General features: G+C 50.2%; 2 protein-coding genes across 8 annotated transcripts; both read left to right on the top strand.

Moving 5' to 3' along the window:
- Positions 1 to 1,560: 1,560 nt before the first annotated feature.
- On the top strand, positions 1,561 to 25,088 carry MYO1C (myosin IC). Of its 6 annotated transcripts, none has more exons than XM_036836552.1 (32): positions 1,561 to 1,832; positions 8,821 to 8,976; positions 9,092 to 9,207; positions 9,732 to 9,930; positions 10,012 to 10,092; positions 11,362 to 11,541; positions 11,622 to 11,720; positions 12,435 to 12,548; positions 12,634 to 12,705; positions 13,133 to 13,252; positions 13,365 to 13,447; positions 13,660 to 13,765; positions 13,883 to 13,963; positions 14,243 to 14,334; positions 15,810 to 15,904; positions 15,985 to 16,031; positions 16,146 to 16,226; positions 18,795 to 18,900; positions 19,006 to 19,123; positions 19,741 to 19,854; positions 19,930 to 20,006; positions 20,348 to 20,416; positions 20,504 to 20,588; positions 20,673 to 20,832; positions 21,493 to 21,576; positions 22,421 to 22,514; positions 22,609 to 22,664; positions 22,785 to 22,920; positions 22,999 to 23,069; positions 23,154 to 23,251; positions 23,330 to 23,429; positions 23,824 to 25,088. In XM_036836552.1, the coding sequence occupies exons 1-32, from the start codon at positions 1,758 to 1,760 to the stop codon at positions 23,848 to 23,850; spliced, it is 3,192 nt and encodes a 1,063-aa protein (XP_036692447.1). In that variant the 5' UTR covers positions 1,561 to 1,757; the 3' UTR covers positions 23,851 to 25,088. The 6 variants fall into 6 exon arrangements, with proteins under 6 accessions (XP_036692447.1, XP_036692449.1, XP_036692452.1 ...); XM_036836554.1 differs by lacking the exon at positions 1,561 to 1,832 and adding an exon at positions 2,643 to 2,757; XM_036836557.1 differs by lacking the exon at positions 1,561 to 1,832 and adding an exon at positions 2,679 to 2,761.
- A 6,900-nt stretch (positions 25,089 to 31,988) lies between these two features.
- CRK (CRK proto-oncogene, adaptor protein) lies at positions 31,989 to 58,425 on the top strand. Of its 2 annotated transcripts, none has more exons than XM_036836918.1 (3): positions 31,989 to 32,377; positions 43,241 to 43,606; positions 55,777 to 58,425. In XM_036836918.1, the coding sequence occupies exons 1-3, from the start codon at positions 32,137 to 32,139 to the stop codon at positions 55,782 to 55,784; spliced, it is 615 nt and encodes a 204-aa protein (XP_036692813.1). In that variant the 5' UTR covers positions 31,989 to 32,136; the 3' UTR covers positions 55,785 to 58,425. The 2 variants fall into 2 exon arrangements, with proteins under 2 accessions (XP_036692813.1, XP_036692812.1); XM_036836917.1 differs by having other exon boundaries at positions 43,241 to 43,776.
- Positions 58,426 to 61,321: the final 2,896 nt, after the last annotated feature.

The raw sequence follows: 61,321 nt of genomic DNA, 5'->3' as shown, positions 1-61,321 counted from the left end.
GAACTCACCACCTGTTTCCTTCTCACGCACAACCATCGTGGGTGCTGCTACAGAGCACCCTGCATCTGTAGACGGGGAAACCAAAGCCCAGAGGAGTGGCGTGATCCCTCCGAACTTAGCCAGGGAGCTGTGGTGTCATGCAGGACCAGAAACACAGGACTGGGGTCAAGACCTGGGTTCGAATGACAGTTCCACCTCTGCCCTACTCTAGGAGTCTCAGTCTCTGTAAAATACAAACAATGTTCCGGTTCACAAGATTATCGTGAGAGAACAATTACAAAACAAAAACAAAACACTATCCAGCTCTTCATTCTGATTGATGTAGCCCTGGGGCTGGACCTCAGGGCTCCTGACTCCAGGGGTCCCCCTGTTCCTCCTGTTTCTGGATCATGCTTGTCCTCTAGGTGCCCACCTCTCCCCTTTGCCCTTAAGTCTTCACACACCCCTACCTCTGCCTCCCGTTAGCAGGGAGGGGTGAGTCCAGCAGTGACTGAAAGGCGGGAAGGGGAAGGGGGGGTGCTCTCCCTCCTCTTGGCCCCAGTCAGGATATGGCCGCTCTGGGCCCAGCCCTGACCCGCTGGGTGGAAACAGGAAATATGTGAGACTTGGTGTGTGCTGGGTCTCTGTGCCTGGCTCCACGGCTGATAAGGGCCATTGTGTGGCCGCCGGGGATGAGCCTGCCCTGGATAGATGTGCTTCCCGGAGGAAGGAAGGAAGGAAGCTTTGCTGGCCTTTCCTGGGCGGGGGAAGCTGAAGGGAGGGAAGGAAGGGTGCCTGGGGAAAGGTGCCTGCCCAAGGGGGCCAGGGGCCAGCGGCGCAGGCCCGCTGGACTCCACCCCTCCCCTGCCAGCATCTTCCTCTGGAAAGATCGCTTTCCCCATCCACTTCCCCCTTCACACTTCCTATAAGGAATGGCCGGAGACCTGAGGGCTCAGTCCCAGGCCAGGAAAGTGTCAGCTGTGATTTAGCAACAATAAAGATAGAAAAACAGGAACATTTGGGGGTGGGGAACACCTGAAGGTGCTGCAGAAAAGTAAGGGGCAAACAAGATTAAGGCTCCCCAACACCAAGCCACCCAGGAACCAACCTCAAGCATTTGAGGCTCCAGAGGAGGGTGGGACAGGGGCCTCCTCACAGTGCCCTCCTGCCTCTCCAGCTAACCCCTCTGCCCAACATGGCCAGTCCCCAGCAGCCTGGCGCCTCAAACTCCAGGGGCTCACCTGCCGCTGTGGGAGGCGGACAAGCTGGGGGGGGGGACTGCTGCAGGAGGGGCAGTGCCTATCGACGGATCCTCTTGGCTTAGGGCAGGATGTATATTCTGACTTGGGGAGTGGTCACTGTGCTCTCCAGCTGATACCAGCGAGAGGGCAGCGGGAGAGGCCTGGCCATGGAGCTGCTGGGGGGAAAGGCCTCCTACCCTTTGACCTGGAGCCCAGGGTCCCCCATGGGTGGCTTCATCAGCTCCTCTGGTTACCTGGGACAACAAGCATTTCCTCCATCCCTCAGCCCCTCCTCTTCCTGCCCCAACCCTGCTGGGCCAAGAGGCCTCCCAATCAGACCTGGGCTGTTCCAGCTGTGTCCTGAGGCACTGGACCAGACACATCCCCCGGGGCTGGAGTTGAAGCTGAACCAAGCGGCCATCCCAGCGTGAGACTAGATTCCTGGTTCCGGGAGCAGCCAGAACCAGCGGGCGGGCAGGCAGACGGGCTTTTGCTCAGAGGCCCCAGTGCTCAGCACGCTGGCTATCCACAGACGGAATGGCCCTGCAAGTGGAGCTGATACCCACCGGGGAGATCATCCGTGTGGTTCATCCCCACAGGCCCTGCAAGCTTGTAAGCTGGGATGCTCTGGGCTGGGAGGAAGGGTGGCAGTGTCTCGCCAGGGCCCGGCAGCTTGCTCTCAAGCAAACCCCTTGGGAAAGAGGTGAGCAGTGGGGAAGCATTCTGATCCTTGGTGGGACAGGAACAGACCAGACAAGAAGGGGTAAATGGAAGGAAGAGGGTAGGGTTTAAGCCCACCAGGAGCAGAGTGTTTCCAAGCGGGGTCTGGGTTTGAATCCCTTCTCCTCCAGCTCCCTGATCCTCAGTGGGCTGGCCTATGAACTGGGCTAACAACACCGAGGTGACGGGGCCGCTCTGAGATCTAAGGACCAGCGCATGCAAAGCTCCAGGTGCATATAGTACAGGCTCAGTTAATGCCGCTGCTTTCCCGTCTGGCCTGAAGAACAGACACTGGCCGGCTCAGAGCAGTAGCGTGGGTGGAGAAGGAGGGTGAATGGAGCGAGGCAGTCAGAAAAGGGGAAGAATTGACTTGGCCTGGCACGCAGGGCAGGGTCGGGTTTGCTCTAGTGATGCAAAGGCGCCCTAGGATGAGAAGGGAGAACCCCACAAGACACCCGCCGCCCAGCACTACAGAGAGTGGGCCCGGTCGTCAGCCGGAGGAGGGTGCCTGTGTGCGTGTGTGTGAATGACTGTGATGCGCCTCGTCCCCGGGAGCTGGCTGCGGAGTGTGCTGCACCAAGCCGCCGCGGACACGGACGCGGGCCGGGGCCGGGGCCGGGGCCGGCACCGGGGCGGCCGGGGCGGGGCCGGAGGGTGCGCGCGCGCGCCGGGGCCTGGGCCCTGCCCGGGATGACGACAGGGAGCGGCCCGGCCCCGGGCGGGCCCTGGGCGGGGAGAGCGTGCCTGGGCCGCCGACTCCGGAGCCGGCCACGCCGCCTAACCTGGCCCCCGCCCGCGCACCCGAGAAGCCAAGCCGGTGGGTACGCGGAACTCCGGGAGGGCCGCAGCCGCGTGGCCCCGGGGGTGGGGGGGGCTCCGCTGGCGGGCGGGATGGAGGAGAGGGTAAGCGGCCGGGCGGCGAGCCAGGCCCGGAGCTACGGTTGGGGAGGCGGGGGTCGCCGGTCCAGGGATCGCTGGGGCCGAGGGTGGGCTCTGCCCGGCCCGTGCGGGGTCCCAGGACCCGGTGGCGCCGGGACTCGGCCTGTTGGAGACTTAGATTTCTTGCGCGTAACGTGAGGGCGGCGAGTAGCGGCTGGGGTCGCGTGACCCAGGCGCCCCGCGCGCCCTCTGGGGCCCTCCGACTGCCGGCTCTGCCTCCGGGTTCCGGAGCAGCCGCCCGGGCCCCGCCCCTTCCCGTTCCCCGCCCCCCGGCCCAGCCGCGCCAGTGGCCTCTGCGTGTGAGTGCGGCGGCTGGGGGGCTCCGAGATGAATGAGAGAATGAATGGCTGGCCCACAGCCTATTCAACGCCCGGCACGCTCCGGCCTTCTGCTCACACTCCCGGGCTCTGTGATTCATTCATTCACACAGGCGTCCACGAGGGGTTATTGAGCTCCCACTGTGTGCCGGCCTGGAGCGGGAGCAGTCTCCTGGGAGAGACTGACAAGGAAACCTTCGATCAGAGAGGAATGCGATAAGGAGGGGACTGTGTGTTGCGGAGAGTCTGGAAGGGGTTCTGGAGGAAGTGATACCTGAGCCGAATCTTCAAGGATGACTAAGAGTCAGTCAGGTGGGGAGGGGTTTGGGTGCGAGGGCCAAGGAAGCTGCAGGTGCAAAGGCTTGAAGCTTAGAGCCACGCGGCTGGTGGCAAAGGCGGAAGCAGCTCCTCCTGGCTGTGTGTGGTGGTGAGGAAGACATGGGGAGAGAAGGGACTGGAGACGGCTGCCCCTGTACCCACACAGGAGCGCAGGAGCAGTGGAGTAAACTGAGGACACAGGGGGCTACTGGAGTCCACATACAGGGGCCTGGCAAGAAGCAGTGGGTGTGCTTGGCATATGGACAGGTGCCCTATAAACCTTCACTCTATTAACATGAGATGTTAACTGATCGGATTTGCATTTGTAAATACCACAGGCGGCTGTGGGAAAATGGATTGGAGGGAGGAAGGCAGGGAGGCCAGTTTGGAGGCTGCTTGCTTGGTCCAGGGGCAGAGCAGTGATGGAGGAACCAAGGGGAGGTTTTAGCAGGCAGTGACCCCTTGGTGTGAGGAGTGGAGCGAGGAGGGCCGGCCTTTTGATGCCAGGCAGTGATGACTAGCTGGAGGTGCCTGCCTCCTCTCATCTTACAGGGTACTGAACAAGGAGGATAGGTTAGGGGGCAAGGCGCTTTGTTTACTTCTGCTGGACCCCCAGGCAGAGGTGTCTGGCAGGCAAAAGGCCCATGGTTCTGGAGCCAGAGTGTACAGCCCTTGACTGGGGCCCAGTGAGATATCAGGTAGAACCCCTAAGTCCCCACCTTTTCTTTCCATTCCCCCTCGCAACAGTTCCCTTGAGTCTGGAACAGTCCTTGGTGGGGCAGCCTGGGCCCAGACTTAAGATATGTTTGATAAAAAAAAGCTGAACACCTGTTCTGTGCCCAGCATGCGTTGTGGGTGAGATAGGCTATGGTTCTTTCCGCTGCCCTAACAGACCACGAGGCTGCCTCAGTGGAAATCAGTTTCTAGCAGCAGTCTGGGGGTCCTCAGAACACCCTCTCCAGACCCGCATAGCCCTGAGCTGGGGGAACACCTGAGGCTGCCCACTGCCCTCCCCACTCCAGAGGGCAGGCTTGGGGGCACCTGGCCCATACTAGGTAACGGGCACTGGATGACCCAGGTCTGCTGGGCCTGCGCCAACTTTATGGGAAATACCTCCCCAGGTGGGAGGAGACTCAGGCATCCTTGGGAAATAAGTCCTGGGTCACTCAGGGGTCACAGCTGCACCCCAGCCTGCAGCCAGCCCCTAGGTCCAGGGCCATGCAGGGGGCACAGGTCATGGGCCACTCCCTAGCTGCTATTCCTAAGGCCTACATGTCAATAGTCACACAACACCGCCAAGGGTGGGTACTGGGCACTGCGGTCACGGGTTCGCTAAGGAAGGTCACGGCCTGGCAGGTAGCATGTTAACCCTGACAGAGAAGATGGGAAATCCTCCAGCCGCTAGGCAGGCGTCTTTCCCTCAGGGCAGCCCTGCAGGAGTAGACTGTGGTAGACTTCCCGGTTCCAATCTCACCTCTCCTTTTACTAATCCTGGGATCTTGAACACGTCATTCGCCTGCCCAGCCTCAGTTTCCCCGTCTGTAGAATGGGGGTAATAATACAGACCTCATGGCTCGGCTGAGGGCATTGAAAGGAGTACAGTACCAGGAGACAGCGCTCCGAACGCAGGAAGCGCCCGGCGCTGCAGCCTTGGCCGCGGTGTCTCTCACACCCTCTGTCCCCCGCCTCCCTACCCCCTCTCCCGGGCGGGCGCTTCCGTCCAGTGAGGCGAGGCGGCCTGGGGCGGTGGCCAGGGACTGTGGTCGGGGAGCAGGCCCTCTGGCCCGCCTGGCAGCGGAGACGCCCCCTCCTTCCGCCACCGGGCGGCGGCTGTAAGGAAGTCAGCGGGCATCCGGGGAATGCGGCGGCGGGGCTCGGGCGGGGGTGGCCGGCCGGACCCCTCCGCACGCGGATTCCCCTCATTCCTGCCGCTTGACGCGGCGGCGGCCGGAGCGGGCACTGCGGCCGCGAGGCCCCGCCCCTCTGCCAGCTCCTCGCCTCGGGCCCGCGGGCGGCCGCCAGCCGAGCCAGCCTAGTCCTTGTACCGCCCCAGAGCCGTGCTCCTGGTGGGGACCGGCTGGACCCCCTTCCTCCAGTCTTCCAAGGCCCTCCCCTCCGGGTGAGCGGGAGGCTGAGTCCCCTCGCGGAGGGGGCCTCCTCCCGCCCTCAGCCCGAAGCTGGTGGCATTTAAGACCCCAGCCCCCTCCGCTCCCACCCATCTCCCAGCTGCGCGCGGTGGCACCCAGTCCCCTCGCTCCCTCCAGAGGGCCCCATCTCCCAGCTGGCGCCCCCGCCGCGGGGTCCCCAGGGCCGCGGCTCCGGCCGGGCTGTTGTTCTCGAGGTAATGAGCCTTCCCCACGACGCTACAGCCCGCACCTGCCGCAACCTCACTCCCTCCCCGGGGAGCCCAGGTCCGAGAGAGGGGCACGCTGAGGCTTTGGGTCCCACCCCTACCCTTTGGCCCCCTAGGTCAAGTCAGCATCCGGCGATTGCGCCTCGGGTTCCTTATCTGTCAGGTGGGGCACAGGTAAAGTTCGAGAGCTCTTTGTTAACTGGCAGGCAGACACGCCTGAGGGGCTTTCCCCGCTATATAAGAAGTGTGACCTGTCTGGCCCAGGACCTGGCTCTTAGTAGGTCTGCTCCAAGCGTGTGTGCAGAGTGTCTGGCCGAGAGAGGGAAGTGGTGTTTACTGAAGGCCTGGGAGGTGCCTTGGCGCCCTATCTTAGCCTTCTCAACCGCCCTTTGAGACAGGTATTAGCCTCGTTTTAAGGCTGAAGGAGAGGCTCCCAGAAATTAACTGACCTGCTGGCAGTCATACAGCTTGTGAGAAGCAGCCCAGCCTTTTGGAAGAAGCACTAGCCATCACACCCCCACCAGCGCTGGGATCTGAGCTAGAGTTTGCCCCCCAGGCTGCTGCCCACCGAGAGCCCAGCGAGGGCGGGGCTGCTGGGGGCTGGTTTGGGTAGAGGGAGGATGTCCTGGGCAGAAAGTATGGAGAGATCCAGAGGGAAAAGAGAGGGAGACCCTCTCCAGAGGAAGGAGAGAGGTGAAGAGCCCCTGGGCACAGGGGCCCTAGTCGGGATGTCCTCGATAGGGGAGAAAGGTATTGCCCCAAATGCTGGAAGTCGGACGTGGATTCCCCAGATGGAAAGCTGAGCCCTCCATGGAGGCCGGGCACGCACCGCGCTCGGCAAAGGTGCTCTGGCTGTCTTCGTCCCTGGGGTACGCGCTCTGTGCTGACGCGGGAAACTAAAGAGATTTTCTAGAGACTTAAAAGACACGGGATCCACCCTCCAGAGAGTGTACGGGGGTGGACAGTGTCCCGCACGGAGGCTCCGCCCGCCTGGGCGCGCCGGCCGTATTTGGACATTTCGTTCTATTTTTAACTTTCCCGGGACTCGAGGTTGGAGTGAGGGGGGGGAGGGAAATCCTGCTTCCTCCGGGACCCACGGGCCTCTGCCTAGTGAGTCCCGCGCCTGGCCTAGTGCGTAGTGTAGACACAAGCCCGGAAGTGAGTTCCGGGTCAGTGTAGACGCGGCGGCCGCGCGGGTTCCGGGCCCCACCCTGGAACCAACGAAGTCCCTCCTGGAAAACCTGACTCAGGCGGAGCCCCTGCCCGGCGGGGAGCTCCGCCCCCGCCCCCACCCCCACCCTTGTACCCACCCACGCCGCGAGATCCCCCTTAGTTCCTGCCCCACCCCTACCAGCTGGGGAGGGGCCCCCGAGTCCAAGCACCGAAGGAGGCGGGGGTGCCCGGGGAGTCCCGCGCCTCCGAGGCTCACGGAGGGGGCGGAACGGGGGGCGGGTCGGCCCCTCCCTCGTGACGCCGCCGCCGCCGCCGCCGCCGCCGCCGCCGCCGAGCCCCGAGGCGAGAGCACGGGCAGCGGAGCAGGGCGCCAGGCCGACCGGGCAGGATGCGCTACCGAGCGTCGGTGAGCGGGGCTGGTGAGCAGGGCGGGGGTCCCGGGCGTCCCTCCCGGCCTCGCGGCGCCGCCTCGGCCCCGCCAGGAAGCGGGCGCGGCCCAGGAATTTCGGGTGGAAAAACGTCCCGGAAAGTTGTAGGGAGAGGAGGCCGAGGCAGGGAGGGCCGTGAGGCTCTCGGACCCGGGCCGGGCGAATAGCTCCCGGGGAGGGCTGAGAGCGCCGAGACCCGTCACCCAGAGGGCAAGGGGGCTGGAGCTCGGGCCAGATTTGGCAGCAGCTTCGGGACAGTATTGGAGGGGGGAGGGGGCAGTGAGGGACAGGCCTAAGAGAGGCAGGCCCCTGGCCAGACCCTGAGGGGTTCCCGGGCCAGAGGTCTGGGTGGTCTGCGGTTGGAGGAGGCCTAGTGGCCTCTTGGGGATCTACACCCCCCTCCCACCACGGCAGCCACCTTGCTCTTCTCTGACCCTTGACACTCTTGGTGTCAGTTTCCTAGAGCCCTCAGACCCTTTTGAAGAGTGTGCTGTGGGGTGAGGGCCTTGTTGAGCCTGTACTTCTCCCCACCCTCTGACGGGGTCCGGAGGGAGCTGGGTTTTCCGCGGTAAAATCCCCACTCCCTTGAGGCTTTCCGGGGCTCTCAGGGGAGGAGTGTGTCTGGGGAACCTGGCAGCTGGTGGGGAGGGCGTGGTTCAGCTGTGGGAGGGAGGGCCCCCCTTCTGGGGTGGGTGATGAGCCCAGCTGGGATGGGAGGTCCCCTGGGGGAATCTCTCTCCTGTGGCCTGGGGTGGCCTCTTGCTAGGTCCCTAGACACTCTCCCCCTGGAGACTTTGGGAGTGGGCATGGGAGAGATGGCCCCACCCTGCCTGTAGAACTCACTTTGAGCTATTTGTCCTACAAAGCACCTGTCACACGTGGCCCAGAGCTAAGGGACTTGAGGTCACTTGGTCTATCTCGACTCCTCCTTCTTGAGAAGGACACAGCCCAGAGAGAGGAGGGGTTTTGTCCAAGGTCAACAGAGCATTCTTTCTCTTATTCTCATGACCCCCCCTTTCTCTGCACAAAACCAGCGTCTCCCTGGATTCAGTGGCCTTGCCCCCGTGTCCTCTGGGTGCTCTGTGCTCCAGTGTCCTGTGTTCAGGTCCCATGTGGTCTTTGTTCCGGGACCCGCGTCCTCAGTGTTCCGTGTGCCAGCTTCCTGCCATCCAAGCCCACTGTACCCAGCCTGGTACACCCGTCTCCTGGGTGTTCCCTGCGTCGTGTGTCCAGGCTCCCTGTGTCCCTGTGCCCCTGGTTGTCCTCTCAGTCCCGCAGTCTATGCTAGAGGGGAGAAGTGGCCTTCCTTTACCCTGCTGCCGCTGACCCTCTCCCGTGGCCCCTCCTTGCAGGCCCTGGGCAGTGACGGGGTGCGGGTGACCATGGAGAGTGCACTGACCGCCCGTGACCGGGTCGGGGTACAGGATTTCGTGCTGCTGGAGAACTTCACCAGCGAGGCAGCCTTCATCGAGAACCTGCGGCGACGCTTCCGGGAGAACCTCATCTACGTGAGGCCCGAGTGGGAAGATGCAGGGGGTGCTGGGGGCACAGATGCGGGCTGTGAGGGAAAGAGGCTCAGGGGCCTCTGGGAGAAACTTCTGACCCTCCTCCCCTGACCCCCAGACCTACATTGGCCCTGTGCTGGTCTCTGTCAACCCCTACCGGGACCTGCAGATCTACAGCCGGCAACACATGGAGCGTTACCGGGGCGTCAGCTTCTATGAGGTGCCACCCCACCTGTGAGTGACCCCCCCTCCTATGAGTGACCCCCTCATCTCCACCTGAGATGACTCCACCCGACCTCCCACATGGAATGAATCACAATTCACATCTGTGAGGAATGCCCAGTGCCCACCCAAGGTGAATCTCTCTACTCCATCTGGGCAGGACCCCCCCCCCCAGCCTCCACCCCAACTCACACCCATGACTTATTCCCCTAGCTCTACCTGAACATGGCCCTCCAACCTCAGTGACCCTCTGACCCCCACCTCTGAGGGACCTCAACCTTCACCTGAATGACCTCCAATCTCCCCACCCATGAGTGATCCCCTCAATCCTCCATCTGAATATGACTCCCATCCTCAGCTGGGAAGGATCTCCCTTGACCCACACCTTGGAGGGTTCCCCCATCCTCAAGGGTACAGCCCCTTGTGAACCCCACTAGACATGGGAGTGCCCACCCCCGGTCCTACCTGTGGGACTCCCACTCCCTGCAGCCACTTGACCCCTGGCCCCCTAAGCTCCTGACGGGCCTCTGCCCTAGGTTCGCGGTGGCTGACACTGCGTACCGGGCACTGCGCACGGAGCGCCGGGACCAGGCAGTGATGATCTCTGGGGAAAGCGGGGCAGGCAAGACAGAGGCCACCAAGCGGCTGCTGCAGTTCTATGCTGAGACCTGCCCAGCCCCCGAGCGGGGCGGTGCCGTGCGTGACCGGCTGCTGCAGAGCAACCCCGTGCTGGAGGTGAGGGGACAGCATGATCTGGGGGGCGGGAGGGGCAGAGAGAGACTGCCAGGCACCCCTCACACCCCCGTTCACTCCTAGGCCTTTGGAAATGCCAAGACCCTCCGGAACGATAACTCCAGCAGGTTCGGGAAGTACATGGATGTGCAGTTTGACTTCAAGGTACCTGTGGGTGGGGCAGGGCAGGGGGAGTGGGATTCCCACTCAGCAGGCGCCCACTGGCCAGGTCTTTGGCACCAGCAAATATTTATTGCGCACCTACTGTGTGCCAGGCGCTGTTCCAGGTGCTGGTGGTGCAGCAGTGAAACAAAACAGACAGAAATCCTGCCTCCAGGGATATAGACAGTAAACAGAAAAATGTAATTTAGCTGACAAGTGTCACGGCAAAAAATAAAATGAGGCAAGGGGCGGGAGCAGTTGCTGTTTTAAATGAGGCAGATACAGTAGGCACTGAGAAGGTGGCATTTGGTAAAAGCTTGACGGAGACAGAGGAATGAGCTGTGCAGATACCTAGGAGAGTCCGGGCAGAGGGCACCACCAATGCAGAGGCTCTGATGGGGAAAGTGCTTGATGTGTTCATGAACAGCAAAGAGGTCAGAGTGGCTGGAGAAGAGAGCAAGGGGCCAAGGAATAGAAGAGGAGGCTAGATGCTGTGGGTCCTTTTGGGTCTTTGTAAGAACTTTTTTTAAGCTCTGAGTGGAAGGGAGGCTAGAGAGTTGGGGTTTTTTTTTTGGGTTTTTTTTTTTTTTTGGCCGTGCCCATGTGGCTTGTGGAATCTTAGTTCCCCGACCAGGGATCGAACCTGTGTCTCCTGCAGTGGGAGCACGGAGTCCTAACCACTGGACCATCAGGGAAGTCCCGAAAGTTTGAAACAGAAGTGTGTTATGACCTCACTTTCCTCTTAAAATGATCACTCTGGCGCTTTGTTGAGAATAGATGGTAGAGAACCAGGCCGAGCAAGGAAACCAGTTAGGAAGCTGATGATTATTAAATCTAGATGACAGATGGTGGTGGCTGGGCCCAGTGTGGTGGCAGTGGTTGGATGCTGGAGGTTCTGAAGGTTAAGGCAGCAGGATTGGCTGTCCGATTGGATGTGAGGTGTGGGAGACAAAGAGGTTTCCAGGACTGCAGACTGCTTGGCCTGAACACCTAGAACGTTGACCGAGATGGGAAGAGGGAGCTAGTTTGAGGTGGGGAGATGAACTCAGTTTCAGGCCTGTTGAGACTGAGAAGCCTGTCAGACATCCAAGTGGAGCCGCCAGGTAGATAGGGCTGAGCGTCCTCATTTCTCAGAGAAGGAAACTGAGGCCAGAGGGGGCGACTTGCCTGAGCCATTGGCAGAGCTCGAATTCGGAGGGCAGGAGAGGAAGGGGAAGATGGGCTCTGTCCCCAGTCCCCCTGAGCAGTCGCTACATCCTGCCCTGCCCACAGGGCGCCCCTGTGGGTGGCCACATCCTCAGTTACCTCCTGGAGAAGTCCCGGGTGGTGCACCAGAATCACGGGGAGAGGAACTTCCACGTCTTCTACCAGCTGCTGGAGGGGGGCGAGGAGGAGACACTGCGCAGGCTGGGCCTGGAACGGAACCCCCAGAGCTACCTGTACCTGGTGAAGGTGAGTAGGGGCCAGGCAGTGCGGGTGCCACCCAGGGAGCCCAGTGCCACGGCTAGAACCCAGCTCTGCCCTTCCTCCAGGGCCAGTGCGCCAAAGTCTCCTCCATCAACGACAAGAATGATTGGAAGGTTGTCAGGAAGGCTCTGACGGTCATCGACTTCACCGAGGATGAGGTGGAGGTGAGGCCTCTGCTGGGACCCTCCCTTTCCTCCTGTCATACCCTGAAAATCTCCGTCTACCTTTACACCCCGTTTCTACTCTAGCCACCTTTTCCTCTCAAATTTCCTTTACCACCTCTCCCGCCTCCTTTTTAAAATTTATTTTATCTTTGGCTGCGTTGGGTCTTCGTTGCTGCATGCAGGTACCATAGTCTCTGTTTATGTGAAAATAAGAAGAGGCAGAAGGAGTTCCATTTCTGCCAGAGACAGTCTGTCTTTTGCTAATTTTTTGAAAGCAATGGGTTCTTTTTTTTTAATTATTTTTTTTATTTTTGGCTTCATTGGGTGTTCGTTGCTGCCCACGGGCTTTCTCTAGTTGCGGTGAACGGGGGCCACTCTTCATTGCAGTGCACAGGCTTCTCATTGCAGTGGCTTCTCTTGTTGTGGAGCACGGGCTTTAGGCGCGCGGGCTTCAGTAGTTGTGGCATGTGGGCTCAGTAGTTGTGGCTCGTGGGCTCTAGAGCGCATGCTCAGTAGTTGTGGTGCACAGGCTTAGTTGCTCCGTGGCATGTGGGATCTTCCTGAACCCGTGTCCCCTGCATTGGCAGGCGGATTCTTAACCACTGCACCACCAGGGAAACCCCTCTCCCGGGTCCTTCTGACCATCCACTCTGTGCTCCTGTGGGGCTCTCAGCCCCTCCTGTAACCCCCACCTGCCCCGCTCCGTCCCCCCAGGACCTGCTGAGCATCGTGGCCAGTGTCCTGCATCTGGGCAACATCCACTTTGCTGCCGATGAGGAGAGCAACGCCCAGGTCACCACCGAGAACCAGCTCAAGTATCTGACCAGGGTGAGTGGAGCAAGCAGAGGGCGAGGGCAGGGCAGCTGGGGCGGGGGGAGTGCACCCTCACCAGGCCGACCCCTTCCCTTGGCAGCTCCTTGGTGTGGAAGGCTCAACGTTGCGGGAAGCCCTGACACACAGGAAGATCATCGCCAAGGGCGAAGAGGTGAGGCCCAGCGTTTGCTTCAGGAGCTAGTGGGGGCGGGAGCAGGTATTGTACGGCAGCCCCCCTCCCATCATCCCCTTCCTCTGGTCTGCTCAGCTGGTCTTAGCAATGCTGGAAGGACGTAAGGCGGGTGGCTCTGGGAGGCTCAGGGAGCTGGCCAAGGTCGCACAGCAAGAGGGTGAGGCTGGAAGGAAGACTCACCTCCAGGAATGAGGCCTCTTTTTTGTTTTTTGTTTTTTTTTCAGGAATGAGGTCTCTTGTCTTACACCACCTTCCCTCTGGTGGGGCCACTGTGTCCTCCCCTGGTGGCCCCCAACCCCAGACTCATTGGGGGCGGGGAGGGCAGAGTGGTCAGTTTCCTGAGTGCGAAGGGGCCAGGGGTGGGAAGGGGCTGCATTCATCTCCCCATCTCACTCTCCACCCCCAGCTCCTGAGCCCACTAAACCTAGAACAGGCTGCATACGCGCGAGACGCACTCGCCAAGGCTGTGTACAGTCGCACCTTTACCTGGCTGGTCACGAAGATCAACAGGTCGCTGGCCTCCAAGGTGAGGGCTTGGCCCCTGCTGCTCCCAAGGTGGCAGGGAGGGCAGACCAGGGAGGCCCGGGGCTGGGAGCTGGCGAACGTTGGGACCCATGCTCTCGGTCAACTGGCCCTAGGATGCTGAGAGCCCCAGCTGGCGGAGCACCACGGTCCTCGGGCTCCTGGACATTTATGGCTTCGAAGTGTTTCAGAACAACAGGTCAGCGCCCTGCTGTCCCCTTCCTGTCTCTCCTCCCGTCTCCCCGCCTCTCCTCTTCCCCGGCCTCTCACATCCCTGCCAGTGTCTTCCCAGCCACCTGGGTCCTGCTCTGTGTTTCTTCCCTTACAGCTGTGGGGCCTCATCCCACCCCTCCCCTGCTCCTGGTCCCATGTCCCCTGAAATTACTGAGGGCTCCTCCGCTTCCCTCACAGCTTTGAGCAGTTCTGCATCAATTACTGCAATGAGAAGCTGCAGCAGCTCTTCATTGAGCTCACCCTCAAGTCGGAACAGGAGGAGTATGAGGCAGAGGGCATCGCGGTGAGTGCAAGCCTGCGGGCATCCCCACGTGCCATGGAATTGACGCCCAGACGTCGGTCTCCCCAGGAGAGGTGCCAGGGCCCCATGATGATGCCTTCCTCCCCTCTTGCCCCTCAGTGGGAGCCTGTCCAGTATTTCAACAACAAGATCATCTGTGACCTGGTGGAGGAGAAGTTCAAGGGCATCATCTCCATTTTGGTGAGCCGTCTGCTCCTCCAAGGCCCCGTGTTGGGGGCTGGGTGGGATGACATCACGCCTTTCCCCTTGGTCTCCGGGCCTGTCCGCAGAGAGCCAGAGTTTGAGCAGAGACAGGACAGGGCTGTCTGTGGAGGGTGAGGTGAGGTGCTGGCCAGGTCTGGGAGGCTCCCTGTGACCTGCCCCTTTCCTCTGTGTCTGCGCCTCCCATGGGGACCCCTGAGTCCCTGTGCTCTGCAGTCCCTCCCCGACACACCCTTAACCCTCTGCCACACCCCCCAGGATGAGGAGTGTCTGCGCCCCGGGGAGGCCACGGACCTGACCTTCCTGGAGAAGCTGGAGGACACAGTCAAGCACCACCCACACTTCCTGACGTGAGTGGGCTTGTGGGGCTGTCCTGGGGCAGAGCCTGTGGAAGCCTGCAGTGCCCCCTCATCACTGAACACCAGTCACAAGGGGATGACCAGAGGAGGCACTAAGTGAAGGACAGGCGCACAGAGCCGCGGCTCCTGCTGCGTCCGCAGAGTCACAAGCGAGGAGCACGGCTTCCTCCTTATCCTTTTGAGAATGAAACTTCCTAAGATTTTCCTAGCTTCCTTATTTGGAAATTCCTTTATATTTAAGGAATCCCCTAAAGCGGGGTGAGGGGAGAAAAGAAACAAGCCTCTCTGTTCCAGCTCTGCCCTGTGTATTTTGAGTACATCACCTCCTCTAATCTGAAGCAACCCCTAGAGGAGGTTTTACTGAGGTTCAAAGAGATGAAGCCACTTGCCCGAGGTTATCTCACATCTAGTTAAGTCCAGAGCTGGGACTCAGGCCCAGGGCTGCAGATTAGTTCCCCGACTAGGGATCAAACCCGGGCCCTGGCAGTGAAAGTGCCAAGTCCTAACCACTGGACTGCCAGGGAATTCCTGAGCAATTTTTGCTTAAGAGAATATTAAAAACCTTTCTCTGGAGCGAGCAAGCAAGGGAACCTGTTGTTTGTTCTCACTCCCCCCACCTGCTGTAGCAGGGGCCCCAATAAAGCCTTGCCTGAAAAAGAAAGAAAAAAAGAAAAAAAAACACTTTTTCTGGCTGTAAAAATAATGTCCCTCATCAGAGAAAAGTTGGAACGTGTGCAAAAGCCACTTGTAATCCTGTCACCTAGAGGTCACCACTGTTAATAATTCGAGACATTTTCTTCCTGCCTTTTTCTATACATTTTTTTTTTCGTAGTTGAGAACTTATTGTGTGTAAGGCTCAGGATGATGTTATATCCTGAGTATCTTCCTGTATCATCAAACAGAAAAATTTCCTCAAAACAATTCCTCCAGCGGCTCTAAAGCAGATACTCCACTGCTCTCACCCAGCCTCTGGGGGCCCCGTCCAGCCTCCAGGTTTCTGCTGGGAAAACAGGGCTGCCACGAATATCTATCTCTGTGCCTTAAATCTCTGCCTGGTCTCTCTGGTTAGTTGCTTGGAATTGTTCTTAAAAGTAGAAAACGGGCTAAAGGGTATAAACATGCTTAAGACATAAGTAGTCTCTTGGGGCAGATTCCAGTCTTAAAATGTAGTGGGCAGCAACTCAGCCCTCTGAGCAGAGCCATGTAACAGCCAAAAGCAACGCCAAGTAGCCCTCCACCCAGCATGCCCTGGCGGTGCGGAGACCAAGGTCCCCGTCCTGGTGCTGTGTGACCCAGGACAAAGCCATCTACCTCTCTCAGCCTCTGTGGCGGCCTCTGTGCAGGGAGGTGGCCCCGCCTTGCCAGCTTTTTACGGGATGCCTGGTTCCTCTCTTGAAGTCTCTTCAGCAGGCAGGGTGCATGGCTCAGGCCTGCAATCTGCAGCTTCTTCTCCCTGTCACCCCCAGACACAAGCTGGCTGACCAGCGGACCAGGAAATCTCTGGGCCGCGGGGAGTTCCGCCTGCTGCACTATGCTGGGGAGGTGACCTACAACGTGACCGGTGAGGATCCTGGGGCTGGGTCCCCACGGTGGGCAGGGAGAGGGGCTCTCCCTCCCCTCACCTCTGCTCTCTCCTTCCAGGGTTTCTGGATAAAAACAATGACCTTCTGTTCCGGAACCTGAAGGAGGTGAGGAGGACCAGGGGGAGGGCTCGCGGACTGGGCTCTGAATAACCTCTGCCCCAGGAATCTGACAGGCCTTACCCTTTGCTCCCACAATGACGCCCTGCTCTGCCCTCACAGACCATGTGCAGCTCGGAAAATCCCATCATGAGCCAGTGCTTCGACCGGAGCGAGCTCAGTGACAAGAAGCGGCCAGAGACGGTGTGCAGGCTGTGGGACCCGAGGGGGGTGTGCACGGGAGCGGGACCAGTGCCTGCATGAGCTGCGAGTTAGCAGTGTGTGTGTGAGTTCGTGTGTTCACTGGTGCCTGGCTGTGCATCGGTGTGTGTCTGGGAGGCTGCCCGTGGGTGCATCTGTGCTTACTTCCATGTGTACCTGTGTGTGCACTGTCTCTAAGTGTGGACACCTGTGTCTGTGCGGGCACTTGCGTGCATTCACCCCCACAGCAGACATTTGTAGTGGACATTGCTGGGCACTTTGGATACAAAAATGAATAGGTGCTCTCCTAGAAATGTGCACAGGGTGCTATGAAAACTTAGGGAGCAGCAAATTGCCTGAGGGAGTAGAAGAGGGGAGGTGGTCATGGAGGGCTTCCTGGAGGAGGAAGCATCTGAGATAACTTGGGAATGAGTAGGTGCTTATCAGATAGACGGAGGGCCCCACACAGGTACACAGTCCAAAAAAAACCAGGAGGTGGACAGGAAAGTGACATTTTCAAGGAGAGAGACGGGGAAAAGCAGATATGGCCAGTGGTGCCAGATGCAGGGAGAGCTCCAGTGAGCTGTGGTCAGAGGTGTGGCTGCTGGGCTTGGCAGGAGGAGTGCCAGGGCAGTCCCAGGAAGAACAAGGTCATGGAGAGGTAGAAGCCACAGTGCTACAGGCCGAGACATGCAGGCAGGGAGGCCATGGAGGCAGCATGTTGTCCAGAGTCTGACTCCCTGGGACCCTGCCCTCTGCTCCCCACCCCCGCCCCTTCCCTGAGCATTCTCATCCTTGGCCTCATATCCCGCTCCTTGACCCTCGTGAGGACACACCCACTCGATCCAGGCCTCTCCAGCAAGCCATAGATTCCACTGATCTCCAAGTGGCCTGCAGGCACTCCAGACCCCAGTAGTCTATAAAGGGCCCTTGACTATCCAGTGTCCCAGGCCTGCTCCTTCTGTTTCCCTAACTCAGGGCAGGGACCACCCTCCACCCAGTCCTGAAGGATAGAAACCTGGGCATCATCCCTGATTCTTCAGCCTCCCCCATTGCCCTCATCCTAACAACCGTTGGATCTTGCCGGTTTCTGCTGCCTGAATACCCTTGCCTCTCGGCCTCTCTGTAACCCTTACTTCAGTTCGGTCCTCTGAGCCAGCCACAGCCTCCTCTGTGGTCTCCTGGCTTCCCATCTGTCCTTACCAACCATCCTCCACCTGTCTGCTGTAGAGCTATTCCAAAAGGCAGATCTTTTCCTGTCATTCCCTCCCTCCAAATTCCTCTTTGGCTCCCTATTTCCCTCAGAATAGAATTTAATCTCCCTAATGTGGCTCTCGAGTCCTACCATGATGCTGCCTCTCTAACACTATCTTTTTTTCTCCCTCTCTGGGTCCTTGCACTGCTTGTGGTTCCCTGTGTACACCAAGCCTTTGCTCACTCGGTTGCTCTGCCTGAATGCCATCCCCTCCTGCCTTCCTTCTGGCTGTCTCCTACTTATCCTTTAATTCTCAGCTGAAGGGTTATTTTCAGAAGACCCTTCCTGATGCCCCCTACCCCACAGACTGAAATAGTTGCCCCTTCCTGATGCTTCCAGAACCCCCAGGCATACGCCCCTGGCATTAATGGGACCACAATGGATTGCAAATCTTTGCTGAGGCATCCGCTTCTCCCACAGGCCTGAAGTCCTTGAAGCTCCTGCTGTGCAGTGTACAGGGATAACGGTTGAACGCATAGGAGTAGGACACATTGTTTAGGAATGCAGCCCTGAAATTCTAAAAAGAGAAAGAGTGGCTGCCAAAGGAAGACATAGGATTGAGGTTGCCAGGAGACCTGAGCAGGATTTTTAAGACGGGAATGAGGTTCTTAAACTGAGGTCTCTAGCTCGGCCAGAGGGATGCAGGTGATGTAGTCTGGCCCCTTCCTCTATTGTGAGGGAGGGGTGGTGGGAGAAGGGGATCTGGAGATTTTGTTGACCTTCATGGGTTTATAGCCTCTGTCTCTAAACAAAGTATGGAAATAGTAGAGCTTTCATTTTGCTTTCGTTTTTGTTTTGTTTTGTTTTCTCCCCACTAAATAGAAATGAGGGTTCTTAGCCTGTTTCTGGCAATCTGTTAATTTATTAGGATAGTTGTCTTTCATTTGGTTTCCAATAGGCACAGTAAATTTAGTTGAAGAGCACATCTATACCCTACAACTTGATTACATCTTTTTTTCTGGCTTTTTTGCATTTTTTTCTTTTACCAACTTTCAGTTCCTGCATGTAGAATTAAATAAGAAACAAAACTTGTAAAGTTGTAACATTTCACGTGGAAATGCTGCCCAGTCTTCAGGAGCTTCAGAATTCTGACCTTTGCCGAAGCTGGAATAAAGTGTTGTAATTAAAAAAAAAAAAAAAAAAAAAAAAAAGTAAGGGCCCACGCAGGGCAGGGGTAGTTGTGGGAACTGGTTCTGTTTTGCCCCAGGGAGGGGTCTCTGGGGGGGTTCGGAGCTCTGCCACAGGGAGTGGCATCTGCAGGGGTTAGCAGCCTCAGCCCAGCTCCAACCAACCTTCCGTTCATCTTGGCTGAGCAGGTGGCCACCCAGTTCAAGATGAGCCTCCTGCAGCTGGTGGAGATCCTGAAGTCTAAGGAGCCTGCCTACGTCCGCTGCATCAAGCCCAATGACGCCAAGCAGCCCGGTAAGCCCTCTGTCCCCTGGACCGGTGCAGGCTGTGCCTCCCCTGCAGAGGCAACGGCCGTATGGCGGCAAAAGCCCTCTGACCACCCGGTTATCCCTCCCCCAGGCCGCTTTGATGAGGTGCTGATCCGGCACCAGGTGAAGTACCTGGGGCTGATGGAGAACCTGCGCGTGCGCAGAGCCGGCTTTGCCTATCGCCGCAAATACGAGGCTTTCCTGCAGAGGTGGGGGCGGGGCCTGGCTCAGCGCCAGGGGAAAGGGGTGGGAGGGTCGTCGGAGGCTCCTAGATCCCGGGAGGGAGGACAGTGATTCTCAGCCCCATTCAGGGACGGGGCTCTGAGCTGCTGTGGGATCCACACCAGGGGCCCCTCCATGCTGCAGGCCTAATGTCAAGCTTGGTAGAGCAAAGACCAGCCCTCCCCACCCCCCCCCAGGCCCTGCCCTCACAGAGCAGCTGCTCAGGGGTCCATGAAGCGTGCATATCCACATGCCTATCTATCACCAGCGGAGATAGTAAAAGCCTATGAAAAGGACAGAGTTTCCAATCAGCTCAGAAAGGATAGAGCAGCTTTGGGGTTATCCTGAGTTTGGGGTCTGGGGAGTCAATCAGGTGTGAATTCTATCTCTACCACTTTCTAGCCCCATGACCTTCGGCAGATGAGAAACCTCAGTTTCCTCATCTTTAAAGTGGGGATAGTAACAGAGCGACCTCTCAGGCTTTCTGTGAGCTGTGAGTCAGTGGGAGCACCCAGCAGATGCCCGGGAAAGCTGGTTTGGGACCCCAGAGAAGGATGCTGGCAGGGGTGGGGGCTGAGTGCATTTCTGCCCCTCCTGTCCCCAGGTACAAGTCACTGTGCCCAGAGACATGGCCCATATGGGCAGGACGGCCCCAGGATGGGGTGGCTGTGCTGGTCAGGTACCTCGGCTACAAGCCGGAAGAGTACAAGATGGGCAGGTGAGTGGCTCCCACGCCTGGTGTTTGGGGGGCACGGGGGTGGCAACCAGAGGCTGATCAGTGCTGCCTTCACAGGACCAAGATCTTCATCCGCTTCCCCAAGACCCTGTTTGCCACAGAGGACGCCTTGGAGGTCCGGCGGCAGAGCCTGGGTGAGAGAGGGGCCCCACCCTTCCTATCCCAGTGGAGTCCATTCTGGGGAGCAGGAAAGAAATCACTGCATTTGGGCTCCTTCTCCAGGAAGTCCGCCACGCCCACATTCAGCTGCCCTCCTCGTCACCAGCCCCAGCACCCCCTCTCCTGCCCTTGGATACACACTCAGCATGTTCTCATGTTGCTTTGCTCGCTTCCTTGCTCTTTCATTTACTCTCCCTTCACTTAATGCTCATTCAGCCACTCCCCTCACTCATGCCACTCAGTGAGGTCTGACAGTGCCCGGCCCCCAGCCGGGTCCCTTGCGCTCTGGCCAAGTGACTTTCTTTCCCAACTACAGCCACGAAGATCCAGGCCACCTGGAGGGGCTTTCACTGGCGGCAGAAATTCCTCCGAGTGAAGCGATCAGGTTTGGGGGCCCAGGGGTCTTCAGGAGGGCAGGGGCTAGGGTAAGGGTGGGGAGGAGATAGAGGTCAGCCGTCTGTGGTCTCGGCAGCCATCTGCATCCAGTCGTGGTGGCGAGGAACGCTGGGCCGGAGGAAGGCAGCCAAGAGGAAGCGGGCAGCACAGACCATCCGGCGGTGAGCACTGGACGCCATGGGGCGCGGGGTGCAGAGTGTGTGTGTGCGGGGGTCCGTTACCAGGCTTCTCACCCCCACCCACAGGCTCATCCGCGGCTTCATTCTGCGCCACGCACCCCGTTGCCCCGAGAATGCCTTCTTCCTGGATCACGTGCGCACCTCTTTTTTGCTCAACCTGCGGCGGCAGCTGCCCCGGAATATCCTGGACACTTCCTGGCCCACACCGCCACCTGCCCTGCGTGAGGTCCGTGGGCCCTCCCTGCTGACGTGGGAACCACCAGCATGCTCAGCGGAGGGACCTAATAACCACGTGACCAAAGGAGCCATCAGGGAAGGGAAGGGAACTGGAGCTGGGCTGCAGAGAACGAGTTCTTTTTTTTTTTTTTTTTTATAAATTTATTCATTTTATTTATTTATTTTTTGCTGCGTTGGGTCTTTGTTGCTGCGCGCGGGCTTTCTCTGGTTGCAGCGAGTGGGGGCTACTCTTCGTTGCGGTGCGCGGGCGTCTCATTGCGGTGGTTTCTCTTGCTGCAGAGCATGGGCTCTAGGCACTAGGGCTTCAGTAGTTGTGGCACGCGGGCTCAGTAGTTGTGGCTCGCGGGCTCTAGAGCGCAGGCTCAGTAGTTGTGGCGCGCGGGCTTAGTTGCTCCACGGCATGTGGGATCTTCCCGGACCAGGGCTCGAACCTGTGTCCCCTGCATTGGCAGGCATATTCTTAACCACTGCGCCTCCTGGGAAGTCCCAAGAATGAGTTCTTTGCAAAGAAACAACTCAGGAATGGAAGAGTGATCCAGGTTGAGGGGGTGTCACTTAGGCCAAGGCCTGATGGTAGGCACATGCCTGTTGTCTTCAGAGGGAAGGGAGCCAGGCTGCCTGGGTGCCCTGACCTCGCTCACGCCCACAGGCCTCGGAGCTGCTGCGGGAGCTGTGCAGGAAGAACATGGTGTGGAAGTACTGCCGGAGCATCAGCCCTGAGTGGAAGCAGCAGGTATGGGGCTGGGAGGCAGACATTGGGGGACTAGCCAGGGGGCCACTCGAAGAGTGCTGGCCTGGAGGACCTTCACCCCAATTTACCACGTGCCCTCAAATGGATCCCAGCCCGTTTGGCTTCATGTATGAAGCCGAGGCTGGAGTAGATTTTGCACAGCAAATAGGGTTTATCTTCTAGACCAGCTCCCCTGGCCTGGTAGAGGCTGCCCAGAGCCCTGTGTTGAAAAGGCTGCAGCTTGCGTCTGATAGAGTAGTTCCAGAGAGAGACATTGGTGGCTGACGTGCCTTGTATTTGCCAACTTAGTATAGGATGATGCTAAAGGACCCACGCAGCAGAGTTAACCTGCAGTAGTGTTTTTTTAAAAAAATTTTTAAATTTTTTTGGCCGCACCACGTGGCACGCAGGATCTTAGTTCCCCGACCAGGGATCGAACCTTTGCCCCCTGCAGTGGAAGCACAGAGTCTTAACCACTGCACTGCCAGGGAAATCCCAACCTGTAGTAGTTTTTTGAGTATTAGCAACCAGCCAGGTCCCAGGCCGGAGCTTTATCTCAGGGGCTCCAAGGCCTGCTATGATGGGGAATTATCCCCAAAGTGGGGCCTGAACCCTGACACTACTGTCTGTCATGACCTTTCTGAGGAGCCCTGTGCCTTGGTCAGTGGGGATGGGGGTAAGGGAGAGAAGGGGCTAAAGGGGAGTGTTGGTGGCAGGGCTTAGCCTCTGGTGCTGGGGCCAGAGAGAGGGTGAGGGAGGCTGTCTCAGTTCCTGAGGCTGGGTCTGTCCCTGCTGTGATGGTCGCCACCCCTCTGACAGCCCCCCTTCCCTGCCCTTGTCTCCTCAGCTGCAGCAGAAAGCCGTGGCTAGTGAGATCTTCAAGGGCAAGAAGGACAATTACCCCCAGAGTGTCCCCAGGCTCTTCATCAGCACACGGCTTGGTGAGCCCCTGACTTTCCAGTGCGTAAGCCCTCCGTCACCATCCTAGTCCCCTCTCTTCTCCTCTCACCTCCCCCTCCCCCATCTGGGTTGCAGGTGCAGATGAGATCAGCCCCAAAGTGCTGCAGGCCCTGGGCTCCGAGCCCATCCAGGTGAGACCCTGCCTGCCGGCCACCCTCCATCCCAAACAGTTCTGCTGCCCGAGGACTGGGTGGGGGAGTCAGGGCCCGGGCAGAAGGTGAGGAGGCCCCTCAGCCACCCTCTGTCCCCAGTACGCCGTGCCCGTCGTGAAATACGACCGCAAGGGCTACAAGCCCCGCTCCCGGCAGCTGCTGCTGACGCCCAACGCCGTGGTCATTGTGGAGGATGCCAAAGTCAAGCAGAGGATTGAGTACGCCAACCTGACCGGTGAGCCGGAGTCCAGGGCTGGCTGGGGGGGGCCCCTGCTCTGACCCTTGATCCCTGACCCCTGCCCTCCCCCCTCAGGAATCTCCGTCAGCAGCCTGAGCGACAGCCTCTTCGTGCTGCACGTGCAGCGGGAGGACAATAAGCAGAAGGTGCCCCTTGCCTGGGAGGCAGGGAGGGGGCGGCTCCTCCGGCTCTGGGCAGGGCCTGACCCTTGACCCCATCTGGGCCCCCAGGGGGACGTGGTGCTGCAGAGCGACCACGTGATTGAGACACTGACCAAGACGGCCCTCAGCGCCGACCGTGTGAACAGCATCAACATCAACCAGGGCAGGTGAGGCGGGGAGGGGCGGGGAGGGGGCTGTGCGCGCGTTGGGGGGGGGACAGGCCTCACGCACCACCTTCCCTCCAGCATCACGTTCGCAGGGGGTCCCGGCAGGGATGGCATCATCGACTTCACGACCGGCTCGGAGCTGCTCATCACCAAGGCCAAGAACGGGCACCTGGCTGTGGTGAGTGGGGCCTGGCAGCAGCACGCTGCCTCCGGCTGAGGGCCCTGGGGCCAGGGCAGAGCCTCTGGCGGCCAAGCCTTCCAACCTCAGCAGTGCTGGGCAGAGCCTGGGCACCTCGCCGTGGGTCCTTTGAGCTCCCACAGTGCAGAGGGTCATAAAGATGGCAGCATGGGGGGGGAACCAAGGGGGTGAGGGTGTGCTGGGGGGCAGGGAGGCCCGCTCTGGCCTGGGCAGTGGTTCCCGTGGGAATAGGGTTGGAGTCTCCAGCGCCGAGGCCTCTAGACCGCTCCCCCAGCTTGCCCCCGCGCGCTGTGACGTATCTAAGCCGTGAAGACGAGTGCTCGAAGCACCTCTGCTTCCTGCTCACCACCTGGGCTTCTCCCCCATCCCCCAGGTGGCCCCACGGCTGAACTCTCGGTGATGAAGGCGCCCACTGGACCCCCCCCTCCCGCCTCCCAGTGCTTTGCTCATCCCCTTCTCCCCTTCCCAGTTACCAAAGACTCGAGCTTCCAGACAGGGACCCAGGGACACCTTGAAGCCCACCAACAAACTCCTGCCTGCCGCTTGCCCCTCTCTTGAGGGAGCAGCAGGGACCAGGGAGCTGCCCCAGGAGTGGGCCAGGCCGGGCCACAGCAATAGGAAAGCCGGGGCCAGAGGCAGCCACGCCAGCCCCACTGCCAATGCCAAATATTTGAGAGAAGGGAACTTTTGCTGAGGTTTTCTCTGAGATTTTTTGATGCTTTATAGGAAACTATTTTTTAAAGAAGCCATCTTCCCACCCCCAAGACACACTGGATGTGTTTTCCCTGACTCCAGCAGGGCAGGGAATGGAGCTGAGAGGGTGGGCGGTCTGGGTCTTGGTGCCCTCTTCCCTGCCCAGGCCACCCTCTCCTCCTCGTTTCCTTGGCACCTTGTCTGTCTGTCTGCCTGCCCACCTGTAGCCCACTCCAACATCCCCCTGGGGGTTGAGACCACCCTTGCCTGCCCCCTCCTTCCTGCCTTAAAAATGCCCTTCTAATATCATCCCAGCCTGAGGGCATCCTGGAGTAGGGACAGGACCCCTAGGGCATAGAATTTGGACGAATCTAGGGCATAGAGTTTGGACGACTCTGAGAGATCACCTAGTCTAGTCTCCTGGTGTGACGAGCAAGAGACAGAGGCCCAGAGAGGGGAAGGGACTTGCCCAAGGTCATCCAGCAGGTTGGGGCAAAACCAGACTACAGCCCTGTCCTCAGCACACCTCACTGCCTCTCCCAGGGACGGGGGCCCCGTGAAACAGGCTCATGCCTTAAGGGTGCCTGTGGCTTCCTGACCAGCAATCACCCTTGGGGGCCACCAGGTGGGAGGAGCACTCCTGCCTGAGTCCATGCCTTAGGATGACAAACACCCTGCCCATATACTTTGGCCCCAATTCAAGGAAATAGGGCCTTTACTGGCCCCTGACCCCCCTCCCTATCCTGGGAGCCTGGGGAAGGGGCCAGCCTTGGGAGGAGCTGCAGGGGCATCACCTCTTTCTGCTGCTTCTCCCCCTCCCCCCCCACCTCCCCAGAGGGGCTGGGGGACTGCCCAGCTGCCTCTGCCCTCCTGGGGGATCTCAGCCCACTGCTGACACTTCTGCAATCCAGAGAAACACTAAATAAAGCAATACGTGTTTGCCAACTTTGGTCTCCTTGTGAATGGTAGAAACGGGAGGACTTCCCTGGTGGTGCAGTGGTTGAGAATCTGCCTGCCAGTGCAGGGGACACGGGTTCGATCCCTGGTCTGGGAAGATCCCACATGCCGCGGAGCAACTAAGCCCTGAGTCCACGTGCCTAGAGCCTGTGCTCTGCAACAAGAGAAGCCACTGCAATGAGAAGCCCGCGCACCACAGCGAAGAGCGGCCCCCACTCGCTGCAACTAGAGAAAGCCCGCGCGCAGCAACGAAGACCCAACGTGGCCAAAAATTTAAAAATTAATTAATAAAAAAAAAGAGAGAGAGGACCCCTAGAAGGCAACCAGGGGTCTTGTATTATAAGTTTTGCCTTATGCCCAGAAGGAAGGAGGCTGGGCTCCCTCCCTGGGGGAAAGAGTAGGAGTGACCAGTAGCTGCAACATGGCCTCCCTCTTTCATTGACTGTCCATGGAAAGGCCACTCAGCCTGGCCCAGTGCGGTGGCGGAGGGCGGATCGTCACACAGTCCCTGCCGTGTGGTCCTCAGCCTGGCAGGCAGGCCTAGTGAATGGAAACAGCCCAGTGTGGGAAGTACAGGCATCAAGGGCACACTGACGAGAGATTGACTCAGGTGGGGATGAGGGTTGCTGACACTTGAGAGAAGATAACATTTGAAGTGGGTCTCAAAGGGTAGTCTCCAAGCTCCACTGCAAGCGACAAACCCAATTCAAACTGGCTTAAACAGAAAAGGACATTTATTAGCATTAGCAGCTTAACAGTTCCAGGGTAGGGCTCCTTCCAGGCACTCACTATCAGGAATGTGTCTGGGACCATCTCTTGGCTCAGCTTTCCTGGGTGGTGGCTTCCTCCTCAGGCGGTTCTCCCCTCATGTGGTGGCAGCAGCAGCCACGGGCAGCTCCAGGCTTGCATTCTGTAATTCAGCATCGGAAGCAGAAAAAGAAAGTGCCTCTTGGGCTTCCCTGGTGGCGCAGTGGTTGAGAGTCTGCCTGCCAATGCAGGGGACACGGGTTCGAGCCCTGGTCTGGGAAGATCCCACATGCCGCGGAGCAACTGGGCCCGTGAGCCACAATTACTGAGCCTGCGCGTCTGGAGCCTGTGCCCCGCAACAAGAGAGGCCGCGACAGTGAGAGGCCCGCGCACCACGATGAGGAGTGGCCCCCGCTCGCCGCAACTAGAGAAAGCCCTCGCACAGAAATGAAGACCCAACACAGCCATAAATAAATAAGTAAAAGACTTTCAAAAAAAAAAAAAAGTGCCTCTTTCCCAGTGATTCTAAAGTCTCAGCTGATTCTCAGTGGAGCAGCTTGAATGAGGTGCTCTTCCCTGACCCGGTCCATGTAGTGAGGGAGAAGAGCTCATTCTGATATGTGTCTGCCGGACCTGGGTCATGTGCCTGCTCCCCCCAGGCAGAAGCATGAACCACACCTGATCGCAAGGACCAAGACTGGGAACAGATGATTTCCCCCCAAATCAGAGTGCTGCCTGCAGAAGAAAGGGAGTAAGTGTTGCAATCTGCAACCCCAGAGCTCCCCGGCAGGCTAAGAGTTTTCCCAAGAGAGAGGGGCCTTGTAGGTAGAAGGAATGGCAGGTGCAAGGCTTAAAGGCAAGGAAAGGTTTAGTTTGGAGTCAGGCTACCTGCCGAGGGGTTTAGATTCATCACCTAGGACAGAAGTTCCCAAAGAACGAGATACCACGTAATGTATGACTTATCTTGGGTTTGGCACAATCCTGTGAACACACCTAGATTTGGACACCTCCCTGCAAATTAAGTTACAGAAAAATGAAAGCACCACAATAAGTTGTTCACTCTCAGTAGTAACTGCGGTTCCAAGAAGCTGACACCAAGAAGCCGACAGATAAGATAAGCATTGTGATAGGTGCAATTACCAGCTTTACAACTGTAACAACACGCCTTCCTCTAGCAAGTTGGAGCACATGTGAGAGTAACGCCCCAGACATAGCCCAGATGCAGCCGAGGACATGTCCTTTTGAGAGGTAACCAAGAATGCTTTGCATCTCTTGCTTACCTCCTATGGGAAGTGCAGTGCCCTCCAGGAGATGCCTGACAATTACAGGAAGCTAACTTTGAACAAGTGCCTCCACTGGACTCTCCTTTCATTCATTTCATCATTCGACCAATATTCACTTAATGCCTATATGCCAGGCTCTATGCCAGGTACTTGAGATATAGCAGGAGCAAAAAGACCAAAATCCTTGCTCTTACGGAGCTTGCACTCTAGAGGGGAAGAAAGGACAACGCATAAAACAGATCTGTAAAATTAGAAGGGGAAAAGTGCAAGAAAAATCAAGCAGAGAAGGGGGAGTGGGACAGTTGGGTATGCAGTTTGCAGTGTCAAATGGGCGGGTGAGGGAAGGTCTCCCTGAAGAGGCAACATTGGAGCAGAGACCAGAAGGAGGTCTCTGAGGGAGTGACTGTGGAGATCCGGGCAGAGGGAACAGCAAGTCAAAGCATGGAGGAAGAGGATGGTTAGTGGGACCAGAGAGGAGTGGGCAGGAGGAGAAGAGAAGAAGGTAGGCATACTTGCATCTCACCACCTTCAGATGTTCTCGATTTTTCTCAGCTCCACGAGGACAGAGACAAGGAAGTTGGCACCCTCTCCTTTTTTTTCTTTTTTCTTTTTGGCTGCACCGTGTGGCATGCAAGATCTTAGTTCCCCTGCAGTGGAAGTACAGAGTTCTAACCGCTGGACCACCAGGGAATTCCCAGGCACCTTCTCCTTGTTTCCTCCCTGCAAAAGGCATCTGTGTGAGCAGCTCTCCTAAAGGATGGGGCAATCAGGGGGATTTACATCGTAGCAAAGCAGACAAATGATTCTCAAAAGCCCTGCAGCACGTCACCCCTGGGAACATCTCACTGACCTTTCTAGGAAGGTCCCACCTCCTGCCTTGGTTCCCAGCATGCTCTCCTCCCCTCCACCTGCCTTGCAATCCCCTCACTTTTCTTCCCAGAGCTTTCCCCTAGTGTCTGCCTCCAGACCCTACCTTTGTACATCTTTAGACAGGTCCTTGTCTCTGCAAAACTATGAGCTACCCACTGGGGGTGGGACATCTCTCTTCTTCATTATCCAGAAACTCCAGCAGATACTTGGAGATTTTTCTGTCTCCTTTCTCTCTCCTCGTCTCCATCCATGGATGAAAACTGGGCAGAAGTGTACTTTCCCACCAATACCAATGGTGCCTATACACCCACCAACTTTTGTCTCTCCCTTTCTCTCTCTCTCACACACACTTTGCAAGATGTGTCAGTTTTCTCTCTAAATAGCAATTTTTGTCATCTTCATACAAATAATCTTTTTTTTTTTTTTGAAGGAAAAGCGAGTGTGAGTAGCCCAACTCCAGAGGGTTTCATTTACATAGTACCCTGGAGTTGTGCAGCGCATGACTTGCACAGATGTACGAGGCAGTTTTCATCATTTTAGGAGACACAGGCAGGAAAATAGGTCCTTGAACCTCTGCTCCTGGTCCTTTGCTAAAATAAGGAATGTGGAACTTCCCTGGTGGTGCAGTGGTTCAGAATCCACCTGCCAATGCAGGGGACAGGGTTCGATCCCTGGTCTGGGAAGATCCCACATGCTGCAGAGCAACTAAGCCCGTGCACCACAACTACTGAGTCTGCGCTCTAGAGTCCGCAAACCACAATTACTGAGCCCGTGTGCCGCAACTACTGAGGCTGCGCTCTAGAGCCCGTGTAACACAGCTACTGAAGCCTGCGCGCCTAGAGCCTGTGCTCCACAACAAGAGAAGCCACTGCAATGAGAAGCCCGCGCACCGCAACGAAGAGTAGCACCCACTCACCGCAATTAGAGAAAGCCCGCCTGAGCGCAGCAGCAGACCCAACTCAGCCTAAATAAATAAATAAATAAATTTATTTTAAAAATAAATAAAATAAGGAATGCCTTTCTTTTTCTATTTTTTTTTTTTTTTGCCACACCGCTTGTGGATCTTAGTTCCCCAACCGGGGATTGAACTGCCCTCGGTAGTGAAAGCACGGAGTCCTAACCTCTGGACTGACAGGGAATTCCCAGGAAGGCCTTTCTTTGGTTAGAGGGGAGGGAGTAGAGGACTTTGATGTGTTTTTCTCTTGAACAGGGAAGCCTTCCCTTTCTTTTCTCCTTTCATCTCTGCTTCTCCTTCAGGCAACTCCAGGAGCATCTTCCTAAACAAGAAGGTCACATTCTTTACATTCTTTGTAGGGCAGATCTCAGGCTTATCGGGGCCAAAAGCCACCATTATAGCTGTAAATCCTTATGTATGAAGGGGAGAGGAGGAGGAGGAGGAGGAGAAGAGAAAGGAGGAAGGGGCAGGGAGGCTTGCCTTCTTCTTGTCCCAAGGCCATTCCTGTTCCCACCTTGTTGGCCTCTGAATTTATAGGTTCTCTGCGCTCCAAGGAAGAACACACTTGAATAGCTGCTTGGTGCTGGGTATCCCCTCCTTACCAATCTCCTTGCTTATTTTCCAGCTTAGTTATGATTTGTTCTCTCCTCCCTCTCTTCTGTCTTCTCTTTCTTTGTTTCTTTTCTTCCTTTCTTCCTTCCTTTCTTTCTTTCTCCCTCACCCCCTCTTTCTTTTCTTTTCTTTTAAGGTATTTTCTTCTGTCATGTCCATGTGGGGGCTTAGAGGCACGGCTTCAGATCCCCATAGGCAGTCCCTGGTAAGGTCCTGCCTTAAAGTCCAGTCATCCTGGGGAAATGAAGAGCAGGCATGTCTCTTTCCCAAAGGACCAGAATTCACCCTGGGCTGGCTTCTTCTGCTGGCTTGTGGTGACATGCTGTGACTAAGCCAGGGTCATGATGAATCACCCACAGCAGGGAAGTTGTCCTTGCTCCCCAGCCCTTTCCAGAGTAGGCCCAGGGGTGTGTGAAGTGGGTCTGGAATAGGTGTGTTATTCATATAAGACCATAAAACCCAGGGCTGACTGATTAAAAAAAAAAAAAATCTATTTCTGCCATTCTTTCCCCACCCCCATCTCTTGCCATTCCTATCCCAGAAGCCTGAGGATAGAGCAGAGTGACCATAGCTCTCTTCTCCTCCCAGGATTTGAATCCCGGCTCCCAACTCAGTGGCTATGTGTAGCTGGACAAGTCACCTAACTCTCTGGCTTCATCTGTAAAATGGGACCAACCCATAAGGTTGTTGAGAGGATTAAAAGAAATGATCTATCTAAGGGCAGTTAGCTCTATGCCTGGCAAGTAGTATTCCCTGAATAAATGTTAGCTGTTTATTTTTAAAATTTATTTATTTGCTTTTTTTTTTTTTTTGGCTGCGTTGGGTCTTTGTTGCTGTGTGCGGACTTTCTCTAGTTGCGGCAAGCGGGGGCTACTCTTTGTTGCAGTGCGCGGGCTTCTCATTGTGTTGGCTTCTCTTGTTGCGGAGCACGGGCTCTAGGCGCACGGGCTTCAGTAGTTGTGGCACTCAGGCTCAGTAGTTCTGGCTCGCAGGCTCTAGAGCGCAGGTCAGTAGTTGTGGCGCCACGGGCTTAGTTGCTCCACGGCATGTGGGATCTTCCTGTACCAGGGCTTGAACCCATGTCCCCTGCACTGGCAGGCAGATTCTTAACCACTGCGCCACCAGGGAAGCCCTGTTAGCTGTTATTATGAAATGATTATGGAGTGTGTCCTACACTAGATGCCTGGCCTTTGAGGAGATCTAGCATGAAATGCAGACCTGTAAATGAAAGATTACAGTATAACAGGTAAGAACTCTAATAGAGATAATATGGACATTGTGCTGTGGATGCAGAGAGGGAGTGATGTGATGGTCAGGAAAGGGGAGGCATTTGAGTTTGAGATCCCAAAAGGAGTGAAGGATATTCCAGAAAGAAGAAACACAAGATTCATGTAGGAGCGGTGAAGATGAGACTGTGGCCTGGTTTTATGCTGTGAGATAAACTGGGAGTTCTAACACCTGGAGACTGTTAAAAGTTTTACACAGGGTAGCAGCAGATTCAGAGCTATAATTTAGAAAGTGCAAACTGGCAGATGTGTGCTATGCGATTAGGGGCAGCAAGAGTATAGAACACCAGTGAGCAGCCTGTCACATGAATACAGATATAGATATGGGATGCAGAGATAGAAATGATCTTGACGGCAGGGAGAGCAGAGGATACCCATGACCACAATTAGAGTTTAGAGAATCTGGGCAGATGACTGCGAGCCTCAACGGAGAGAACTCCATACTTCCACCTGGCTTGGCACACTCTGTTCCCTTTGTCTTGAATGCTCTTCCCCGATTGCCATTCAATATTCAGCTCAAGCCACCTCCTCTGGGAAGCCCTCTTGGATTCCTCTACAGAGTGGATTAGGGGGCCCTGCTCTGTATTCCTAGAGCCCCTTGTCCCTTCCCCATCGTATCACTTGTTATTCCTTCGTCATTGACTGTTTCCTGGTTCCTCCTACTGGTCTGAGAATTCGGTGAAGAAAGGGCCCAGCCTTGATGACCTTTGCACCAGCAGGACAAATGTGGTCAGTTGTTTGCTGAATGAATCAATGAAAACAAGAACTTTAGCAGGCCTGGGGAGAAGCTGGAGGAACCATCAGAAAGACTGTCTCAGGGAACTCAGGCCCTGGGGCCACATCACCTTTTCTACTCTAATTTTGTCTCCTAGTCTCTGCCTAGAAGCCTGGGCCTTCCAGGAACTTGAAACCCGGAGGAGCGAAGAACCGCGTGGCCAACAGTGGACTGGTAGCTGAGGTCCCGCCCCTCGGCCCTAGACTCCGCCTCTCCACCCTCTGCAGTCCCGGTCCCCGCCACGCGGCGACGCCCAAGAGGCCGCATGCGCAGTGCGCGCAAGAGCGGTGCCTTGCCCTTCTCCCAATGGCGGGCCGCGGTCCCCTTCCCGGCATCCTCCCAGGGGCAGGGAGCGCGTCATTTCCGGTGGGGAAGGCCTGCGGCCTCCGCCGCCATTTCGGGCGCTGCTGTGAGGCTGAGACCCGAGCCGGTCCGCTGGGCGGCGGGCGCCGGGGCTGGAGGGGCGCGCGCGGCTGCGGCGGCCCAGCGTGTAGGCGCGGAGGCGGCCATGGCGGGCAACTTCGACTCGGAGGAGCGGAGTAGCTGGTACTGGGGGCGGCTGAGTCGGCAGGAGGCGGTGGCGCTGTTGCAGGGCCAGCGGCACGGGGTGTTCCTGGTGCGGGACTCGAGCACCAGCCCCGGGGACTATGTGCTCAGCGTCTCCGAGAACTCGCGCGTCTCCCACTACATCATCAACAGCAGCGGCCCGCGCCCGCCGGTGCCACCGTCGCCCGCCCAGCCTCCGCCCGGTGAGGGACGGACGGGACGGGAGGCCCCGGGCGGGGGTGAGGGCCGCGTAACTCCCCAGCCTGGCCGGCTGCTCCTCGAGAGCTGACCCCCACGAGGGACGTAGGCAGAGGGCCGGAGTGACCGTGGCCTGGGGACAGCCAGCTGCCGGGGCTTGCTCCCACGGACGAGCGGGAGTGTGTGGGGGAGGAGGAGCCGCTGACCCAGGCCTCTGGGTGTGACTTGGGAGGACAGCCCAGGGGAAGGGGAACTGCTTCGGCCCCAGGGTGGGGCTAGCGCCCGAGCAGGGCCGAGCAACGTGGGGACAAAAGAGCTGAGGGGGATGTTGGCACTGCGGGGGCATCACTTGGCAGCGGTGCCCGGAATGAATCCGATAATCCTACAAGTGGCTTTTTAGGCTTGAAACATTTCCTGCAGTGTTGGAGAGCCGGGTTTGGCCATACTCCCCTGGTGGCCTTTGGTAGGAAGTCACCACATACTGGCCGGGAGGGATGGAGACACCCTCAGGAAACCGGTCAGCTTTTTCCTTTCTTGGGCATTTTTCCAAAATACTTTTACCGTCCTCTTCCCCCGCGGAGGACGAAGGTGGTGAGCTAAGTGCCTTGGTTATAAAAGAAAGGCCTCTGTGACCAGCCCAGAATAAGCTGATGACCGGCTGACTGTGTCCAAGAGATCTTAGCGTCCAGAGACTGTCCTCCACAATGAGAGGGTTCTAGTTTTCAAAGCGGTTAGTGGAGGAAAGATTTTTTTTTCAGGAAATAATTCAGAAATAAGACAGTGAAGACAATCCCTTCCCTGAAAGTGAATGGAACTTCATTTTTTTCTTGGACCTCAACATTGTCAGTCTTGTACTCCAGGGCCTCTCCTTGTTCAGTAACTTTGAGGGCTGTGACCTGAGTCTTCCTAGATGTTGGGAACAGACCCTGCTGAGCTGATTCTCTGAGAATTTAAATTATCTGCACCGGATCTTCCTTGCCAAAGATTGAGATGTGACTCTCTTACCCATGCCATTGGAGTTGTTTGGGGAGTATTAAGGAGATTTAGACACTTAGTACTTGAGATTTGTGAGGTACAGAGTAATTCTGAGGTTGCTATTATCTGTGTAACAGCACCAAGAGTCAGCACCTTCTCACTGTTTCCAAGTTGAAGCAGTTTCGTCCTGACCAGCTGAGACGAGATCCAGGCCAATCTCTTGTGAATTAGGAGGCTCCCGAACCAGCCTTTGCAGACTTGCCCTTTTAGGAGAGTCCTAATTGAGATTTATTCACTCTGGCCAGAAATGGGGAAATGGGGTAGTCTCTTTGTTGTTAACACATACCAATTTTAAAAAGAGAGTGGGGATATTTTTTTTTAACTTTTTTTTCTTTTTAATAAATTTATTTATTTATTTGTTTGTTTGTTTATTTTTGGCTGTGTTGGGTCTTCGTAGCTGTGTGCGGGCTTTCTCTAGTTGCAGTGAGCAGGGGCTACTCTTCATTGCGGTGCATGGGCTTCTCATTGTGGTGGCTTCTCCTGTTGCGGAGCACCAGCTCTATGCGTGCGGGCTTCAGTAGTTGTGGCACGCGGGCTCAGTAGTTGTGGCACGCGGGCTCAGTAGTTGTGTCTCACGGGTTCTAGAGTGCAGGCTCAGTAGTTGTGGCGCATGGGCTTAGCTGCTCTGCACCATGTGGGATCTTCCCAGACCAGGGCTCAAACCCATGTCCCCTGCATTGGCAGGCGGATACTTAACCACTGCGCCATCAGGGAAGTCCCAAGCGTGGGGATATTTAAGCCCACAAGTTATCTGAGGTCTTTCTCAGTCTGGTTGGTTTAATAGCATTATAACATGAGACGGGAATATTTTTGTATTTACCCTAAATCAAATATGTTCTACTTTTTACCACCTTCATGGTGCCTAGGGTTTTGCATTACTGTGCAGTGACATGATGGCAAACGGTCCCTGAAACTCAATTCTCAACATTTTGTTTGTGTATGTGTTTTGTTGGTTGCAGAATGTGGAAATAGCAGCAGGCAGTTTTATTTGAGCTTTCCCCACGTCTTGGTGTTAACGACTTTAATCTCAGCTCTTACCTTAATATTGAGCTCCACCTTTTCATAACAGATATGAGGTCAGATCCTTGGCCCAAGAGAGAAGGTGAGGATTGCTAAAGTTTGTGCATGGAGTGTGGAAAGTTCATGGGCATTGTGGTCATTTTTCTTTCTGCCATGTACCCTATTTTCCACATAGGGCAATTGATTCAGTTGCTGTCTTTATAAAAACTACTTAATCTTTGTTCTCCCCCTCCCCCATTCAGCTCTTATTCTTTTGAAACCGCACAGAAGAATTTCTTGAATTTTAGAAAGGCATATACAATATTAATAGCTAACATTTATTGACTGGTTAGTCTATGCCAGGCACTTTGCTGAATACTTTATGTGCCTTGTCTCATTTACTGTCTATAACAATCTAGTGAGGAAAGTATTATGATCTCCACTTATTAAAATATTTCCATTTTATAGATGAGGAAACTGAGAGAGATAAAGTAAATTGCCCAAAGTCATGCAGCTAGTAAATGACTGAGCCAGAATTTGAACCTAGGAATTGTGACCTGAGAGCTGACACTGTTACACTGTACTCCTTTCTGTCAAAGCCAATTTTCTTTTGAGATCCCACAGTGCACTTTGAGGACTCAACACTTTTGTCTCTGCCCTGGGTCCCAGGTTCTGTTTAAAGACCAAAAGAAAAGAATGACAAGAAGAAACTGGCTTTAGTGTTCAGAGAATACACATCTGCTATCTATAGTTGGTGACAGAGAGGCTTTTAATAACCTTATTTGGCAGATTGAATATGGAAAATGAGCTTTTTGTTTAGGATTATATAGTGTATTTTGTAGAGATAATGTAGAGGACGAATTTGTATGGAATGGCTTAGATACAGATTTTAGGGGCATAGGGACAAAATAGACCAGGTATTCTCAACCTTTTCCAGTGAACCTGTTTGGTGTTTTTTTGTTTTGTTTTTTTAAATATTTAATTAATTTATTTCTTTGGCTGCGCTGGGTCTTAGTTGCGGCATGCAGGATCTTTAGTTGTGGCATGTGGGATCTAACCTGACCAGGGATCGAACCCGGGCCCCCTGCATTGGGAGCGTGGAGTCTTAACCACTGGACCACCAGGAAGTCCCCACCAGTGAACCTGTTTTTAACTTAAGCGTTTAGCTCCCACAGGCTACCAGTGCTGCCATTGCCTGGAAGTGAGCTGACTGTGCCCCAGGGCCATAGGACAGGGCTTGGTCAAGTCTCCTGGTCATACTCTGTCAGCTGTACCTCTTGGGAAGACTTTGCAATCATTGATGGATCCACTAGTTTTTTTCCTCTTGGAACATGAGGTTTTACTAGACCTTGTCCAGTAGACAATCAATAAAACTGAGTAAATACGAGTTGGGAAAGTAGTTATAAGCTTGTGCTCTGAAGCCTGGGTTTGAACCTTCCTTACCTGCTGCTTGCTACTCATATAGCTTTGGGCAGGTTCTTTAACTTCTCTCTGCCTCAGCTTCCTTATCTGTGAAAGAGGGGAAATAGTAATACTGACCTCATAGGGTTGTTTCGAGGATTCAATGAGTTTTAGTGTATTAAGAATGGAACTGGCATATAGTAAGTACTCAGTAAGCATTAGGTATATTAATCTATGTGGTTGAGAGGGAAGAGTTGAAGCAAGGTGGAAAACTGTTCTCAGCTTTGAAAGGCTTACAGCATGTCTGAAGGAGTAAGTGCTGGGTGGAGGGGGGTGGGGTGCATCAAGAAGCGTGAAAGAACCTTGGATCCAGTACATGGAAATAGGATGGCACCTGCCGTCACCTGCTTAACCCAGAGCCTCCCACCTGGTGCTCTAGTGGGTGAGTGGACCATAAAAACTTGCCTCGTTTTGGGGGTGGGGGTAGAAGCTAGGGTGATAACTGTTTGTACTGCCTCTTCAAGGTGGTGCTGGGCCAAGCCACTTCTGGAGATCCTAGCGGACTGCCCGTTATTTACTGCTGCCTTTTTGTACCTTCAGCATCTGTTTCATTTGTTTACCTCATCTTTGTAGTTCTCAAATCTGGTCCTCATGATTTGCTCTTTAATATCAGAGTACCCCTCCATTCATTGGTTCTGGAGAAGTTCTCCAGTGAGTTACTTAAAGGTTTTAGACCAAAAAAAAAAAAAAAATTCCTTGGTAAAAGGAGGTGGGTTTATTTATTGCAGAACTTCTCCAAGCCTTTACTATGCTCATGTGAAATTATGACTCTAAGAGAGGCAGGTATTGGATACTGGGTCTTTCAAACCAATTTGACCACGGAACTTTTTGAGAAGCATCTTGAGATTCTGTGGAAGCTTCTCTGGGAAACAGTGCAGCAGACTCTGGATTTGGGGATGAATTGAAAATTTCTAAAGGAATTCAGAGGTTTGGGGGTGTGTTAAACTGATTTGCTTTTTTATTGGGCACCTATAATATACCAGCTACTTTCAGGAACTTTATTAGTTAGGAATTAGGCCCCGTGAGAAGTTAAATAACAGCTAATATAGCTAGGAAATAGCAGAGACAGAATTCATCAAACCTAGTCAGTCTGAATCTGCAAAGTATACCATGCTGACATCCACCGTTTTTAGGAAGTTCTATTTGCTTAGGAAACCGTACATCTTGATACGTCTTCAGTGTACTTTTTTTTTTTAACATTTTTATTGGCGTATGATTGCTTTACATTGTTGTGTTAGTTGCTGCTGTATAACAAAGTGAATCAGCTATATGTATACATATATCCCCATATCCCCTCCCTCTTCCGTCTCCCTCCCTCCCACCCTCCCTATCCCACCCCTCTAGGTGGTCACAAGGCACCGAACTGATCTCCCTGTGCTATGCGGCTGCTTCCCATTAACTATCTACTTTACGTTTGATAGTGTATATATGTCCATGCCACTCTCTCACTTTATCCCAGCTTACCCTTCCCCCTCCCCATATCCTCAAGTCAGTTCTCTAGTAGGTCTGTGTCTTCATTCCCGTCTTGCCCCTAGGTTCTTCATGACCTTTTTTTTTTTTTTCCAGTATACTTTCTCAAATGGAAGTCAGTGGCCTTGTTAGCCCTTTGTATTGGACAGGTAGTGAGAGTGCTTAAGCAGCCTCTATAAATAGCATAGGCAGAGGAGAAAGAGGGAATGAGAATTAAAGAGGAAAGGAAAGAAGAGGAAGTGCTGTGAGACTGAGAGGCTGATGATGGAGCCACTGTGGTGGTGCCCATGCCAGAAGTGGCCTGGCCTGTTTAGCCCACAGAGCTCTTGGGTGTTCTTCATAAAACCTCCGGAGAGTGGTCTTGTAAAAACTGATGTAACTTGAGGGCTGAAATGCTTAGAAGTAATGAGTTGAGCATGTACAACTCTTTTGGTTAAAAGATACTTCTGACTGCATTGATTTTGATTTCTGATTGTGTTCATAACTGCACATTCAGAATCCAGCACAGGTTTAATGTAGAACAAGTCAGTGAGGTTTTCCAAGTCCCAGCTATGAGAACTCTGTTGTTCTGTTCTCTAGACTGACTGACTGTATCTCCTTCCTTTCCCGCCCTTCTGTTTCCTGCCTTTGGCTGTTTGTGGTTGGAAGGAGATGAACTAGGGAAAAGGAACCAGAACGCATAGCTGTGGTGAGGTTTGGGCTTATCTGGGACTTATGTATGTTCTGTTCCCCCTCCTTCTCTTCTTCTGGATCAGCAAAGCTTGATTGCCCCATATATCTAACTCTAACTGCTGCAGCAGTACACCAAAACAGGTATTCCTCTATGGAATAATTATAGTGTCGTTAGAATAGGAAAAGAGGGAATTCCCTGGCAGTCCAGTGGTTAGGACTCCATGCTTTCATTGTCCTGGGCCTGGGTTTGATCCCTGGTTGGGGAACCAAGATCCCATAAGCCGCTTGGCGTGGCCAAAAAAAAAAAAAGAAATATATATATATATATATACTTTTTTTTAAAAAAAGGAAAGGTAAAGAATTTATAGGTAAATTTTCACTTGGTGTTTTCCTTGTATTTTTGTGTCTGTTGGAATTGTCAAGCAAAAATCAAACAAAAAAAAATAGTGGGCCCAGTTCACATCATGAAGCATTTGAGCAAGAAATGAATTGAACCAACTTGCTACCTTTCTGGCAGATGAACTGACAGTTTTTGTTTTCAGAATTCTCACACTGATTTTTTTTTTTTTTTTTTAAAGAAATTCACGGTCTTTTATTTATTTATTTATTTATTTATGACTGTGTTGGGTCTTCGTTTCTGTGCGAGGGCTTTCTCTAGTTGTGGCAAGTGGGGACCACTCTTCATCGCGGTGCGCGGGCCTCTCACCATCGCGGCCTCTCTTGTTGCGGAGCACAGGCTCCAGACGCGCAGGCTCAGTAATTGTGGCTCACGGGCCCAGTTGCTCCGTGGCATGTGGGATCTTCCCAGACCAGGGCTCGAACCCGTGTCCCCTGCATTGGCAGGCAGATTCTCAACCACTGCGCCACCAGGGAAGCCCACACTGATCTTTTTAAGGGACTTGGCTTAGCGGTCTTATTTGTTCTTCTAAACCCTATCCCACCCCCCCACCCCCCAAAAAACAAAACAAAACACATTTCACTTGGGGTAGTACAGTAATTGGAGAAACTATAACAATGGATGAAAGGGAGTAGTTGCCATCTTAGAATGAAAAGAGTACCTTAGAAGTGTTCAGGGGACTTCCCTGACGGTCCAGTGGTTAGGACTCGGTGCTTTCACAGCTGGGGGCCTGGGTTCGATGCCTGGTGTGATCCCTGGTCGGGGAACTAAGACCCCCAAGCCACACAGTGTGGCCAAAAAAAAAAAAAACTGTTCAGGAACAGAAAGAGCTGCTCTTTTATTGTGATTTTGTTGTATCTTAGAACATAATTTGTTGTTGCCACTGTTTTTTGTTAGAGCATGTCTCCAGTTGGAAGTGAAAGCCAGGGGAAAAAAATAATGTCTTCCTGAGACATGCTGCTACACTCCTTGCTTACCAACCACACTGTGTATGCTTGAATCCCCAGCTACGCTGTGAGTTTCTCAAAGCTGGGAACAGATTTTGATTTAACTTTTCCTCACTTCAGAGCTATGTTCATTAAGAATAATATCTAACATGGGACTTGTCTGGTGGTCCAGTGGGTAAGACTCCATGCCCCCAATGCAGGGGGCCTGGGTTTGATCCCCGGTTGGGGAACTAGATCCCACATGCTGCAACTAAGATCCCGCGTGCCGCAACTAAGACTCAGTGCAGCCAAAATAAGTAAGTAATTAAATAAATAAGTAAATAAAAATATTTAAAAAAAGAATAATATCTAACACTTAATAAGCACGTACAGTCTGCCAACCACTGTCCCAAAAGGGTGACTAGTGAAAACCATATTAGCTGTTGTACCTTGGAATGTAGTTGGGTAAACTCTAGCAAGGGAGCTTTTCTTCCCAGGTGTCATCAGGACCATTTTCTAAGCCGGGGTGTTCTGCTGGTGTGAAGGTTCTCCCTACCACTTTGCCCTGGAGGCTTTCTTGACCAGGCAGTGCTAAGTAGGTCTTCTTGGAGCTCACACTGACCCTGTCCTTAACATAGTTCCGCAGACCTGAAAGTTCACTATAGCCTAGCGGTGATAGGTGAGATAGCCATGCATCTCGTTTACCAGACTTGAATAGGAATAATTGCCCATCAGTGATCCGCTTTAGTGAAGAGAAACTCCAGAATATAGCACCACCATGCTCTGGTATGGTCATAACCAAAATCATCTCTCCAGTCCTGTACTTGGAACTATTGGGGTTGCATTATGCTGGTGTCTGATGAGTGTTTGCCATAGATGGACAATCCTGGGTTTGGGCATGTTATTTCAACATCTTGAGTTGGAGAGACAGCCAACATTATTGAATGTGGGCTATTAACTTGTTTTAGTTTACAGCCATGAATTCCACAGATGGACTTTTGCAATATAAGAAATGTACATCTGTCCTCTCAATTGTGTCTTGATCTTTCTTTCATTTGGGTGAAAAGAGAAGGCACTCATCAGTACTCATTCTGTATTGAGGACTTCTGATTAACTTCCAAAGTTTATCTCTTCACCTGTCTCCAGTAGAGAATTTTAAATGTACTTTTTCTGATCTTTCTGGAAGAAGTGTTTTCTTCTAACATTGAACGAAATAATTTGGTCTCATTTTTTTAGAGTGGCGAAGTGATTTAGACAGCTGGGCTACCACAATGTTCCTGTTTCACAGCATTAATAGCAAAGGGTTTTAGATGGGTGGGCTAGTCTTAATAGGAGTGGGGAGGGTAGATTGGCTGTTTCCCTTAACAAAGGAATCGAACAAGTAACTTTCACAAAAGAAGTACAAATAGTCAATAAACAAGAAAAACATCAAACAAAGATATTTAAGAAGAGATATCTCTGCTGTTTGGCAAGGATATGGGGGAAATGGGAACTCAAAAACTACTGGTGGGAGTGTAAAACTATACAAACTTTTTGGAGGACAGTTTGGCAACATAAACCTTAATGTTTTTTTTTTTTTTAAAAACCTGTTTATTTATTTATTTATTTATTTTGGCTGCGTTGGGTCTTTGCTGCCGTGCTGAGGCAGGCTTTCTCTAGTTGCGGCGAGCGGGGGCTACTCTTCGTTGTGGTGTGTGGGCTTCTCATTGCGGTGGCTTCTCTTGTTGCAGAGCGTGGGCTCTAGGCGCACGGGCTTCAGTAGGTGCGGGCTGTGGGCTCAGTAGTTGTGGCGCGTGGGCTTAGTTGCTCCGTGGCATGTGGAATCTTCCCGGACCAGGGCTCGAACCCGTGTCCCCTGCGTTGGCAGGCGGATTCTTAACCACTGTGCCACCAGGGAAGTCCAACCTTAATGTTCTTAATTTTTTTTTTTTTTCTTTTTGATGTGGACCAGTTTTAAAGTCTTTATTGAATTTGTTACAGTATTGCTTCTGTTTTATGTTTTGGTTTTTTGGCCACGAGGCATGTGGGATCTTAGCTCCCCGACCTGGGATCAAACCCGAACCCCCTGCATTGGAAGGTGAAGTCTCAACCACTGGATCGCCAGGGAAGTCCCTAAACCTTAATGTTCTTACCCTTTGATCCAGCAATTGCATTTCAAGGAGTTTATCATAAGGAAGTAATAAAAATGTTCATTAGTAGACCAGAACAAAAACACTCATAACAGCATTGTTTGCAATAGTGAAAAGTTGGGAATATTTTATAGCCATTAAAAGTCATATTCTTGAAGAATATGGGGAAATTTTTATTATATAAATATTATATAATAGAATATTATATAAAGTAAAACATTTTTATTTTACAGTAGGAAAAAGGGTAAGGTATAAAATGATAGTAATCTAGTTATAAAAATGTATTTATGATGTGTGTGTGTGTATATATACCTATGTAAAAAACCTGGGAGGTTGTAACTCAGTGGATTATAAGAGTGTCCTGTGGCAGGGTTAAGGCTGATTAAAAAGTAAACTCCAAGGGCTTCCCTGGTAGCGCAGTGGTTGAGAGTCTGCCTGCCAATGCAGGGGACACGGGTTCGAGCCCTGGTCTGGGAAGATCCCACATGCCGCGGAGCAACTGGGCCCGTGAGCCACAATTACTGAGCCTGCGCGTCTGGAGCCTGTGCTCTGCAACAAGAGAGGCCGCGACAGTGAGAGGCCCGCGCACCGCGATGAAGAGTGGCCCCCACTTGCCGCAACTAGAGAAAGCCCTCGCACAGAAACGAAGACCCAACACAGCCATAAATAAGTAAATAATAGGGAAAAAAAAACAAAAAAAAAACCTCCATGAAAAACAGTGTTCTATAGAGCTGTGCATTCCTTTATCAGGAAACCAAATAGTAAAGAATCCAATTAAGATATTGATATTTTGGGTGCTTAGCAGAGTGCAAGTTAAAGGTTTGTATTCCTCATTAGAAACTTTGTTTCTTATTTGAAGCAAAATACATTCATTTATTATCCTTCAATTCTAGAATCTCAGGATAGGGAGGGAATGCAGTTTAAAGTATGCCCTGTGTCAAAGGCCTCACACATCTTTCTGTCATGTGAATTTTAAGCATTCCTAATATGTCCTTCCTCTTGGACCCTTAGTGTGTCATTAGTTTGAGGATTTTAACACTTCTTTATTTTCCTGAGCATCCTTGTTTACCTTTTTTCAAGACCTGTTTGTTTCTAAGGGAACAGTCCAGTTTCCATGTTTTATTTAAGTGAAGATCTTATGAGTTGATTTTCAAGCAGTTAGCTTCTTAGTTTTTCTTTTTAGTTGTCAGAAGTGAGATTGAGGTCATTAATTGTAGATTAAAAAGATAGTCTAAAACTTTTTCTTATTAGGAATTGTACATTCTAGGTGTGAAGATACCAATGTATGATCCTGGTGTAGATACCAAGCTCTCCCCACCTCTTCCTGGGATAGCTGCTGGGACTTATGAAAAAGGAGAGCTTGCTACATTTCCTGAGGTTGAAAAGAAGATTGTAACACAGCCTTGAACCGTTTGTACCCTGTAAATGGAATAGCAACAGAACACTTGGGGAGAATGAACAAGAAGTCTCCATGTTGCTCTGTCTTTGATCCAGTATGAGAGCATGTCATGACTGGCGTGGTTGGTCTATCATAGCCTACTGACTCTGCTGCAGGTGGTGATAGGCATCTTTCTTCCCAGGGAATGTTTGAGCTACAAAGTATGATTTTTAGTTTACTATTAGGAGAAGCAGTTATTTATTCTAGACAGGTTTTTTGTTTGTTTGTTTCTTTCTTTCTGATTAAATATTGACTAAATGTGTTTGGGAAATGCTTATAATCTACATTGCGTCTCCAGTATAATGTATCTTTAAATAATACCCTGCTCTGTTTTTTTCCAGGGGTGAGCCCCTCCAGACTCCGAATAGGAGATCAAGAATTTGATTCATTGCCTGCTTTACTGGAATTCTACAAAATACACTATTTGGACACTACAACATTGATAGAACCAGTTTCCAGATCCAGGCAGGGTAGTGGAGTGATTCTCAGGCAGGAGGAGGCAGAGTATGTACGAGCCCTCTTTGACTTTAATGGGAATGATGAAGAAGATCTTCCCTTTAAGAAAGGAGACATCCTGAGAATCCGGGATAAGCCTGAAGAGCAGTGGTGGAATGCGGAGGACAGCGAAGGCAAGAGGGGGATGATTCCAGTCCCTTACGTCGAGAAGTATAGACCTGCCTCCGCCTCAGTATCGGCTCTGATTGGAGGTAACCAGGAGGGTTCCCACCCACAGCCACTGGGTGGGCCGGAGCCCGGGCCCTATGCCCAACCCAGCGTCAACACTCCGCTCCCTAACCTCCAGAATGGGCCCATTTATGCCAGGGTAATCCAGAAGCGAGTCCCTAATGCCTACGACAAGACAGCCTTGGCTTTGGAGGTACATAATGTGCAAAATGTAGAAAGAAGAGATCTGCTACAGGGTCTCCCTTTCAGACCTCTTAGAGCTTTGTAGGAATGCTGAATACAAGCAACAGCGTTGTGATGTTGTTATAGATGTCGAATGGTACTTTACCATTAAGTACTGATTTTGGCATTTAATGTTGGGTTTTCTCTTTTTTACAGAAAACCTATTTTGGAATGAGTAAGCTTAAAACTGTATAACTGAATGTTCTGATTGATCTACTAAACCATACTTTGGCTACTTTAATAACACTACCTGAATTCACAGGAATTAACCTAAAATATTTTTTCTCATCTTCTATGTTCTAATCTGTTTCTTTCTTTCTGTTTATCATTATCTAAAACAAGGTGGGCTCACACAGATTTGAGTACAATAAGTGGTCTCTATCAAAATACTTAAACTAATTTTCTTATAAAAATATAATGTTTTTACTTTAGGGGGTATGGGGTTTCTTACCATTGATTGATTGTGTTCATCAAGTAATTCAGGAGGAACAGTAAAGTGTATAGATATGAAGAGATACATACCCAAAAGTATTAATTCCCAGGAGCAGCAGGTTTACTTGGTCTTTGTTGTTTAATGCATTTTATAGACATGAAGCCAGTTCCTCCTGAGGAATGAAGTTTTGCCTTTTACGGGTGAATAGTTATCCTTGGTAGCCCATCTCCTCTCGCCAACCATTGCATTGTATTTATTCCTGTCTTTAGCACTCACAGCTTTGTCCCTTATCTCCTCTCTTTCTCCTTCCCTCCCTCCCTTCTTTTCTTCTTCCTTTCTGAGTTATGCAGAGCTAGTGGTTCAGCATAAAAGCTAGTGTAGAAGTAGCATGCTTTCCCATCTTTCAGAGCCTTTCAGATATGGTAACTTGAATGTAAGTAGCTAAATTTCATAAGCACAGGCTGAAGTTATGTGAGCACAAGTTAGCCGAGAAGGTGCAAAAGTATATTCTTGTAAACTGAAATCTCTAAATTTTGTTTCCTTTGGGTCATGTTTATACACTGAGGCGTGGGAGCATTAGCCTGTACAGTGAGCTGGAATTTATTTGAAGTAGTCTCTGATGTTACTGGATTTGAAATTTTTCTTTTGTATTCTGAATAATGGGTGCAAAAGAAGGTTAGTTAGGTCTTACAGGTTTGACTGAAAAATGTGTGTTTTTAAGAGATCATGTTGTGACTTAAAAGAATTGTGTCCTGGTTTTGATGAGGAATGAAACGTATGTTGTCTAGGTCACACCACTTTTTCCCACTTAGAGTTTGGAGGATAAGGAAAACAAGTTTCTAGCCTCATGTTTTCATTCAAGTTCAGATGATGGCAACAACCAACATGGTGCTGTGCACATGACAGTTGTGACTCCTGACATTTATTGCAGACTCTGTTAGCACTGGGCTGGAGTGTGAAAATAGCATTCTTGGAACAAGCCAGCTGACACCCAGGAGAGAATAGTTATCACATTAATTTTGCTTCCATTTGCAATTCCTTTCTCAAAGAGAATTGTTTTGTTTTGTTTTGTTTTGTTTTGTCTTTTGGCTGCACTGTGTGGCTTGCGGGATCTTAGTTCCTCGACCAGGGATTGAACCCGGGCCCACTGCAATGAAAGCGCCAAGTTCTAACCACTAGACCACGAGGGAATTACCAGAATTGTTTTTTGTTTTTTAAATAAATTTATTTATTTATTTTTTGGCTGCGTTGGGTTTTCGTTGCTGCACGCGGGCTTTCTCTAGTTGCGGCGGGCGGGGGCGACTCTTTGTTGCAGTGCGTGGGCTTCTCATTGTGTTGGCTTCTCTTGTTGCGGAGCACAGGCTCTAGGCGTGTGGGCTTCAGTAGTTGTGGCACGTGGGCTCAGTAGTTGTGGCATGCGGGCTGTAGAGCTCAGGCTCAGTAGTTGTGGCGCATGGGCTTAGTCGCTCTGCGACATGTGGGATCTTCCCGGACCAGGGATCGAACCTGTGTCCCCTGCATTGGCAGGTGGATTCTTAACCACTACTCCACCAGAGAAGTCCCACCAGAATTGTTTTTAATGATGCCTGCCTTGATTAGAGGCTTTAGTACTCAAAGATGGTTGAGCTGTTCTGCTACTGTGAAACCTAAATCTTGCGAAATAAAAACTAAAGTGGAAGACTAGTTTATGATTTCAGTAAGTTTTTTTTTTTGATTGGATATTAGTTTTGAGCCACATGTGTTGATTGATGAAGATAGCTTCTTTCAAGTTAGAACAAATACCCCCAAATAATAGCTTTAAAACACTGTATGTACTTAAAAAACATGATGTTAGTTTAGCATCATAGAAATCTGGAGCTGGAAAAGACCTTAGATATCCTTATTCGTTGTATGAAAAAAACTTATGTTGAGACAAATCGAATGGGTTGTTTAAACTAGTTGGAGGTGGAGATATGAGGAACCCAGATCTACGTTGGTGCCTTTTCAACCATACCCAGATTCAATCTGCGATTCTTTTTGTTTTAGAACAGTGATGCTGCCCTCCTCAGTGTACGTTTCGTGTGGTTTCACTGACAGCATATCCTCAGTTGTATTCTCTATGCAGGGAGGCAGTTTTCCTTTCCCATCTCTGGTTTTTCATAGGAACTGATGCCTCATCCCTATTGAGATGAGGCTAGGAGGTAAGATTAGGAGACTCTGGCTTTCTGACTGTAGCATTCTGATAAGAAAAACATTCATTGCTATATTTGACCCACTATAAATTTAGATCTGTAGGGGCTTCCCTGGTGGCGCAGTGGTTGAGAATCTGCCTGCCAATGCAGGGGACACGGGTTCGAGCCCTGGTCTGGGAGGATCCCACATGCCGCGGAGCAACTAAGCCTGTGAGCCACAGCTACTGAGCCTGCGCGTCTGGAGCGCGTGCTCCGCAACAAGAGAGGCCACGACAGTGAGAGGCCCGCGCACCGCGATGAAGAGCGGCCCACGCTCGCCGCAACTGGAGAAAGCCCTCGCACAGAAACGAAGACCCAACGCAGCCAAAAATAAATTAATTAATTAATTAAAAAAAATTTAGATCTGTAGATGAGCTAGGCACGTTTTAGTGGAGTATTACAGTTAACTTGAAATTGATAAATTAGAATCATTGCATTTTAGAATTGGGCAGAACCCTAGACATAATAGGGTTCAGACTGCTCCACAGTGCCCTAACATTTCCCAGGAGGTAGCTGAGGATGCAAGGTTCTGGGTTCCCTCTCTTGCTTTAATCAAAGCAACTCTGTTTTTCACTGTGTTATATATCAGGGTCTCTCTAAGATTTTTTAAGTACAGAGGGTTTCTGTACTTAAAATAATAAATTAAAAAAATTGTTCAAGATCCACCTGTCCTCATCTTACAGATGGATGTTTCCTGCATGGTATATTTGCTGTGAACGGAGCCCTCCAGTAGAATATAAGTTAATGCCTATTTCCTCTTTTCCTACCCATCAGATTTCTCTAGTAGGAATGAAGCCTGTTGGAAAGAAGGGATTAATTCTAGCTAACAACCAAAGTAGGGGTATTCCTCTGCCCACTGTAATTCTGGGGGAATATAACTGAACCAGGAAGACACCATCTGTTCCATCCATAGCTTCTAATGAAGACAGATTTTAAACAAATGTAGATATGCTGAGTGTTTTGAAGGAGAAACACTGGAAGTAACACTAGAACAGTGCAGAGGCACCTTTTATTTTTTTGATCTTAGGTTTGATCTAAGATTTTTTTTTTTTTTAAGAAATGGAAGTTTTTTTTTTTTTTTTTTTTTCTGGCTGCGTTGGGTCTTTGTTGCTGCTTATGGGCTTTCTCTAGTTGTGGCGAGCAGGGGCTACTCTTCATTATGGTGCACGGGCTTCTCATTGCGGTGGCTTCTCTTGTTGCAGAGCCGGGGCTCTAGGTGCGTGGGCTTCAGTAGTTGCGGCCCACGGGCTCAGTAGTTGAAGCAGTGGGCTCTAGAGCGCAGGCTCAGTAGTTGTGGCTCACGGGCTTAGTTGCTTCGCTGCTGATCTAAGATTTTGATTTGATTGGTTTTTGTTTCATGCTTATGGCTCCGTGGGAACTTGAATAGTGAATTTATCTTGTAAATTGCAGGTGTTAAAATTTATTTTATGCCTCTGTAGACTGTCCAGAATAATCACATTATCTTTTTTCTTTTTTTTAATATTTATTTATTTTTTGGCTGCATTGGGTCTTAGTTGTGGCACGCAAGATCTTCGTTGAGGTGTGCGGGCTTTTCTCTAGTTGTGGCGTGTGGGCTCCAGAGTGCGTGGTCTCTGTAGTTACGGCACTTAGGCTGTCTAGTTGTGGTGCTCGGGCTTAATTGCCCTGTGGCATGTGGGATCTTAGTTCTCCGACCAGGGACCTAACTGGCGTCTCCTGCATTGCAAGACGGATTCTTAACCACTGGACCAACAAGGAAGTCCCTCACATTATCTTTTTAAATAAATTTATTTATTTATTTATTTTTGGCTGCATTGGGTCTTCCTTGCTGCATGCGGGCTTTCTCTGGTTGCAGTGAGCGGGGGCTACTCTTCATTGTGGTGTGCAGGCTTCTCCTTGCGGTGGCTTCTGGCACGCGGGCTCAGTAGTTGTGGCTCGTGGGCTCTAGAGCGCAGGCTCAGTAGTTGTGGCGCACGGGCTTAGTTGCTCCACGGCATGTGGGATCTTCCCAGACCAGGGATCGAACCCTGTCCCCTGCATCGGCAGGCAGATTCTCAACCACTGCGCCACCAGGGAAACCCCCCTGACATTATCTTTATTTTTATTTATTTATTTTAAAAATTTATTTATTTGTTTATTTATGGCTGCATTGGGTCCTCATTGCGGTGCACGGGCTTCTCATTGTGGTGGCTTCTCTTGTCGTGGAGCACGGGCTCCAGGCACGGAGGCTTCAGTAGCTGTGGCATGTGGGCTCAGTAGTTGTGGCTCACGGGCTCTAGAGCGCAGGCTCAGTAGTTGTGGCGCACAGGCTTAGTTGCTCCACGGCATGTGGGATCTTCCCAGACCAGGGCTTGAACCCGTGTCCCCTGCATTGGCAGGCGGATTCTTAACCACTGCACCTCCAGGGAAGCCCCCCCATTATCTTTAAATGTACTAATCATGTAACTTCCATTTTCTGGCATCTTGCCTTTGGTAGATAAGACTTATGAGTAACCAAGGAGCTTCTCAGGTGGACTTAGGCATGGACCTGTCCTTCAGGGCACAGATAAGGGAAGGTGTAAAGTGCTTTGGGTCCCTGATTATATGCAGCAGTGACTACATCAACTCTACATCTCCCCATGTGGAACTCTGTGAAGCCTAAGTTATTTAGGCCTTTTGACCTACGTATGGAAAAGTGGAGTGAAGACCTTAATTTTCCCTGTGATCCAAAGAGAAAAAATGAGATTAGAAAGTATAAGAACCTGAGTGACAAGTCTTGGCTGTGTTCAGTTTGTCTTTTTCTGGAATTGTAGCTGTAGATTTCTATATTGTTCATTGAGACAGGTGTCTACTTTCCCTCTCCTTCCATCCTTTTTGGACTTCTTCATTTCAAATTACAGTATCTCAGTGGGAAGAGAGTTTGGAAGTAAACTAATCCAGCTTCTTGGACATTGAAGGCAGGCCCTCTGGTATCCTTAGAGATAAATTAAAATAATTTTTTAAATTAAAGTATAGTTGATGTACCATATCATGTAAGTTATAGGTGTACAACATAGTGATTCACAATTTTTAAAGGTTATACTCCATTTATAGTTATTAGAAAATATTGGCTATGTTCCCTGTGTTGTAAATATATCCTTGTAGCTTATTTTAGTTTTTGATAGTTTATTTTTGTTTTTTGTTTGTTTGTTGTTTTTTTGGGTTTTTTTGGCCACGCCGCACGGCATGTGGGATCTTAGCTCCCCGACCAGAGATTGAACCCGCACCCACTGCAGTGGAAATGCAGAGTACCAACCCCTGGACCGCCGGGGAAGTCCCCCTTGTAGCTTGTTTTGTACATAATGGTTTGTACCTTCTTAATCCCGTATCCCTATCTCTCTGCCCCTCCGCCCCCAGATGATTTTTAAACATGTATTTGAATTATCTCTACTTTTGGGGAGCTCTCTATCATCCACAACAGTGTAGTCTAGAGGTTCCAGACTTTCTTGGATCATAGAACCCATAGTGTTTCAGTAGTATTTTACAATGTTCCAGGCCAAATGAAATACTTAACAGTTCCATTTATGAAGTCAGTAGGTTCAAACAGCTTAAATATTTATATCTTAATAACTTAGTACCCACTTGAAAAAAATAATAAAAATAATTGGAAGAAAATAATATTTTTGTTTTTATAAAATAACTTCAGTTATTTAACTAATGAGATGTGTACACCTCAGTTTCTCAAACCTTGGGATCATATGGAACATTGCCACCTTCATTTCCTGTTCTACACTTATTTTCATGAGGTACTTGATTTTTATCACAGCAACTGCCAAAACCCAGCTTTACAAAGATATGACATCTTTGAAAGGGATGTAGTATAATCTGATGTCAAAATTTTTAACTGCCTCGAGCTGGTAGTTCACATGGCATAACAGATGTCAACTATTGCTGTGTTTCCCTCAAAAATTTAAAATACTTGGTGGCACCCCTCTGAATTTGCTGCAGTGCCTCTGATACTGTACAGTTTGGGAACCTCAGGTCTAGTTCACTGGACTAGTTCTTAGAAAATTCTTTATGTTGAGCTAAAATGTACCTGCTCTATGTGGTCATCTCCCCACCTCTCACCAAGGGGATGGGGAGCTTAGTTGCAGTCATTATCAGTTGTTGAACTATAGAAAATCTTTTCTGACTTGGACTAGAATCAGGGTAAGACCTATCTTCACCACACCTATCACCAAAAGTGTGGTGCTTTTGCTCTACACCAGGAAGCCTACCTACCAGTTAAATCTCAAAGACCTGCAACTTTCCACCAGTATGAGCCATGCCCGTTTCAGTCCATCTCTGAGGCAAGTGAATCATTAAGGCTGAATTGTCGTCACTTGGTCTTCACTGATTTGAAAGATTTTAGATGGGCCGTAAATATCACCTATTCCTTAGATCAGGGGTCTGCAGACTTTTTCTGTAAAGGACTTTATAGGCCATCTGGCCTCTGTCACTTTGCCATTGTAGCTAGAAAGCAGTCGTAGAAAAACAACAAATGAGCTTGCTGTGTTCCAATAAAACTATTTACAGAGAGGGGGCAGCAAGCTGGTTGTGGCTTATGGGCCATAGTTTGCTGACCCCTGTCTTAGATTGCTGTAGTTTTCTTACCTTTTTTTCCTCCTTCTGTCAAATCTTGGAATATTTACTAAATGTGTTCTTGGTGTGTTTGGATATATTTGAAAACAAGGTCCCTGTACTCCATCTCTGTACTTGGTTTCCCTGGTTTTATTTATATGAAGTTATGTGTGTTTCCTGCCCTGAGCTCACTGGAATCGTGCAGCAAATCTGGATCAAAGGAACGTTGGCAACCGTTGATGCCTTTCATGTTAGAAGGCAAACTAGAAAAGCAGTCACCTGGGGTTACACCAGCTGACTGGGTCACACAGCTCCCTGATGTCTCCTGTTTAATGCCATTTGGGCTCCAATTTCTTTCTCATTATCACTGGAACTTACTGGTGAAGGTGAACTGGGTAATCTTTTGCTCCTAGATCAATTCTTTTTTTTTTTGGCTCGTAGATCAATTCTAGGTTTGAATAATCTGTACCAAGATCATGATTGACTTTGGGAACTACACAGAGCTAGGGAAGAAACCAGTGTGTTCCTCAAGTTCGCTGGGAGTGAAGAAACTGAAGTAACCACATTCAGTCCTCTTTACAGATGGTGCCATAATTTACTTGCACTCTCGCTCCTGAGGATGTGGTATATGGTTGAGAGGCTAGGAACTGACTGGACACTAAAATAGTACCTTGGTGGTGAAAGAATCATCACTCTCTCTCCTTTACAAGGTGTTAGTGAGGTCTGCCTCATAAAAGGAAAGGTTAACTGCTTCATAGTGCTTTAGGTCCTTTATAAGTTCTTTCTTTTTCATTAGTATGCAGATGAGGATTTTTTTTCCATCTATAACTTGAATTTTGAAATCAGTAGTGTTAGAACTACAGTTATTACTGCACTCACTGATTAGTACATTCTTTTGTGTCTTAAAATTGTAACATTTCTGGGGCAAGTATTCAGTTTTGCTTTCTTTGTCTTTGAAGTAGTACACCAAGCTTCAAACCTATATGCATCCCCTGGTCTGGCCTTGGGGAATTCTGCTTCAGAGTGTTGTTGCTTAACGGGAAGAGGAGCACAATTTATGGTGTCATTTCTGACTTGGAGAAAGAACTGGACTTAGTGGAGCACCATGTTCCTAGACTGCCGCATCCCCTCCTGCACTCAGCCCCAGGCTCGACAGCTACCCTTCCTTCCACCCTGTTGGAGCTCGAGGGCCTCATGCGTTCTAAAGGATAGTCATGTTGCCTTTGGGACTTGTCTGTTCTTGACCCCAAGAGTCCCCATGTGCTTTGAATATTTTGGAAGAAAGAACCCATAGGGTATTATCCATAGGGTATTTAATCTTAATAAGGTCTTCCTCAAAGTATTTGTACTTCAAGGCCGCTTTGGGCAGGTCAATTAGCCTATTAACCACTTACAACTTTCTTCTTTTATCCATTTAAAAATCAGAATCGTTTCAGAGTCATGACACAGCTTTTTTTTCCCCACCCTGTGGTGGTTGGACTTCTCTGCCAAGAACCTAAGCAACTGTAAAAAAAGATTTTGGATTCTAGAAGATGGAGTGCTTTTCCTGAGCCCTTCTCTGTAGGGTAGAACCAAGAGAGTGTATACATCAGAGATGTTGTATGATGTCAGACTCCGATGTTGTCCAGGGGACTAATTTGCACTTCATTCATCCCCCCAGTAACATCTTGCCGTATGGGAGCCCCGACTCATTTCTCCCTTCGAACTCTGAAGGAAGAAAGGCCTGAGGGCAGATCAGCAGGTTTTGCCCTGTTTGTGGAGAAGCTAGTGTGGTTTTGTGGTACTGATTAACAGCAAGGGGGTGGGTGGTCCACATTTCTACCTACCTGTCACTTAGAGCTCTTTGGGATGTGATTTGAGACAACACTTTGAATGCTTAAGAATAATGGCAATCTTACAGTATAAGAGAGGTGTTTAAACCTAGATTTTGGTATCAAGTAGAATGGTGGGCTTAAGGATGTATCCTGAAGAACCATCTTTTACAAAACTCCTAGAAAAGCTGGATAAAACATAACAAACATTCTTTTCTTTTCACTTTTTTATTTAGATATGAAATCATTTGGTAAAACGTACCAATCCTAAGTATATAAGTATATAGCTCAGTGAGTTTACATGTATATATACCTATGTGACAACCACCCAGATGGAAGTATAGAACATTTCCAGCACTCCAGAATGTTCCCTCATGTCCCTTGGGTGTGTTTTTAATATCACTAAAATGATGGATTCAGATATGACAGCTGGGATGTCATTAAACCAGCTTCTTGAAAGAAACTGGCCCCTTCATCCCCATCTGGAGGGGAATCTAACATGAGTGGCAATTTAGATTTTTGACATGAGCAAACACATCCCCTCAAATGTTTTTTTCTTTCTTAAGGCCAGGGACTTGTGTTATTCTGGGTCCAGCTACCTGAATAGCACTTTAGTATGACATGAGTGTTTTAACAGATAGTACAAATAAATAACAAAAACGGTGGTGGGAGTGCTGCACTTGATATAATTTACTGTATCATAGCAAGGGGCTAGCAGCACACGGGTATTTATTCCGGTAACATGTGTTGTGTGTGTGTATGTGTGAAGAGTGGGGAGTCACAGATAGTTGACAGTTCAGAAACAAGGAAAATTCACTAAGGAATAGTCACATTATGGAGTTTATGTAGAGGCTTTCATATTCTTCCCCTCGCACTTTTTTTTTTTTTTGGCTGCATTGGGTCTCAGTTGCGGCACTCAGGTTCTTTCGTTGCGGCACGTGGGGTTTTAATTGCGGCGTGGGGGCTTCTCTCTAGTTGTGGCCTGTGGGCTCTCTAGTTGTGGCATGCGGGCTTAGTTGCCCTGTGGCATATGGAATCTTAGTTCCCCAGTCAGCGATCGAACCCGCATCCCTTGCACTGGAAGGCAGATTCTTAACCACTGGACCACCAGGGAAGTCCCAAGGATTTTAAAAAGAAGAGAACAAGTGAGATAGTCTGAGAACTAGAATTGGGGATATAGGAAGAAATCTTTTAGATTGTTTTTACTACCAAGGAAATTTTCACTTGATGTTCTGGGCTTCCTCTCTTCAAAGACTGTTTGAAAATTTTTGCTTGTCATAGTTGGCCTGCTCAGATGTCAGGAACTGAATTGGAAGATTGCTGGGAATAAACAGAACCCTGGTGCTAGCAGCCTATAGGAACTGGATCTGTTTGGAAAGATGTACATGCAATATCATTTTTCCCTCTCCTCCCCTTACACCATTAGACTTCACTATCAACAAATCAAGCTGCTGCTTTTTCTCACACTTGTGTCTTATCCCTTGCCTCTTTAATATCCGATGGTTTCTGTCTTCCTTTTCTCAGCATCCTATGACCCCCACAACCACTTTAGACCTCTACGGTTTTCAGATAATTCTTTAGGAAATTGTAGACTGGCCAGTAGGCAGCCTGTTTCCTCTGTGAGTGAGATCAAGCTGGTTTTAGAGAAGGCCCCGGCCTAGACTTGGGTTGGCTTTGGCCAGTAGTTGGCCTGCATTCTTAGGGAAGGAACCCCCAGGGCTGTGGGAGCATAATTTGAATGTTCTTGGTATAGCAGAAAGAACATAAATGGGCTTGGGAGCCAGGTACTTCTGGCCTCAAATCTCAGCCCTGTCATTGGCTTTGTGACCTCAGGTATAATATGTAATTGCTCTGAACCTCAGTTTCTCGTATGTAAAATGAAAACAATTCCTGTCTTATAGGGGTATAATGATTATTAGAAAATAATTTATGTAAAATGCTCTCTATAGTACTTTATGAAAGTTAAATATATAGTAGTTATTAATTTAATAAAACCAAATGAACAGTAATGTTTAGAAAGAACTTGCCTGCTCAAAACTCCGATGTTCATAATTAAAGGATAGTCATAAAGTTCTTTAGTCCAGTGACATTTGGGGACTTATCTCACCATTGTTAAATACTTTGCTACAGGATGAATCCATTCATCAGACTCACCTTGTCTTAAGATTCATAATAAGATAGAGGTATATCCTAGATTGTCAAAAATATCTGATGTTGCAACAGGAAGCTTTTTGTAACAGCAAAAACGTGATGTCCCCTTATTGTTAATGAACAAGTACCAAGTGGCATTGAGGGAGCGACAAGGTCTGTCAGTACGTGGTGGGGTGGGAGTGAGGGGACTGGCAGGCAGTGGCCTGCCAAGTAAAACTTGCTGGAGAAGGTGGGGTCTTTCAGGGAGCTGATGGAATTTGGAGTCTTGGCCTGTACCTGCTCAAGTGGGAAAAGCCTTGCCTTGGTAGGAAGGTGATGGGAACACTTCATTTTCTGGGACCAAATGAAGTATGCTTCCCATGATTGCCTTCTGCTCTACAAGCAGCAGCAGGCCAGGATATGTGTACGAGAGTGGGCTGGGGGATTGTGCTGCTATATGCCAGCGATGGGAGGGCAGTGTGGGTCAGGCAGGAAGCTAAGAGTAGTGGGTACAAAGATAAGGAATACTAGATCATTCTAGGTAGGGTTGCTCCTCCAGAGACACTTGAGATTTCTAATCATGTTTTAAGATCCCTTCTATCTTCTGTACTCTGTGTTTTTCTGCACTGCTAAAATCACTTCTTCCTCCTGCCTGCATTAACCACAAGTAATTGGTCTGGTGGCTGGGGCTTGGGAGGCAGCGAATAGCCATTTCTGTGATATCAGCCCTAGAGCAATCACGTGGGCAGGGTATGGCTAACCAGGAATGGAGTTTTTCAGCTTGCATTCATAACTGGAAATAAAGTGTTGTCCTTATTCTCCTCCTGCAGGTCGGTGAGCTGGTAAAGGTTACGAAGATTAATGTGAGTGGTCAGTGGGAAGGGGAGTGTAATGGCAAACGAGGTCACTTCCCATTCACACATGTCCGTCTGCTGGATCAACAGAATCCTGATGAGGACTTCAGCTGAGTATAGCTCAACAAACAGTTTTGCTCACAGATGGGAACAATCTTTTTTTTTTTTTCCAATTGCCATCTATACAATTTTCTTACAGACGTCAAAGCAGTCTAGTTTATATAAGCATTCTGTTACCTGTGATCTCTTTTAGACTGAACTACTCCATCCCTAGTCTTATTTACCATATTCAGGGTACGAAACTGGAGGGCTAGTGTGTTAACTTTTGAATTGGCAATTCTAGATGGTAGCAGCGTTGCCTGAGTGTATCTGAAGGGATAGGTATCTTGCCTTTTTTCTTTCAGGCAATATAAATCAACCTGTGGAAAACTGATGGACAGGAGAGAAGTGTTGCACACTGCTTACCCTGATTTATTCAATGGTTTTATTTTCATTCTGAAATCATGCTATCAAATGGCAATAGACTGTTCCCTTCCACCCCCATGAAGTAATCATGCACCGTGTGATAGTACCCAGTGGGATTGCGTTTTCATTTATACAACATGACCATTGTATGACTCATTCTGACAGTTCAAATCCTGAGAATTCTGAGGACACTACAAGAGGCATTTGTCTTCCTTCCCAGTCAGTGCTTCATACTTTTTCTTGGGATTCTTTCAAGCCTTGTAATTCTTTTTCCCCAAACCTACAAATAGGTTGATTCTCAAGATAAGTGTTATTTTCATTCCAGATGATAAGCAGGATGTGCAGAGCACTTTATTCAGTGCATAGCTTTAAGCCAGTATTGGATTCACTGCATGGACAGCCAAACTCCCAGCTCTCTGCCATCCCTCAAGGGGTCATAGTAGGTTCACGTTGCTACCACAGCTAAATAGACTCCTGGCTAATGGGATCCAGCAGGGCCATTCTCCTGAGTGCCAGTATCCTATCAGGGGACTCTGGAATTCGTCGCTTGTGTGTAGAGTGGAAGGACCAATCACTTAGAATATTCCATAGATGGTTGGGGGGCCAAATTCTGCCCTTTGCTTTATGTACAACTTGTATAAAAGTCAAGTTAAAATTACATGAGTTTGGGGATAGGGTTAGTGGTTTGAAAAACATTTGAACCAATCATGAATTACTTATGTATTATTAATTTCATATGACCAGAATAGTGCTTGAAGTACATTATGTTATAAACTGCCTTCATTTGGGGCTCTTTTTCTTTGTGTTCAAGTTTAGTTTACAAACCCTTTTAAGTATGGAATGGTTTATATGGGGTCAGGTGCTCCAAAGAATTGACTTTTAAGACCAGAAATGATCTAGGCTATATAGACTACAGTATGAAACTTTCAAAGTTAGTTCCCAGTCTAGAGGCACTTACTGGTCTGTGGTGTGATATGACCAATAGAAACACCTTGTTTTTTGCTTTGGGCCTCATTTTAGAAAAGTAATGTAGCTTTCCAATTGTTTTGCATAGGTTAAGATTAATTTGCGTTCATTGAACATATGCCAAATCATGGTATCCCAGTGACTAGCACAATGCCTGGACAGTTGGTGTACAGATACTTGTGTGAGTGAATGAGGGTTGTGCAGAAGCTCATTATATGGCACAGGGAAGCCAGCTGGCACAGGATTACATACATTACCACAAGCAAACTAATGAGTTGACGCTAATTTAATATATTTTTACCTCACACTAAGGTAATGCTTGATAAGGACCTTAATACTCGACTTTTAAAATGTTAGCACAGTGCTATGCACATAGTGGGTGCTCAATAATGTTGAATGGACAGATTTGCAATACTAGACTTAATTCCATCTGACTACTCTGTTAAATTTTCAGTTAGAGCATAGATACTGTAAAATCCAAATACACATTAAATCTTGGTTTCCTAAAAGTATGACATTTAAAATATTTGTAGAAAAGCTTTGTCACAACTGATTTGAATGTTTGTATTTTCTTTTGCTTCAATTTTGATATTGGCTTGTAATGTCTCTCTTCATCATATGTAATATTGGTGGAACATGCAACTCTACCCAAATCATAAGAATTTCTCAATGATCGGTTGTCCAAAGCCATTACATGAACTGTTGGATTAGATTTGGCTGGGTGTGGCGATTGTTGGACCTTAAGAAATCAAAGGACTTCTTAAAAGTATCTTCCAAAAGCAAATGCTAGAATCCTATTTAAGTGCATATGTACATTATCATAGAGCAAAATAAACTGAAATTGGCTGCTATATTTTATATAATAATTTCTGCAAAAGCCCGTTTTTTGGATACTAATATTTGACATGATTAATTCTTATTAATTTGTTGGAATTGTTTATTGTTAATAATGCAAATAGATAATTTTTAATTATCTTTAAGTAACATTTCACTGTTAATGGTTTGAAATGGATGATAAGCAAACCAATTTGAAATAAAATATGAACATGTGCCATTGTATTATAACACTATACACTTTCTTGACAGTTAAATTTTTAAAAAAATGTTTTTTTTTTGTAGCATGTATTGTATATGTTTATAGTATATGTAGTAAATAAAAATATGGCCAAATGTTTGGCTTGGTGATCTTTTGAAGAAAGTAATCTTTGAATATTTTTCACAAAAGAGCTAAATCTTTTATGCTTAGGGAATAAGAGATAAAGAAACAATTATACACGCTCTGTGGGTACTCATAAAAGATGGGATCAATCATTGGTGTTATTTTGAAGAGTCTCCAGAAGTCATGAAATAATGATTTGAGGGGACTATAAGAAGAATGATTATGTAATGATTGGAAAGCTGGAATGATGTGAACAGATAACAACAAACTTGTCCAGAAATGGTTATATGTGGGTATAAAGAAATGGATGTGGTAGGGGCTTTGTAAAGCAAATGAGAAGTGTGGATGTTATACAATAGGTTTTTACAATGTTAGGGTAGATATTCAGTGTAATTCCTTCTTTTTTATGTAAGTAACACTTTTTTCAGGTTAGATAATTTAGGAAATTTAAAAGAGTTAAACGTTATGTTCTTCCCATCCTTTCTCAAAGCACATGTATATTTAGATGCATAATAGTGTGTGAATATATGTACCTAAAAGGTTGATTTTATACTCCATAGTCTTATGTCCTGTGGGTAGTGAAGTTTTAAAATGAAAAGGACAAGCTTTGCCAGTCATTTATAGAGTATTCTGCCTTGGACCCAAAACAAACATCTAGTTACTGCTGTATACATAGCAGAGTATCAACCCAGAGTTAAAGGAAACTCTTGCAAGGGGGCCATCTTTGCTGTACACACACTTAACAGCAAGGTGATTTAAGTATGTTTCCACTTTTTATCAATAAGAAGCTGCCAAATCTTGTGATAGGTTGAGTGCTGGGTTCCTTTACATAGCCTGGAGTGCTCATGACAGCTCTTAAATTTTGTGACCCTTATCTTCAGATTAAAGTCTATTCCTCTTACAGATGTGGAGAGAGAAGTGGCCCTGTCCACAGATGAAAATATGAAAATGGTCTTCCAAAGTTTGGCAGGAGGAAGCTAAGAATTTGGAACTCTGCTGCCACACATATCATGAAGAAAAAGAAATGGGGAGATAAGGTAGGGGGCCGAGAAGAGCTAGCTCTTAAGAAGAAGTGACGTTCAAAAAGAGCAGGGCTTAAGGATCCTCTAGGGATACAGGTCGAAGCGAGCTTAACTTGCCTCCCCCTCTGGCTTAAATGTCGCTTTCTCAGAGATGTCTTCCCTGAACCCCTAAATCCCGTTTATAATCATCACATCATTCACCTTCACAGAGCTCCTCTCAGACTGTAATTATTTCTGTGATTTCATTCCACCTCCTCCGTTAGACTAAATCAGTTCCATCAGGGCGGGAGCCACATCTAATTTGTTCATTATTCTATCGCCAGAGCCCAGCGCAGAGCTTGGCTCACAGCCGGCAATACATATTTGTTGATCAAATAATGTTTTCCTTAGCAGGGTTTGAGTCTGGGGAATAGGGACCCGACCGGTTACCTCTCAGCTGCTGTCCCCAGTATCCCTGGTCTTGTGTATGCTTGAAGGCTGTAGGTTCATTTTAATATTGGTCAGAATAACACCCATTTCCGAAGGTCTTTCTGTTGTAGAAACATGAAATGCTTGACAAAGCATAGTCTCAAGGGTTCTCGTGCTTTCCTGTTCTTTTTCCATAGAAAAGGAGGTGACTGGATTATTTAGAGGGGAGCTATATTCATACAATGAAGATTATTCACTGGTTGGGATTTTAATTTCTAGTTTTGACAATATTTTCAAAAAGGCTGAATTTCATTAACAAAAATGTCAAGATTATGTCTAAATTATCTTGTTCTAAAATACCAATTGTAATGGAAGTAGCTTAATATAGCCTAAACAATATTCAAAGTAGTTATTCCTTATCCTGTTGTCATTTAGGTCTTCAATTACAGACCTCAGAGGCAGCAACTCAAGAAAGCACCTAAGAGGGGCAGGTAAATTCTCTCTGTGCATTATGGTAAAGGGCATGACCCCATTCTAATGTGAAAGTAGGTAGGAAGTAAAGACAAAATTGGCCTGAGTCTGAGGCCCAAGTCCTTTTATGAGCCTTGTGATATAACGAGAAAAGGAGAGAGCCAGATCCCAATCCCAAAAAAGAAGGTAACAAGAGGAAGTGGTTTATGTAAATTCTTTGGCCACATCTTTTCTCCCACTAGAATCAAGTTCTTCCTCTACTTTCACTTTTTCTTTTGAATAAGAAATTGCCCCAGTTTCTTATTTCCCTTGTTAAACATGCCTGAGGGGTTAGGTTTATGGCTGAACCAGCTAGTTGTTTCTTGTTCCTTAGCAAGCTCTGCCATTTGATCAAGGGCAGTCTTTTTTGTTGTCATGGCAACCAACATTTACATAAGCAAGAACTAGGGGAAAACATTGGTTGTTTGGAATGATTTGTGGTAAATTTCATCGTAATGGAAAGATAAAACACCAACTTGGTGGGCTAGCAGCTAGAATTGGGAACAACAGGATGAACTTTTCCTGTTCTTTTTAGTGACATCTATTTGATAGGTACCACTTTTGGCTATCAAAAAAACCCTGATGTCTAGGAAAAAAGGAATGCATGTAATGATCTTTAGTTCTGTCCTTGATCACATTTTCAGTAGCAATTAGGATATGGTGTATGTGTGAGTGCCTGTTCTTCTAAAGCAGAGGTTATTGATCCAGAATCTTGATCCTTGGGGAATCCACAGATAGACTCATAAAGGGTGTGGCAGAGATTGCTCACTCAAAGCCATGTTCTTTTCTTCCTGTGCATCCTACATTTTCCAGGCTTCCTTGTATTACATATGACCATGTGATTGAGTTCAGCCAATGGACTGTGTACAGACGTGCCTGCACCACTTTCAGGCCTGGCCTATAGAAACCTCCCACAGGTGCTCCTCCATGCTCTTCCTTTCCATCAGGTGGGAATGGAGATGACACCCAGGGCAAATCCTTCATCCACCTG

This window comes from Balaenoptera musculus, chromosome 20 (assembly GCF_009873245.2).
Source record: "Balaenoptera musculus isolate JJ_BM4_2016_0621 chromosome 20, mBalMus1.pri.v3, whole genome shotgun sequence".
NCBI lineage: Eukaryota > Metazoa > Chordata > Mammalia > Artiodactyla > Balaenopteridae > Balaenoptera > Balaenoptera musculus.
Note: the sequence above shows the minus strand (reverse complement) of the source record. Positions and strands in the feature narration are given on the sequence as shown.

Bases quoted from the DNA above. Each gene is read 5' to 3' on its own strand.
- MYO1C (XM_036836552.1), top strand. From the start codon at position 1,758: ATGGCCCTGCAAGTGGAGCTGATACCCACCGGGGAGATCATCCGTGTG. The intron at 8,977-9,091 runs GTGAGGCCCGAG...CCTGACCCCCAG, and splicing joins TCCGGGAGAACCTCATCTAC to ACCTACATTGGCCCTGTGCT. The intron at 13,448-13,659 runs GTCAGCGCCCTG...CTTCCCTCACAG, and splicing joins GAAGTGTTTCAGAACAACAG to CTTTGAGCAGTTCTGCATCA.
- CRK (XM_036836917.1), top strand. From the start codon at position 32,137: ATGGCGGGCAACTTCGACTCGGAGGAGCGGAGTAGCTGGTACTGGGGG. The intron at 32,378-43,240 runs GTGAGGGACGGA...GTTTTTTTCCAG, and splicing joins GCCCGCCCAGCCTCCGCCCG to GGGTGAGCCCCTCCAGACTC. The intron at 43,777-55,776 runs GTACATAATGTG...CTCCTCCTGCAG, and splicing joins AGACAGCCTTGGCTTTGGAG to GTCGGTGAGCTGGTAAAGGT.